This window comes from Zingiber officinale, chromosome 5A (assembly GCF_018446385.1).
Source record: "Zingiber officinale cultivar Zhangliang chromosome 5A, Zo_v1.1, whole genome shotgun sequence".
In the NCBI taxonomy this organism is placed as follows: domain Eukaryota; kingdom Viridiplantae; phylum Streptophyta; class Magnoliopsida; order Zingiberales; family Zingiberaceae; genus Zingiber; species Zingiber officinale.
The window spans coordinates 84,388,461-84,460,549 of NC_055994.1; the positions used below are offsets into that span (position 1 = coordinate 84,388,461).

General features: G+C 38.5%; 1 protein-coding gene and 1 long non-coding RNA gene across 4 annotated transcripts; both read right to left on the bottom strand.

The window, feature by feature from the left end:
* Nucleotides 1–9,507: 9,507 nt before the first annotated feature.
* On the bottom strand, nt 9,508–12,895 carry LOC121980810. Its single transcript, XR_006111662.1, has 2 exons — nt 9,692–12,895; nt 9,508–9,598 (listed from the first exon to the last, which is right to left on the bottom strand). It is a non-coding gene; the product is annotated as an uncharacterized LOC121980810 (long non-coding RNA).
* Nucleotides 12,896–27,448: 14,553 nt separating this feature from the next.
* LOC121980808 (subtilisin-like protease SBT3.10) lies at nt 27,449–29,116 on the bottom strand. 3 transcript variants are annotated; one of them, XM_042533030.1, is made up of 6 exons: nt 28,975–29,116; nt 28,533–28,646; nt 28,309–28,409; nt 28,125–28,234; nt 27,886–28,038; nt 27,449–27,785 (listed from the first exon to the last, which is right to left on the bottom strand). In XM_042533030.1, the coding sequence occupies exons 2-6, from the start codon at nt 28,626–28,628 to the stop codon at nt 27,520–27,522; spliced, it is 726 nt and encodes a 241-aa protein (XP_042388964.1). In that variant the 5' UTR covers nt 28,629–28,646; nt 28,975–29,116; the 3' UTR covers nt 27,449–27,519. The 3 variants fall into 3 exon arrangements, with proteins under 3 accessions (XP_042388964.1, XP_042388962.1, XP_042388963.1); XM_042533028.1 differs by having other exon boundaries at nt 28,533–28,670; nt 28,975–29,114; XM_042533029.1 differs by having other exon boundaries at nt 28,533–28,663; nt 28,975–29,105.
* Between the last annotated feature and the right edge of the window lie 42,973 nt (nt 29,117–72,089).

Below are 72,089 nucleotides of genomic sequence, written 5' to 3' on the forward strand. Positions count from 1 at the left end.
GCCTTCCGCTCATGCCCCCATCGCCGATTGCGTATTATCGGGTGTTGTTCCGCACTCCCCTTGACGACATGGGTCAAGTGAAAAGATCTCAAAGATCATATTCTGAAAATGTATCTGCCTGTGACCTTTGTAAAGGTAAAGCCCCAATAACCAATAGCTCCCCGAGTCAGCAAGTATGTCATTCTCCCGAGAAATTTTGGAAGATAAATTGTCGCTTCATTTCCGACACATGTCAATCAGAGGATATGGAGGAGAGATTGACCCCGAGGATCACTTACTCAAATTTAAAAATGTAGCTATCCTCCATTAGTATACGAACGGAGTTAAGTACCTGTTGGTCCCTTTGGAGGCCGGCAAGAGGGGAGGGGTGAATTGCCCTACAAAATAAAACCAAAAACCCTTCTCGGATATTCAACTAACTTAAAAAAAACTTGTAATTAAAACGGCAGAGACTAATTAAGACAGAAAGTAGACACAGAGGTTTTACTTGGTTTGCAATCAGGGGATTGCTAATCCAAGGAATGTAAGCGCACTATCTGATTCTCCTCTGGGCGGAGTAGCCTCTTATAGCGTTGAACGTACAAGAAGAAAAGTAAAGCACACAGAAGTTGATTACAAGATCGTCGTTCTGATTTATTGATTTGCTTCTGGACCAAGGCTATATTTATAGCCTTGGTCGGGGCGCCTGGGGGTGCCCTGGGGATAAAACTTTATCCCCAACGCGTTCAGATCGAGTTTGACTCGATCTGGTCAAAACTCATTCCGGGCGCCCGGATGGTTCCGGCGCCGGACCCCAAAAGTCAACTCTGGTTGACTTTTTCCGTCTGGTCGCTCCGCTTCGGTTCAGCTCGTCTCGGTCCGGGTCTTCTGTTCCGGCTCCACTAGCTTGGGTGATCTCGGCCATCCGGAATAGGGCTCACCCGAACCCATGTTCCGGCCTTCTCCTCGAGCAGCCTTCCTTCCCGGTTTCTCGTCCCTCGAACGCCGTGCACGTTCTTCTCGTCCACCGGTGTACTCTTCCGCGGACACCTCGTCCTTCGGATGCACCGAGCCCGTCGGCTCTCTCCCGTGCCGTCCTTCTCGCTAGCCGCGTCTTCCGCTCGACTTCCTGTGTTCCTAAGTTCCTGCACACTTAGACACAAGGGTTAAACAACGCAGGACCTAACTTAACTTGTTTGATCACATCAAAACACCTCAGGGTTCCAACAATCTCCCCCTTTTTGATGTGAGCAACCCAAGTTAAGCTAGGGAAAAACAAATGCAATAAAAACAATTTATTTGTAATTAAGTCCAAAGATATTTCATAAAAAAGTTTATATGCCTCCCCCTAGACTTAACATTCTTCTCCCCCTTTGATCACATTAAAAATAGGGGTTCTTTAAACAAGTCTAAGGTAAAAAAAATTTAAGTGAATTTACATAAAACTTTCTAAGGCAATTAATATTAATTTCTAAGGCAATATTTCAAAAGGGAATATTTAGTAAAAAAAATCCTAAGTCAATATTCAGAATATCTTTTATCTAATTTCATAAAAGATTTCTAAGGCAATTTTCAAAGGAAAATGTCTAAGACAATATTCATAGAAAAATTTCTAAGTTAATAAAAAAAATATCTAAGTCAATAATTATCAGAAATTTTCTAAGTCAAAAAAAATTTATTATTATTATTATTTTTTAAATATTTTCTAACACAAATTGAATAACTCTTTTAAAGCATTAGGGAAATTAAATTAATTCTTTTTCAGTTAGTCAATTAAACTTTTCATTTGGATACTTGACTTCCAGGTCGTGGCGAGGCACTAGGCCTTCTTGGTTATTGGAGCAACAACCACTTCCTTAGACAAAGCCTCATAATGAAATTAGTCGTTTAATTTCCTTGCTGAAAAATGTTAAGTCTAATTTTAAATTAAACAAGTTTTTGGAACCCAGTAGAGGTTCCTACCTACAGGGTTAACTAAGTATTTCCTAGGTACATAGATTTTTGATATATTTCTAATTTGACTTTGATGAAATCTATAGTACCAATTTAAACCTCTATAATTTCTAAAAGTAGAGATATTTGAACTTTTATGTTTTTTCAATCTTTCTATTTCTTCTTTTAGTTTTTCATTTTCAATTTTCAATTTATCAAAATCCTCTATAAGACATGATTTTGCTAAAATTCTTTTTGTTTCCAAAATTTCATTTTTTAATTTGATATTTTCATTTTCTAATTTATACATGGATTTAGTCATTGCCTTAATGCCAGAATAAAGTTGATCAGGGGGTAAGAGGCATACCTCACTTACCATGTCGGACTTGAAACCTGAATCTCCCCCTACTTCACTGCTTTCATCCGAGGTCGCTCCCCCTTCATCGATGCTAGGTTCTGATATACTTTGTCTATCGTAGCTTGCCATTAGTGCTATCCCGGCATATTCTTGAGCTTCTGATTCGGATGAAGAAGTGTCGTCCCAAGTTGCTTTTAGGTTGTGTTTCTTGGGAGACTTCCTTTTGGCCTTTTTGAGTTCTGGGCAGTCTTCTCTTAGGTGTCCCTCCTTCTGACACTGGTAGCACCGTACCTTTCTTCTACCTTTTTGATTCTTTTGATTCTGCATTTTAAATTTATTAGATCTAAAAAACTTTTTAAAGTTTCTTACCATGTACGCTTCTTGATCGTCTTCGGATTCTGACTCGGGTTCATCCTTGTTGGTTGCGTTTAGCGCCATAGTTGTGTCCTTTGATATCTCTGCATATCTAGTTTCGTGTAATTCAAGTGTAGAAAACAACTCTTCTAAAGTACTTACCTCCAAGTCTTTTGAGATATAGTAAGCATCGACGATTGATGTCCACTCCGGAGTTCTTGGAAACGCGTTGAGTGCGTAGCGTATAGTGTCCCGGTTTGTCACCTTTTCACCAAGGTTTTCGAGACCAGTAACTAGTTCTTTTACGTACCTTTGCATGTAGACTGGCTACTTTCTCACCTTTCTCCAGATGGATGTTCATCAGTTTGTTGCGGAGGATGTCCCTTCTAGCGAGCTTTGCTTCGGACGTGCCTTCGTGGAGTTCCAAGAACTTCTCCCAAAGTTCTTTAGCAGATAAATAGTTTCCGATGCGGTTGACCTCTTGAGGCGGTAACACGCTCAGCAGGTGATGTTTGCTACCGACTCATTCTGCTCCTTCTTTGTCCAATCGCTCTCTTCTTTTTCTTTTCCATCTTTATCTATTGGAGCTACAAAACCATATTTCATAATAAATCGAATTTCAAAATCTGTTTTTAGGAATACCTCCATACGACGCTTCCAGTCTGCGAAGTTCCCCTCGAATTTTGGTGGGACAATGCTTGGTCCGGCTATCGTGTTGCTTCAATCGGCGGTTAGTCCTCTTGAAGCGCGCCTTGCTCTGATACCACTTGTTGGTCCCTTTGGAGGCCGGCAAGAGGGGAGGGGTGAATTGCCCTACAAAATAAAACCAAAAACCCTTCTCGGATATTCAACTAACTTAAAAAAAACTTGTAATTAAAACGGCAGAGACTAATTAAGACAGAAAGTAGACACAGAGGTTTTACTTGGTTTGCAATCAGGGGATTGCTAATCCAAGGAATGTAAGCGCACTATCTGATTCTCCTCTGGGCGGAGTAGCCTCTTACAGCTTTAAACGTACAAGAAGAAAAGTAAAGCACACAGAAGTTGATTACAAGTTCGTCGTTCTGATTTATTGATTTGCTTTTGGACCAAGGCTATATTTATAGCCTTGGTCGGGGCGCCTGGAAGGGTTCCGGGCGCCCTGGGGGGATAAAACTTTATCCCCCAACGTTCAGATCGAGTTTGACTCGATCTGGTCAAAAACCTCATTCCGGGCGCCCCGGATGGTTCCGGGCGCCCCGGATGGTTCCGGGCGCCCCGGACCCCAAAAGTCAACTCTGGTTGACTTTTTCCGTCTGGTCGCTCCGCTTCAGCTCGTCTCGGTCCGGGTCTTCTGTTCCGGCTCCACTAGCTTGGGTGATCTCGGCCATCCGGAATAGGGCTCACCCGAACCTTCTCCTCGAGCAGCCTTCCTTCCCGGTTTCTCGTCCCTCGAACGCCGCGCACGTTCTTCTCGTCCACCGGTGTACTCTTCCGCGGACACCTCGTCCCTCGGACGCACCGAGCCCGTCGGCTCTCTCCCGTGCCGTCCTTCTCGCTAGCCGCGTCTTCCGCTCGACTTCCTGTGTTCCTAAGTTCCTGCACACTTAGACACAAGGGTTAAACAACGCAGGACCTAACTTAACTTGTTTGATCACATCAAAACACCTCGGGGTTCCAACAGTACCGAGTGTTCTTCACTACCCTCACTAACTCAGCCCAGAGATGGTTCAATCGGCTCTCGGCCGAGTCAATTTGCTTCTTCAAGGATTTTCACACGGTATTCTTTCATCATTTTGCTAACAACCATGGCTACCACAAGATAACGCTAATGTCTATTTTCTCTCAAGCAAGGGCATAAGGAAATACTGAGGGATTACATCAAAAAATTCAATCAAGTGGTCATGAACATCCCCTCGGCCACCTCAGAGATTCTAGTAAGAGTCTTCTCCCATGTGCTCATGGATGGCGATTTCTTTTGATCCCTTATTAAGAAGCCTTCGAGAGACTTCGATCACCTGCTCAGATGAGCCACTAAGTACATCAATGTGGAAGAAGCTCAGTCCACTCGGAAAATAAAGTTGCTCCTTCTGCTCCCGCCTCCATTACCGAACACCGGGCACCCCTCCTACTTTGCTACCTAAAGGGCCCCGTCCGGGTCACCCGTCGCATCATAACGAACAGAGGCCAAATGTGGTTTATTATGTAGAGGCATAGCAGACGTGATACCCCGAGTCCCGTCGATGGACTCTGATATTTTGTACCTACAACCGGTCGAGAATGAACAACATAGAATATTGTTATCATTATAATCAAGAAATTCACAAAGCGACCAATCAAGGGTTCCACCAGTGATCCCCTTTACCCATCTGTCAATGATATTGTCAACAGAATGGACCCCTACGACGGAGCCCTAAGAGGGCCGATCGAAATCAGCAAAGGCCCCAACAACGAAATAATAGAGCACCGGCTTAGGCCTCTACAGAACAACCCCGTCAGTTGACACGAGAAGAAGAGAATCATAGCAACGCCACCCGGGGTGACATTGGTATGATAGCGGGTGGCCCGATTGATAGTGATTCAAACTGGGCAAGAAAGTTACACACCCACGGACCGGAGATTCATGCAGTTGGATGCAGCCAATAGAAGGCCCAAGGGGTCATAAATTAGTTTCTTCCCAAAAAACTTAGAGGGGCTAGAGATACCCCATAATGATCCTCTAATTATTATGGTCATGATAGTTAATTATAACATTCATCATACTTTTTTTGACACTGACAGTTCAATCAACATTATTTTTAAGAAGGCATTTGAGCAACTTCAGATAGATAAAAGCGAGTTCCAACCAATGATAAAGCCTCTGTACAGGTTCACCGGCAACAATGTGCACTCGATTGGACAAATCCAATTTGATAACTCTCTTGGGGAGGAGCCTCTCATGAGAATCCGTTGGTCAAACTTCATCGTGGTGGATGCAGCTTTAGCTTTGAATATAATTTTGGGTCGACCGACACTAAACTAGTTCTGAGACGTCGTCTCTGCATTCTTCCAGAACATCAAATTCACTATAGACGATTAGGTCGACAAGGTAAAAGGAGATTAGTTGATGGCACGTAAGTGCTACGTTGAAGTAGTGAAGGCAGAACTCACACCGCTCGAAAAACTCAGTGGATAGAGGTTAATGTTACTTAAGAAGCTCCCCTGACTTTAATTTATGAAGAAAAGAAGGAAGTGTAAATTCATCCCAGCCAACCGAAGGTCTTCACTCAAGTAGTAGTTGATCTGAACTTGGAGAACAAAGTAGAGTTAATCACCTGCTTAATGCATAATAATGACGTCTTAGCTTGGACGCCCCAGGAACTCAGGAATATCTCACCCATAGTAATGGAGCATGTGCTTCACTTTCATCCTGACGCTCGGCCAGTTAAACAGTGGAAGAGAGATTTCAGAGTTGAGTAGAACAAAATTATCTGAGCGGAGGTAGACAAGCTGCTTGAAGCTGGGCATATCCGTGAAGTACAATTTCCAAGCTGATTAGCATATGTGGTGTTGGTGTCCAAGCCCGAGAACAAGTGGCGGATATGCATGGATTTAGAGATTTAAGCAAGGCATGATCGAAGGATTACTACCCTCTACTTTGTATCAATCAGATGGTCTACTCAACTATTGGCTACGAATTGATATGCATTTTGGATGCATATCAGGGCTATTATTAGGTCCTTTAAGCTAGAGAATATCAAGAAAATGTTAGCTTCATCACTGTTGAAGGAACATACTATTATAATGTTATACCATTCGGATTAAAGAATGAAGGAGCAACATACTAATGATTTATGAACAAGGTGTTTCAAAGACAGATCGACGGAAATATAAAGGTATATGTAGATGATATACTAATCAAGTCCCTCCGAGCTGCTGATTTATGTGCAGATATAGATGAGACATGCCAAACCATGAGGAAGTACAAACTTAAGTTCAACCCCAATAAATGCCTATTTGGAGTAAAGAGCATATGCTTACTCGGCTACATAATGACAAAGCGAGGAATTGAAGCCAACCTGAGCAAAGTGAAGGCTCTTCAAGATATGCCCCCACCCCGCAACTTGAAGGAAGCACAATGGTGTCGCCCTTTTTGCATGTCACGAGGCGCTCCAAATTAATAAAGATTAGAACTCATTGTAATTAAAGTAATAACGTGTAGTAAGGAGTCCCAAGTCATATTTTTTTCCAAGGATAACTAGTGAGTGTGTGAAAATTCTAAAATTGATTCGAATTGAGTTATCACATCCACAAGGTCAAGCTAGCACTTCCATTCGATTCACAACTCAAACTAAATTCTTCTATAATCAAGAATTAAATCAAACAAGGTTCATTCTCATCATCACATGATACACTCATCTCAACAACTTCATGTCAATTAAATTTGGATTCTTATTCATCCACAATTCAGAAACACAAATACAATCAACAATCAAACTCATAGAACCCAAATTAGCATTCCATTCACATCTATAATCAAATTCAAAAACTAAACTCAAATGCTTAATCACAGCAACCTCCAACAAAGGAACACAAACAAAATTCCCCAGTTAAGCATTCACGAATTCATCTTCATCACAGCAACAGGTAATCTCACAAGCTCAACACATCAATATTGAACAAACATTACATTCTAGGGCTCAAGTTTAACATCAAACATTCATGCTAGATCATAGTCATAAGATCAATTGTATTGAGCTAGAATTTGTAAATGGAACAAAACTACAAACAATTAACTAAACAAAACTGAAAGAAAAAAAAGTTAGCAATTAACTAAACTACAAACAATTGAAACAAATTTAAGATTGCAGACTCAACAATAACAAAGCTGTAAACGGAATTCAGAATTGGATTTGAGAAAGAAATTCAACAAAATGAAATAGCAAGAAAAATGAATCAGATCTGAGGATCTGAGGAAGTTCAATAGCAATTCAAAAACAAAACAAAGAAATCTAAACCCTAATCATTCCACAAACCCAAATCCTTGCGGCAAACCTTCTTCACCCTGTTGTCACTACAGAACCACCGCAGAGAACGCCCTTTTGGTAATTGGCGTTCAACCTTGAGCTATCAACTAATCCACTGGATGATCACAGCCTCAGAGAACGCCCATACAATTCACACCCGAGTGGAATCCACATCGCATGAAGAAACAGAGCTGGAATCTGGAACTTGCGGACACCAATTGATTGATCAGATCAATGTCGGAGTCGCTGATGATAAAGGGAAACGGAAGGATGATCGGAGCCTCAGAGAACGCCCATCCAGCTCCGGTGATGATGGAAATCGCGGATCGGAGAACGCCCCTGCATCCGGATGGCGGAAATGGACAGAAACACAACTTCACGGACTGGAGAATGCCCCTGCCGCTTCTGTGCCCTCGGATGATGATCGCCATCAGCACATAGATCGTTGCCGGTGAAGAATGCTAACTTCTGGATCGGGAATGAAGAATGGGAACTCGGCCGCAGAGGAAGAAGAAGATGGCACTGTAGAAGGAAATCACGAAGCCGAGCCCATCATGTACTGTAGCTTCTCGTCCCTTTTAAATCCTCCTCAAACTTGATCGGACGGTCCATAACAAGTCGGAGCTTAATCAACGACTGGATGAGTTCAGATCTGGATCAAAACTTCTGGATATTCATCAATGGACGAGATCTGCTCCTCATTAGGTCGGATGGACCAGATTCTCAATGGATGGCTCAGATCTCTCTGATCTTCAACGAACGGTCCATAATACTCCAAGGTTTGATCGCCTCGTTTAGCCCTTGATTTGAGCCCAAATGTGGTCTGATTTGATCGGGTCCATGACCCTTTTGATGCCTACATAATCATAATCAAATATTAGCACCAAATACCATGAAAATAAGCTAATTTACAATTAAGTCCAAAATCAAATGCAATTACAAAATGTAATGTATATGTGAGTTTAAGCTATGAATAGACCATCAAAAATATGCATTATGAATCAAAATAATATAGCAAAATCATGATTATCAAATCCCCCACACTTAATCTTGGATGTCCCGTTCAAGTCAAGAAAATCTAAAAATCATCTCCACAAAAATTTCCTAGCAATACCTAAAAGATAGTAAGAAGTAATTAACTAAGATCATCTTAAAGATCACAAACAATCATGAATACAATTCAAACAATAATCAGTAGGTATGGTAGTTTCAATCCAATTGAAAAATTAAGCAAAATGCAATCTCACAAGGGATTTATCTATTCTATCCCTCACACTAAAAAATGCATATTAGTGGAGCTCACTCAATGTCACTCACAACATTTCACTACCATAAGCTTGCTTATTTTCTAATTCTCCACCACTATAAAACATAGCATACATGAATCAAAAGGATTTTATCAACAAGAATTGAAATGGAAGCAAAAAGAACAATGAAAGTGAATGAAAATGGCAAAAGAAAAGTATTTAATGAAGAATTGAGAAGATAAGAGTATTGGAGGAATATACTTGATGAGTTGACCAATTTGATGTATAAAGAGATGAATACCATTTGTTATTACGACTTCAAAGTATCAAGCTAACCTCTCCTTCAATTTGAATGCAAACATAGAATCTTGATATTCTATCTCCAACTTTGATACTCTCTTGAATGTGCCATTTTTCTCTTTCTTCACTGTTTTTACTGTTTTTTCCACTTCATTCCATCACTTTGAAAGCTCAAATAATCTTAAATCGCCTCATGGAGAAAATCTCCCTCCCCCACACTTAAAATCTTGTCCGTCTCGGACAATGAAAGACAATTCATGCCATCCTCTTACTTGATACAATCTTGCCACTGTTTCTCCTTTCTGCAGGTTGCTATTTTCATTTCTTTCTCTGTTTCTGATTTTTTTTTTCAGTGGTTTTCAAAAATTCCAGCAAGTCACTGATTCCAGCTTTGATGTGCAACTGGCCAACTTCAAATTTTGAGTTTATCAATAACCAAGAAGCTGTACAGAAATTTTGGCACATAACTAGTCCAAATTGATACACAACTGCTACCCTTTACTGAAACACAGCAAAAGCAATAACAGAAATCAGACCTGTTAATTGTTATTGTCACTTCCCTTCCTTCTAATGAGCGACCTCAAACTTTGGACAGAAACAATCACCAGAAATATCTTTCGATTACATAGATAAGGATTCAAACTGAGCCCTGCAGTAACCCAGCAAATCACCTCTTTAAATCCTTAACAACAACAGCAACTTCAGAATTCTGCATTCACAGAATTAAGGCTAACATGAAAAGAAAGAAACACCAAAGGTTGATACTTCAGATCTCAGAACCTTGAAACTGTCCAAAGCAATCAATGTTCAGCAAACCAAATTTCTGCAAATTTATAGCAGATAACATTTTTCAGCAAATTTATCCTAGCAATTTGTTATAACAGAAACTCTTAAAAGCAGATTTGGAGTAGAAATTCTGCAATTGTCAGAAAACTTTGTAATTCAGTTCTGATATTTCAATTCCAAAAATAAAGATAAAGTTCAGGTTCCCTTTGCTGATCAAATGGTCTTTGTTAGTCTTTAATTTGATACATATTCTTTGTATCACTGTCTTGTTACTTTTGCTCCAGAATTCCAGCAACAAGATGCAAAAATCAAATTCTCTGATTTTCTTCTTTTCATTTCATTTTCTGCTATCAAATTTACTGAATAGAATTGGACAGTTTACAAACACTGCTGTTGATTGTAACCTTGCAGTCAAATACAGAAATTCAAAATCTCAAACAGTCACTTCAATTCTGCTTACAACAAACTCTAGTTACTAGTAGTGCAATGAACTCTTGCAATTTCACTTGAGAATTGCAATAAGAGTTGATGTCCAGATTCAAATTCGAAACTAGAGTGTGGTTGCCAATTCCAAATTCTGCAAGTTCTTTTGGAACATCACTTCCTGCCAAAGTTTCATATCTGATTTTAGCACATTTCTTGTATATTTCCTTACTGATGAAACTTATAACATTCTTCATTTCTGCATCTTTTTGATAATTCAGAATCTAAATTTGGCACAGTCTTGAAGAAATTGATACATCACTTGCAAATTTCATTACCGCAGGGTTCTGGTTTACTGGACATAAACTTGAACTCTTCCTTATTGATTACTCTTAGCACTGCAATGAAACGATACAGTTTCAGAAAATTAGAAGAATTTGCAGCTGCCAAAGGTGCATGGTGTCAAATTCTAGATTCAACTTCATTCAACATCACATGTTATAATTCGTAACAACTTATTTTCAGCAGGTTGTTTTCCATGCTTAATAACAGCATTTCGATTCCTCACAACCTATAGGTTTTGCACACAAAAGTCTTGAAAGATGTAGAGCTTCACAAATCACAGATTTACACCACAAAATCTGATTTCAGAATTCAGAATAAGTGACTAAAATTTCTCATTTATTCCTCTTTGCATTAGATTTAGAGTAAGGCTTGATCACATTTTTGCTCAATTGCCCAGTTTAACATCATGTAGCATGGCTAAATGCAGTTCTGGATTCATGTACAGATTCATGACTTTGTATCAACATTGCCTTGTTTAGCCACTAAAAATCTCAATGCTACTTCATCTTGCTACTTAAGAACCTTATCAAAGTATACTCAAAAGCTTTCAGATTTCAACAACTCTAGCTAGTTATAATTCATTTCCTAACTTGGCACAGTGATGCAACATTTCTTGTTCTTCAGAATTCTGCATTTTCAAAATTTATCCACTTTGCTCATTCCCTTCCATTTCTTGAATTCTTTTAACACAAAAGCTAAGCTTTACAGTGGAAATCTGGTCCAAGAAAATTTGTACACCAGGCAACTCCAACAGCAGCCTCAGATTTCTGATTCTGCAATCTGCACAAACAAGAAATGAGAAATCTCAGCAACTGGTATCAGAAATCAGCTTCCTTTTGTTTCTTATAATTCTGTCGAGTTACGCAATTTCAGATTCAACGGAGCAGGAAACTGAATTCAGGAATTCGGAAGTTAGCCCGGCTCTCCTTCTCAGTTCTGAAATTTCCCAGTTTCACAGAATAGAAATTCTATTTAATGTGCAGATACCAGCATCTCATTTGATATTGGCATCAAACTTGTATCAAGCACTCTGATTTTAATCCTGCAGCTTGCACAAAATTTTAGCAATTCAGCAATCAAATTCAGTTAAACTTCAAGAGTTTGCAACAACTTTCCTAGCTACAAGGTTTTTTAAATTTGTGTCTGATTCTGTCCACTTATCAGAAACTTGACACAAAAGCTTGGCCCGCAACATGTCAACATTGATACATCAAATTCAGTTAGATTCTTTCTGTTTAGAAACTTGCAACAGGAAAGCATTTTCAACCAGTTCTTGGAAATCGAATCTAAAGACAGCAAGGCATTGAAGTTTTCAAATTCAAGAAATCAGATTCTGAACTGATTAAGTATTGCTGCATCTCAGAATTCAACTAATCTCCAATAGGTTTGAGTTGTGCTATAAAAATTATATTAAGAACTGAATTTTTATTATTGCTGTCCAGAAACAGCAAACTGTCTTGGCACAAAACTGGAATTCTATTTCAGCAATCAGCTTCACAAATATCTGCCCCTTATAAGAATTCAAACATCCTGCTTTGTATTGAGTTGAGCCCTACACTAGCTTGTTTACATTTCCAAATTGCCACATATAAATTCAGAGCACTTGCAATCGATTCAAGGAAGTGTTACACAATTCTGATACTTCACAGTTTCAAGGGCTATATATTTTTTCTCTTATCAGATTAGCACTCATTATCACTTAACTGAATATGTGCATCTCTATTGCATTATTGGAAAACCAAATGAAGCTTCATTGAACACCTACAGCAGTCTACTGTAGTAAATTCAGCATCAAACAATAGTACAACTGAAAAATTCCAGGTTTTGCAGCAAATCATAGACATGAAGAACTCTTGTCACTTCTATTTCATTCCCGAAAGTCAAAAAGCAACCTTCATGAAGCCATCAAAAATCCTTCAAGCCCTCTAATTTTTGTCCAAAATCCTCCCCCACACTTATAACCTTGTCATCTTGCACAATCTAACTCATCAAGAATTCAACCAACACTCTCAATTAAAGAATGACAAGCAAAGATGATCAAGGATTAAAGTACTAGATGAGAATGTATAAAGAAAATTGTGAGGAAAGGAATTGGAAAGTATTAAGGGAACAAAATTGACAAAATCCTCAATTTCCATGCACACAAATGTTATTGTGACTTTGAAAAGAAACTAAGCATGTTCTAGAGTTTCCATTGCTATGAGTGCATGTCACACAAAAATATAATAGCGTTTACGCTTAAGGTGGTCCTCTCTAGGTATTATTTATGCAATCATGCCTAATTGATCAAATTGGAATCCACCACCAAATTAACCAATAACATGCAAGAAAAGCATCCAATCATGTTAAATGACCTAAAATTGATGATCAAATTTAAGAAGCTTTTACCATCTTAAAAATATTACTTAGAAAATTCATGGGAGAATTTATTCAAAACAAATTGCTATGTACTAAACAAAAATGCAAAGTATGGAAGTAAATGTGCAAATGTAAGTATGAAACTAAAGAAAGTCTCATCAAAAAGAATTTATTAATAAAGCATCAATTAAAATGCAAGATAAAGCAGAATTAGAACCAACTCCCCTTTAATTCCGGTGGTCGAAGAAGATTTAGCAAAAGAATCCACGTCGAAAATGGAGTACTTTTGATTCCACTCAATTTCTTTTTATTGATCGTTTTTTCCATTGCAAATTCTTTCTGGAGGTCTGAGGCGGTTCAGTTTAAGCACCCACTCTGGAAGCTTGTGTTCTCCTACAACATCCATCAAAGAAAACACCTCTCACACGCATGTGGGATAAAAAGAAAATAAGAGAATATTAGTGTGGGTAAAATATGTATCAAGAAATGAATCACATCTAATAAAATCAATGAATGGTACCTCTATGAAATTTTCTGATGAGTCACAAACAATACTTACCTTATCGTGTTGAAAGGTACCTAGAGTGAAGACTATTACCTCTTCCTCATCAAGAAATGGCTCAAGCTCTTGTTCTGGTGAACGTACAACTTCATGTAGTGATTCTTGGGTGCTTGGCTCCATAGCACAAGTCCCTACACTTTCATCATCTATCCTTGGTGATTCTTGAGGTAATGCTTCCAGTAAGCATTCCCCTACACTTAAATAATCTTCAACAACATATTCAGAACCTGATTCACTAACAACATCTTCAACAATAAAATCGTTAGAATCAGAAATTTGCATAATCACATAATCATCACAAAAAATATTAGAAAAATCATGTGAAGTAATGGAAGTAGGGTCAGGCCTGACAGAATCGCTACTTTCCATCTCTCCACTGGAATTACGTGCTTGCAGTTGATTAATGGATGATGCAATTTGGTCTAACTGAATCTGTAAGTTCTGTATCCTTGAAAATTGTTGCTCTTGATGTTCATTCATTTGTTGCATAATCTCCCTGAGTTTCCATGTTGTCTCATTCATCTGAGGGTCAATTTGTTGAAAAGATTGTGACATAAAATTTGTTGAAACTTCTTGGAACCAATATTAACTCTGGTAAGCTGGATACGGCTCAACAAATTATCCTTGTGCATTTTCATACCTGAAACATGAATTATCCACCCAATTAGCATTGAAACCATTAGAAAATGATTCATACCTATTTTGTTGATCCATGTTTGGGTAAAATTGATAATCAGGCTGAAAATACTGATTCTCCATTCCACCTCCAAAATTCTGAAAATATGGATCCATGCTAAAGAAATCTCCTGTTCTTCACTACAACACTAAAACTCAATGTTAGAAGATTTAAGAGCATAAAGTTTCAATCACATGAAAACATGAACAGTAAAAGCACTTAAAAATTCAAGAACAAATCAACATGAAAATACAAAAAGAAAATAAGCAATCAAATCAATCAACATGCTAACAAATAAAATCACTCAATGATAAATCTAAAATAAACACACATTGCTAGTTATTCCCCGACAACGGCGCCAAAATTTGGTGTCGCCCTTTTTGATTGTCACGAGGCGCTCCAAATTAATAAAGATTAGAACTCATTGTAATTAAAGCAATCACGTGTAGTAAGGAGTCTCAAGTCGTATTTTTTTCCAAGGATAACTAGTGAGTGTGTGAAAATTCTAAAATTGATTCGAATTGAGTTATCACATCCACAAGGTCAAGCTAGCACTTCCATTCGATTCACAACTCAAATTAAATTCTTCTATAATCAAGAATTAAATCAAACAAGGTTCATTCTCATCTTCACATGATACACTCATCTCAACAACTTGGTGTCAATTAAATTTGGATTCTTATTCATCCACAATTCAGAAACACAAATACAATCAACAATCAAACTCATAGAACCCAAATTAGCATTCCATTCACATCTATAATCAAATTCAAAAACTAAACTCAAATGCTTAATCACAGCAACCTCCAACAAAGGAACACAAACAAAATTCTCCAGTTAAGCATTCACGAATTCATCTTCATCACAGCAACAGGTAATCTCACAAGCTCAACACATCAATATTGAACAGAAATTACATTCTAGGGCTCAAGTTTAACATCAAACATTCATGCTAGATCATAGTCATAAGATCAATTGTATTGAGCTAGAATTTGTAAACGGAACAAAACTACAAACAATTAACTAAACAAAACTGAAAGAAAAAAAAGTTAGCAATTAACTAGACTACAAACAATTGAAACAAATTTAAGATTGCAGACTCAACAATAACAAAGCTGTTAACGGAATTCAGAATTGGATTTGAGAAAGAAATTCAACAAAATGAAATAGCAAGAAATATGAATCAGATCTGAGGATCTGAGGAAGTTCAATAGCAATTCAAAAACAAAACAAAGAAATCTAAACCCTAATCATTCCACAAACCCAAATCCTTGCGGCAAACCTTCTTCACCCTACTGTCACTACAGAACCACCGCAGAGAACGCCCTTCTGGTAATTGGCGTTCAACCTTGAGCTATCAACTAATCCACTGGATGATCACAGCCTCAGAGAACGCCCATACAGCTCACACCCGAGTGGAATCCACATCGCACGAAGAAATAGAGCTGGAATCTGGAACTTGCGGACACCAATTGATTGATCAGATCAATGTCGGAGTCGCAGATGATATGGGGAAACGAAAGGATGATCGGAGCCTCAGAGAACGCCCATCCAGCTCCGGTAATGATGAAAATCGCGGATCGGAGAACGCCCCTGCATCCGGATGGCGAAAATAGACAGAAACACAACTTCGCGGAATGGAGAACACCCCTGCCGCTTCTGTGCCCTCGGATGATGATCGCCGTCAGCTCATAGATCGTTGCTGGTGAAGAATGCTAACTTCTGGATCGGGAATGAAGAATGGGAACTCGGCCGCGGAGGAAGAAGAAGATGGCATTGTAGAAGGAAATCACGAAGCCGAGCCCATCGTGTACTGTAGCTTCTCGTCCCTTTTAAATCCTCCTCAAACTTGATCGGACGGTCCATAACAATTCGGAGCTTAATCAACGGCTGGATGAGTTCAGATCTGGATCAAAACTTCTGGATATTCATCAATGGACGAGATCTGCTCTTCATTAGGTCGGATGGACCAGATTCTCAACGGATGGCTCAGATCTCTCTAATCTTCAACGAATGGTCCATAATGCTCCAATGTTTGATCGCCTCGTTTAGCCCTTGATTTGAGCTCAAATGTGGTCTGAGTTGATCGGATCCATGACCCTTTTGATGCCTACATAATCATAATCAAATATTAGCACCAAATACCATGAAAATAAGCTAATTTGCAATTAAGTCCAAAATCAAATGCAATTACAAAATGTAATGTATATGTGAATTTAAGCTATGAATAGACCATCAAAAATATGCATTATGAATCAAAATAATATAACAAAATCATGATTATCACACAACACCTGACCGGATGAATCAGGCTTTATCCTGATTCATCTCAAGGTCATACGATCGGAATCTTCCCTTCTTCAAAATACTTCACCCGGCTACAAAGTTCCAATGGGAATCGAATGTGACAAAGTGCTAGAGGAGCTTAAAAATTATTTATCCTCTTTACCTATACTTGCAAAACTCATAGCTAGCGAGCCACTACGGGTATACTTATCTACCACAGAGGAGGAGAGACGGGGGGGGGGGGGTTGAATCACATGACTTTTAAAAATATCTCTTTTTTAGTTTTATAAAACGTGTACAAATGGAAAACACAAGTACTCAATCGATTACTTTTGTTCGGAGGCTCCAGTGACACGATCCCTTAGACCGTATCGATGGATAATCTACTATAAACCTCTTCTGAAATCACCATAAGAGGGAATCGAATACAAGAACGATGTGAAGGACAGTGTAACAACCTACACTGCCCTAGCAACAAAAATAAACAACTTAAAAATTGTTACCAGCACAAGGTTTGTTGAAGTCAAGAGTTCGAGTGTTGGTGTCAGGCTACTGGTAGCGGTCAGAAGTAGTAGAGTAGTAGCATGGTAGTAGCACAGTAGATTTGGTATAGTCAAAGTAGCAAAAGGATCGTCCAAGCTCATATATGAGTTGTGTCTTTTGCTGGCCGAATACCCCTTTTATAAGGTATTGGAGGCACCTCTAATGCCATTGGAGGTGCCTTTAACCCCAAAACTCATCCCTGAAGAAGTGGCTCCTTATTCTCGATGAAGCCTTTTGCCTTATCCGCCCAAGGGTGCCCTCATTGAGCTCCAAGGCACCTCCAACACTCTAAGGAGCCTCCCCTCAGCTGGTTCGACATAGCAATCTTTTGAAGCTCATATCTTTTGACTCTGAACTCAGAATCAAGCTATATCAGTTGCTACATGTGTAGAATTCAAAGATTTATGTTTTTCTCTACAACATAGAATTAGAAAAATATATGCATGAATAATTTATATATATTTATGAGTTAGATCCTGTCTTTCTAAGACCATGAGCTATTCAAGGTCTTAGTCTAGATTTCTAAAATAGACCTAAACTGAACCTGCACATAAAGTCCCTAATTGGGACTCGTCCACACTGGAATATTCTCCTTCAGTAACTTACCTTACTTACCACTCAGAATTACTTGACTCTCTTTCGGTCCAATAGGTCTTCCCACCAGTCAGATCCGCAGACCCAATTGGACTTCGATCAGCTGTTAGGTTTCACAGACCCAGTTGGACTTCCCGCCATATATTGGATCACTCCTTGACATATCTAGACTTCTACACTAGCTATTAGGTCCTACAGACCTAGCTGGATTTTAGTTTAGTGTTAGATCAGTCAAGTTCTGCACATTTGGTAGAAAGGTTAGATTATAACACATCTAACTTTAATTCATTTGTCATTCATCAAAACTTAGATTTTATCATTGATGCCAACTGCACCAACACTTATGATGCCGAATAAAATTTCTAGGGATGTTGCTTATCAAATAACCTCCCTCCCTTTACTATTTGATGACCCCCTCTACTCTATAGTTAAATGTTTTCGAAGTCTGATTGACGAGCATTTGATTTAAGTACTTGGAGTATAGATACTCTACTCTAAAAGCCTCTGGCCGATCTGCCTCCCCTTCCTTGTGGAACATAAACTAAGCCTTCAAAACTTCCAGGTCAACTTTTTTAGCATCAAGGGTATGTTGTTTCTCTTTATGTTGGAAGTCCTTGACAGTTTGCTCGGTCGTTCAGTTGGTCTGTTCGAAGAGAAGGGTGACCTCTACTTCTTCCAGCTTCTTGGCAAGGGCCAAGGCTTCCTAGTTCTTGAGGTCCAAGTCATCTATGGCCCTAAATTTTCAAAAGTTGATCAAGTGCAGGCGTGTCTTGAAAATTTGCACTTGTTTATGAAGCCTTTCGAGTTGGATAGCCTGATCATGGCTTTTATCTCTTTCCTTTGTGAGAGCTCGCTCGACTCCTAACAGTAGTTCTGATTGGTTCTCTAGCTCTCTCTTTAACTAGGCTACTTCAGCTGATAGCCGCTCAGCTGAGCCATGAAAGGTGCTCGCTCCCTCTACCGAGCCCTTTAGAACTTGGTGCTCATGGCACAGTATTGCCAAGTTTTGGCACAAAGCTAGGTCTTCCACCCAAAACTATCAAGACAAAGAGAAAGTTAAGGGGAGTATACGAAAATGAAGAATATATAAGTGTGAAGCAAGGTTAGCCCAGTTATGTCTTGACTAAAATGGTCGACTAGCTCCTCTGGTGAGATTGAAGTTATGCAGGCTAAGGAATAAACCCAAGTTTGGGCCAAGGGGCCTTATATCTTTATTATATGCCTCGGGGCAAGTGACTCGGTGGGGTTAGTAGAAAGTCAAGCTTGAGTGGGCAGCCTAAGTGTGGCAGTGACCCTTTTGGCCTTTGGCTATCTACTCTGACCTGGTGCTAAGGCTTTCATCTTGAACTTGGACTTTGGAGCTGAGGAGATCTTGGACTGAGGAGGTGTCGGCTTGGTTGGAGGTGGTAACAAAAATGAAACTAGTGGAGCGGGGATCACCCCAACTGTCAACTCTGAAATTGAAGGGGTTTGCTCAAATGAAGTTGGGGTAGTCTGGCCGGGCCCAACTTCGGAAAGAATAGAGGTGGAGCACTCTCTCCACTCAGACGAAGGATGTGTGCCGGGGGTTCAGCAAAGGTCGACTACACGAGTGTTGTTGATTGCATGAGTGTGGCAGATAGACGCCTCTTGCACCGTTGTCATATGATCAGGGGTTCTCCTGAATCTATGGAAGCGGAGGGGACTATTACAAGTAATAAAGATGGTCATGGGGGTGACAACTCTTCAGTGTTTGCAGCTGAGTCACTCCCTTCTACCAGGCTCGCTTTCTCTTCGCTGACTGGCTCTTCGAAGGGGCCGATAGGTAATATCCCATGACTCTCTATCTCGGCTTCCCCTCGAGCATCCATCTCCTCATCGGCCAATTTCATGGAGCCACTCAGTAAAGCTTTCCACATGGTTTTGGCTGCAAAACAGAAAGAAAATCAATTAGATTCAACAGTACCGTGAGTCATAATTTTTTACCGAAGCTATCTACCAGTCGGACTCGGATGGGACTTAGTCTAAACATGTATATTACACCCTCAATTAACAATTTATGAATGTGGTATTTTAGACCGGATAGTTGAGCAGAGGCTATTAGGTAGACTAGCTTCCATCGGTACTTGCCCAGCTCAGGAGGGTTAGATAATTCCATCTGCTAACCAGTTGAGAAAGTTACTAGGGGATCGGTCGAAGGTAGAAGTAGTGGGACTTCTAGCCTTTATTAGAGGGGAGCATCTATCAAAAAATATAGCACCCACTCGGCCTTTAAAAATGAAAATGCCCAGCTCAGACTTCTTCGGTAATATAAGTAGTGGAAGATTTGAGGGTGTAGCGGGACTCAGTACTGACGGAACAATACGATGACTCTATTGGTCCCAGTGCGACCGACAAGAGGGGAGGGTGAATTGTCTATAAAATTACACAAGTTCTTTCGCGATCTTTTGGATTTGATTAGTTATACAAAATTAATTAAACAAAAAGAAGAATGCATAAAATTAGAAACTTCTAAGAGAATAGTAAGAATACTAGATTTACTTGGTTATAATCCAGGTGGTTGTTAATCCAAGACATTGAAGAAGCTCCACTAGAAATCTCCTTTATTGAAGGTGGAGTAATGTCTTACAGATGTTGACAACGTAGAAAAAGATTAGGAAGTGATTACAGAAGTTGTAGGAAGATTAGGAAGTTCTTTTTATCCTGGCTCGAAGGTGCCTTCATGTAGGTCCAAGGAGCTTTCAGTAGATTAAGTTTTATCCGTCGAAGATAAAACTTTATCTTCAGCTAACGGATATTGAAGGCGCCTTCAACAAGCTTGAAGGTGTCTTCCATGAGGCTTTGAGGACACATTCCATAGGCTTAGAGGCACCTTCCATAAGCTAGATCAGCCTCTAGCTGGTCTTCTTTGTGTGGGTGATGCTCTGGTTATCCGAAGTTGAGCTCACCCGAATTCAACTTTGACTTTCTCCTCAAGCAGACTTCCTCTCTGGCTTCTCGTCCCTCGGATACGCCGTGAGTGTCATTCTCGTCTACTAGTGTATTCTTCCGTAGCTTCTCGTCCCTCGAATGCACCGAGCTCATCGACTTGATTCTCATGCCATCTTTCTCATTCGACACATCTTCCGCTCACTTTTTGTGCTCCTAAGTTCATACATACTTAGACACAAGGTACCAAATACAAATAGAACCCAACTTAACTCGGTTGACCACATCGAAACTACCACGGAGTACTTACAATCTCTCCCTTTTTTATGTGCATCAACCCGAGTTAAAATTAGGGATAAAATAAAATGTAATATAATAAGTAAGTGAATGAATATTACAATGACGCCAATAGTTTTGTGATGTGGCCTTTTTTGCATGTCACTAGGCACCTCAAAATTAATAAAGATCGGAAACCATTAAAACTCAAGAAAAGAGATGCAGTAAGGAGTCCCAAGTCGTATTTTTTTCCAAGGATAACTAATAAATGTGTATGAATTCTAGATGAAAAACTGTTTTTGGGGTTTCTTGTCAACTTTGAATTAATCTTGCCAATTCGGCAGAATGAATCCAGAACTCTATCCCCCTATCCACAGAAATAGCTCTCATGATCACTATCATCTCATCATATTAGTAACAATAAAATTCAGATTTTAATACATCATTGAATTAAGTAAATCAATTGACAGATCATCAAATCACAACCACAAACATATAATAGAGGTAAACAATTAAAAGCTTAAGTAAACATTCAATATTCAAGTTCAATGACAAGTACAACAGATTAGTTGAACAGAACAAGGGTTTGCTAAATTCAATAACTAACTAAACAAATTTTCATAGAAAGTTCAAAACAGAAAGTAAATTGCAAACTATGTTATCAAATCATCTGATCTGAGCAAGGATATTAGAAATCAAAGGTAAACAAAAACAAAACAATTTCACATCCCAAACCTGAGATTAAAATCCATTCACTCTGTTGTGACACTGAAATGTTCCTGAGTACTTCCCTTCAAGCATCCAACAAAGAATGTCCAAGCTCCCAACTATTATCAATCGACGTTCACGGCTCCTGGGTACCTCCCTTCAAGCTCCAATCGGTTGGTAATCACATCGCCCGAAGAATAGAGGATGAATTCTGTGAATCGCTTAACCAGATTGATTGATCAAATTGATCTAGTATCGCTGCAAAATGAAGATCGGAATGGAATAGAAAACTCCTGGGTACCTCCCTTCAAGCTCCGTTGGATGGAGAAATTCACAAATCGGGAATCTCCCTCGATCTGGAACACGACAATGAACAGATATCCAAATCGCAGACTGCGGTACCTTGCTCTGCTCTCTGATCTTGGATGATGAACGCTGGCAGCTCAGAGATCACCGTTGGTGAAGAAGACTATCTCTCCGATCTGGAATGTGGATGGGAGCAATGGGGGAAGAAGAAGAACAGTACAAAATCGCAAGAAGAGAAAACGCCCGAGCTCGTAGATCACTGTAGCTTCTCATACCTTTTAAATAAACTTTCAATCTGATTAGACGGTCCAGAATTCTTCCATCTTGATCAATGGTCCAAACATCTCAGATTTGGATCAAAAGATCTGGATCTTCATCAATGATTGTGATCTACTTCCACAAGGCTCGGATAGAGTAGATCTTCAATGTAAAGCTTATATCTCTCTTGATCTTGGATGGATGATCCAAATTGCTCTAAAGCTTGATTGTCTTGCTTAAACTCCGATTCGAGCACAATTTTGGTTCAAATTAATCCGAGTCCAAGATCCTTTGATGCCTATAAAATAACAATCAAATATTAGCATCAAATAATGCATTAATAAGATAATTTGTAATTAAATCCAAGAATAAATGCAATGTATGCAATGTGGTGTAAATATGAGTTTCAACTATGAACAAGACATCAAATCATGCATATATGAATCAAAATAGTGTAACAAAATCATGGTTATCATTTTGCAAATAAGTATAGGAATACAATTTTAATTATCCTACCTCCCCTTAACTTATATATATTTCTTCCACTTTGATCACATCAAAAAATAGGAGAAAATAAAATAAACAGTTAAAAAATTTGAAAAAAAAATCTATGGTACATAACAAGAATTACCAGTAGGCTAATATTTTTCAGAGATCATTTTTAAAAATATTCTACTTTTACTTATTTAATCTTCTATTTTGAAAAATAATTTAAAAAATTACTCTTCGATTTTGAAAAATCCTAAAACTTTTTTTCAAAATTAAATAGAATAAGTTAGATCAGTAGAAAAATGACAACTTTAAAAATTCTACTAATTTTTCTGAAAATATAAAATAGATTATTTAATGGCATAAAAATCAAAGTTTTCAAATTTCATTCACCCTTCGATAATCTCGTTCAATGCATACCTTGGAAAATCTCGTTTGCCCTCTTCTCTCCCGCGGGACGTTGCCACCGTTAGACGTAGAGGAGAGACCGGCGAAGCCTCTCCTCTTCTCCCGCAGATCCGTTCACTTCGGTAACGTCGCCGCCTTTTCCTCTCTCTCTCTCTCTCTCTCTCTCTCTCTCTTAGGCAGTCGCTAGTGGATGCTCTCCGTTTCTCTCTGTTCACTGGATGTTTCGCTAGCACCTACCCGCACGCGTGTGGCCGCCTCCACTGCCAGACAGGCCTTTGACTATTGGCGTCACTCCCAGCGAGCCACCTCTCTGCCTCCGTCACCTGCCGATGACTACGCTGACACACTCTGCACGACGGGGGCATCCTTCTCTCCTTGCTCTCCCGCACAACCACCTCCAGTCTCCACTGTTAAGAAGGCACGCAGCTGCTGCCTTCACCTCTTCTCCATCACCGTAGCTAGCCACCATCGTCGGTCAACCACGCCACCGGCCACACCTTTTCCTTCCAGCGTCTTCATTCACACCACAGCTGCCGGTGAGTAGCCTTTGACCGTCGGCGCTGCTCCTAGCGAGCAGCCCTAGCCGCCAACATTGTTCCATGACCCCCGGCGAGCACTCCTCAGCTATCAACTCCACTGTCGGCACCTCAGATCCGTCGGTCCGGCTCTCCGGCTCTCGATCCACATTGTTGTACGCCTCCGATGTCGATCGGGCCCCCGAGCCCTCGCTGCCATTGTATTCCGACTTGACTTGTTGTGTTGTGGTCTTCGAACTAATAATGTATCCTGGCCTGCGTGCCGATATCATATCCCGACTTACGTGCCGATATCATCTCTCAGCCTACGTGCCGATGTCATAGCCCGACCTGCGTGCTGAGGTTGCATCCGGTTTCATGCCACTGCGTCTGACTCCGCGCCATCAGATCCAGCTCTCCATCCTATTCAGAGTCATCTACCCTTCCGGGTCAAGGCAACGCGAGCAGCATCCCGACCAGATCACCGATCCACCAAAGGGCGCCTCCTAGGCCAGGGTACGTTACCGTACTCACTCTCCATTTATTTTATTATTCTAGTATTAGTCTGTTACTTATATATTTGTTGGATCTGCCTCAAGCATCGAGGTACTAGGGATTGGGGCGACTCGCTCACTGGCTGCAGGTAACATTGACCAGAGGACTTCTGACAACTTGGTCAATATAGAAGCCATCTCAGCATACCCTCCTCCGGGTCATCGCGATTCGGTCAACATTCCATCCACCTCAATTGGCGGTCCCTCTGACTCTGATTCCGGACAGGATTAAATTTGACACCGTCTGTGGGAATCTTCACCATCTATTCTGGAACGTGAAGATGGACGATGTCGAAAGGTTCTTTACCATTATCATAGTCCCGGAGGATCCTGACGAACATATTATCTTCTCACCTCGCTCCACGGGTATTCGAGAATTGAGGGATTGACTTGGAGCTTCAACTGGCCGACAAGGCTCCACTTCCCCCGTTCGGGGTTGAACTATTGTCATTGGTCTCAGACTAGAATATCGCCACAGGTCTCGGACCGGACTATCACCAATGACCTCCCGGTTGGCGTTCCAGACTCTCGCCCCAGCACGAGTTATAAGCGAGCATCCTCTTGCAACCAACGACCTCCTGGTCTGTGTTCCAGACTCTCTCCACAGCGCGAGTTGTAAGCGAGTCTGCTCTTGCAACCAACGACCTCTCGGTCGGCGTTCTAGACTCTCGTCCCAGCGCGAGTTATAAGCGAGCATTCTCTCGCGACCAACGACCTCTCGGTCGGCGTTCCAAGACTCTCGTCCCAGTGTAAGTTATAAGCGAGCATACTCTAGCGACCAATGACCTCCCAGTCGGCATTCCAAACCCTCTCCCCAGTGTGAGTTATAAGCGAGTCTACTCTCGCGACCAATGACCTCCTGGTCGGCATTCCAGACTCTCGCATCAAAGCGAGTTATAAGGAAGTCTGCTCTCGCGACCAACAACCTCCCAGTCGGCTCTCCAGACTGTCACCCCTGTGCAAGTTATAAGCAAGCACAGCTCTCGCGACTAACGACCTCTTGGTCGGGCGCAATGACTAGTTGGTCGAGTTTTGCTCCTTTGCCCGGCACTCACCGTTCACGTTTCACTCGATGCTTTGCTTGACACTTGTCGCTCAGTTAGCACTCGTCCACTCGCCGCTAGGCTCACAGGGTCCGTGCCCACTCGACTCCCCGGCTTTGCCCCCTCTTGCATTCGCCTTCATCTCATGGGCTTCACGCCCATTCGGTGCAGCGACGTTGTGCCTTTCGATCCCTCAGGATCTGCACCTGACTCAGCTCACCGAGCACACAGGCTACGCACCTACTCGTCATCCTTGCATTCATCCGGTTGCATTTTACGATTGCCCGGTCGGCATTATCTCGATCGCCCGCTCGACATTTTTTTGGTCACTCGGTTGGCATCTTCGTAGTTGCTCGATCAGTATTGTTTGGTCGTTCGCTCAGCCGCTCACTGGTACCACTCGGCCACTTGCCCAGCATTCTCTCGGACGCTTGATCGACTTTCTCTCAGATGCTCGGTCGACATTCTTTTTGGTCACCTAGTTAGCATCTTCCTAGATGCCCGATTAGTGTAGCCAGGTTGTTCGCTCGGCTACTCACTTTATTTTGGTTGGTCTATCACTTAATCTTTCTCTCGATCGCGCGCTAGACACCGCTCATCCGTCGTCTCTCCACCCACTCAGAATTCTCCCGCTTGCCCGATTGGCACTTTCTCGGTCGCATGCTCGACACCACTCGCCCATCGCCTTTCCACCCGCCTAGTGTTCTCCCAAGAGTGCAGTTGACATTTCTTCGATCTCCTGCTCAACACTTTTCGGTTTGTTACTTTGATTCGTTTATACGCACACTCGACATTCTCCTGTTTGCTGGGCATCCGCTGGGTACCATTCGGTCGTTTGATCGAATTCTCTCGATCGACTTCCCGGACTCTCGCCCAAGAGAGAGTTATAAGTGAGCAGGGCTCTCGTGGCCAACGACCTCTCGGTCGGGCACAATGACTAATCGGCCGAGTTCTCCCTCTGATTAGGCGCTGCTCTCACTTTAACACTCGTCGCTTGGTTGACATTCTTCTCATTCATCGCTTGTGTCTCACTTGCCGCTTTGCCTGACATTCATTGTTCACGTCTCAATTGTTGCTCTGCCCAGCACTCATCATTCATGTCTCACTCGCCGCTCTGCCCGGCACTCGTCGCTCTGCCCGACACTCATCGTTCGCATCTCACTCGCCGCTCTGCCCGACACTCGTCGCTCGCATCTCATTCACCGCTCTGCCTGACACTCATCGCTCTGTCTCGTGTTCGCCGCTCGATCGACACCTGTTTTTACTTCTTGCTTGGCATTTGCAAAATTGCCCCATCACATATATATATATATATATATATATATATATATATATATATATATTGCACAAGGAATTGAAGACAGGAAAAGGACAGTAACTTTAAGTATATAGAGGTTCCAAACAAGGAAGGTTAGTATCTGATAATAAATCTTTTTTTTTGTGGTTCAAAATCTCGCTAAAATAATCCACCCAGACACTGTTACACTAGTATGCAAAAATATGTGATGATTGATCATTGAAGCATGATATTTTCCTATTCATATTGTCATTTTCTAATTGTAAAAATTAGTCAAATTATATTTTAGATATTTAATCTTAATTTTACTTGGCTCAAAACTTTTTGTTCCTCCACGATTAAGGGGCGTATGCATGTCGGTTGGATTGCTCTTCTATAGGTAGTTAATCGAGTGATCTGCTCATAGGTGTTCTATATACAGAAAGGTCCATGTAACTCATCCTATCAGATATTCTCAATTGAGAAAAAAGGCATAAAAAGTACCACCTAATGGAAGATGAATCACTGGCTTAAACTGATGTAAGATGCATGATTTCTTAGTCAAGAGTAGCAACAAGAATCCAGAAGGTTGCAAATAAAATAGATTTAGTTACATATCCTTTCTTTTTTTTCATTTGTGACATCAACTTGAATCATTGCTTATCTGCAGGATTCAAGTCTTTGCCTGCATCAATTGCTTAATCAAATTGCATCATTGGATCCAAGTCTACATCACCTTAGAAAAAGAAGCTTACCTGCAGGATCCAAAGATGTTATAGAGCTATAACCAACCATCACGATCTGTTGACATTTCGGTAAATTGGTGAAATTAAACGATTCCAATGCTATTTCAAAACTTGATACGCAAGAATCTCACATAGTTAAGTGATTTTGAGGTTCAAGCTATCCTAATATCAGAGCCATGCAAATAAGATTCTGGAAAAGTATATGACATCATTGAATGCTTAAAACCAACGAGGAATATGCAACTGGATCTAAGAAATCATTATATCATGGAATACAAAGGCGTTAAACATCACCAATATTAAACTTAATTAAGAAAAATTGTTGTGGCGCTGAGGGGCAAGCCGGGCATCTGGTACACGTCAACGTTAGACACATTGTTGCCGGTCGCAGAGAGGTAGTCGCCCTTCTGTAGCTTGGTGGTGACTCCACCCTTGTAGTAGTAGGCGCCAATGAGCCTGCGGTTGCACTTGTGGACGTCGAAGTGTTGGCCTGGCATGCACTTCCCCTTCCACTGCACCGGCACTGGGCTGTAGCTCCCGTCGCTGAAGTTCTTCACCTCTGGCCATACACCTGCAGCAATATGAAGACACAGCCGTGAAAAAATTAAGTCGGGACTACCATAAGTTGACGGAAAATTTAATTGGTTAGGTTTTAGTTTCCAACAATCAACCTGAATCTATGACTCCACTGATGATATCCTTGCCGTGGTTTGCTCGAAGAAAGCCAGAAAGTTCGGAATTGTCAACGCCGAGGATGTCCCAGCTGCTTGTCGTCAGATGCCTCAACGTCCGACTTGGCCTTATGCCTAGCACCTCAGGCAACTCTATGAATAGCATATCCAGCAAACACAGTGATAAATCATACTAAATCTACTCACAATTAAAAAACAATTGAACAAATTAATTGAACCTTTGATTTTTTTAGCTTGGGGCACCGATAGCTTTGCAGCAAAACTAGAGAATCTAAAGAAACTGCAGAATCCATAGCTATAGACAATAGAGCTGATAGCTTCATCCTTACTGTTCCAGTCAAGAAAATCTTAAGCACTTACCTTTCACAAGCAACTAAGTACTAAACAGTGAAACCAAATTACCTGCCAAGAACAGAAGTGAGAATTTGGATGTGCAAATCCATGACGAGCTCCTCCGGGTCTTCATGCTTACTTTCTCCTTCTCTCACATGGACAATATATATCTTCAAAAATTTTTAAAAGGCATTCAGACATTATAGACAATATATATCTTCAACAATTTTTAAAAAACATTCAGACATTATTTACAGGGAGCTATCAAAGACTCTGTGAGAAAGTTTGAATACCTTATCAGATGATGCTTTCAATGTAAGCAGAACCGATTGGAAGCAAAGCAGAACAAGAAGAAAGAAAGGAGAAAAGACATGTGATTTGTTGCCCATTTCCTTCGCTTCGCCTCTCTGCCTTGTTCACACACCTTAATGCTTCAAAATAGAGAATAATGAAAAAAAAAAAAATTGAAAAGATGGTGACAATTCAAAATACACTTGACACCGAAAAAGCTGAGCATCCCACGGTCGAAGGCTTCGATAACAAAATAAGAAAAATAAATACACGCAGGGAAGTCGGCGTTGGGATAGCACCGGAAAGCTGAGGCTAAGGCCCAGGGAAATCGGCGTTGAGAAAAGCCGAGGGAGGGCTCACGGCTCAGGGAAGTCGAAGGCGTGAGGTCGAAGCCGAGAACAAAACACCAAACAAGAAATTGAAAAGAAGTCGGCGTTAACATACCGGAAAACCCGGACGAAGAAGGCGTCGGGTCGAAGCCGAGAACAAAAGCTCAAGATGATATCGGAAAAACCTACGGCGCTGAGGAAGGGTTTCGATAACGCGTTGGAGAAGTTGAAACTTTCGACCATATCATAATTTAAATAAAAAAAAAAACCAAGTATCATATCAAATATTGTGATTTGAATATTCTATTATAATTACAAAGATCATATAAATCTTATGATATGGGAGAATACTGGATCGTGATATTCTACTTTAATTACAATGATCATGTAAATTTTATAATTATGGTAATTCATATTTAATTAGAAAGATCATATAAATTTTATAATTATGGTAATTTATTTTCTACTAAAATTTAATTATGCATTTACTAAAATAATTTAGTTTCTAGATGTAAACATGTATATTCTGGATATATATTTCAAGTAAAGGTCAAATCCTTTACAATCAAGGAGGTCAATGCTAGAGGACTGATGAACATACCAAAAGGTAGTCGAGCGGAGCCCTACATCAGGGGTCGACCGAGCAAGTGTTGCTCGACCAGCAATGGGGTAGATCGAGCGAAGCACTCGTGCAACAAAGATCACTAGAAGTTCGTTACGAAGCAAAGGAGCATGTAGATGACCAGAGTGTTATTCTGGTCTAGCAAGAACAACACTATTGAAACTCGTCGTCGCATGGAGGAATAGCTGAGTCCTTCCGAGCGGAGGAGTATTTTGCCGATCAGAGGGAGTACTCGGCCAACTGGCTATCCCGCTCGAACGTTGACGTGTCATTCGATATACTTTTGGGAGACGATGCCGCCGACAGAGGACACGGTCAACAAGCGGATCATATGACGAACAAATCAGAGGATATGCCCACGATCAACTAGAGAACGTGTTCATGACCAGGTGTCCATGACCAATTGAAGAACGTGTACATGACCAATGGGAGAGTGTGTCCATGCCTTGAAAAGCACGCCCACCGCCCACCAGGGCATCATATAAAGGGAGATTCGTTCATCGGCAAAGGTAAGTATTATTCACTGTTTACGCTTGTGTTACTGTTGTTCTGTCTTCTTTTTCGTGCCGGTGACTGACTTGAGCGTCGGAGGGCCAACGCCAGGGACCCCTTCCCTAGCTTGACACTGACGTTTCTTGTGCTTGTAGATTGGGGCACGGTCTACGTCAAGCCAACGCAGCAGCCACATCCCCAGCTTTCCATCTCCATAATTTTTGGACAAATCATATTGGCACCGTCTGTATGAACGTAGCCTGAATCTGAAACACGAAGATGGAGGACACTGGATGACTCACTACGGTAACTTTGACAAAGGAGGAGCCGGATATGCTGATACAAGCCCGAGAGACAAAAATGTTGGATCGACAACAGTAACAGGCACTAACCAAGCACCGGGTACATGAACTCGTTGCCTCAGTGGTGTGTCACCAAGCCGGATATGGAGACCGAGCGGATCATGTACCCGCTCAGGGATAGAGTAAGAAGCCGACCGGCACATAAGGAGACGCGCCCAATGCACTGATCCTCTTTCACCGAGCACTATTCCACACTTTGTAGAGGAACGGTGCCGGCAGACAAGGACCGAAGATCCTTCTCGAACGACATGCCTGTTCGGAACTCATGAAAAGGGAAAGCACTAAAGAATAATGATTCACCTTAGTGGATCAATCAGCAGTTCTCTCGAGAGACCTTGGACGACCCCCTGCCAAAGCACTACACCCTACTGACGATCAGAGAATACAATGGGACGACCGTCCGGATGACCATTTGACTAAGTTTGATAACACGACCACACTTCATCTGTATACTGACAGGGCGAAATGTCAGCTCTTCCTCACGAACCTCTCCAGATCGGTGCAACGCTGGTTTAAGAGATTTTCGAAGGGGTCGATTCATAACTTCAAATACTTCCGAGCTGCATTCTTACATCACTTCGCTAGTAGCCGCCGCTACCAAAAGACGAGAGTCAGTTTATTCGCTTTGAAGCAAGGGACTAAAGAAGCACTGAGGGCCTACATCAAGCACTTCAACCAGGCCGGCTCCACGAGAATATCGTCGCTAATCACCATCGATCGATAGACAACATAGGCACCGATCATTCGGGCAAAGAGATGAGATAGAATGACGGCCGAACCACGCCATCATCAACTTCAAAGAAGAAACAACACAAGTCCCACCCGAGCTTTTGCTGAACGGAGCCAACCCTCGGCTCGAGAAGAATGTTGGATCGAAAAGAATGTTAGAGGGGGGGGGGGGGGGGAATAGCGATCGTTAAAAAATTGTTATCGAGTTAAAGTACACAGCGGAAAATAATAACGAAAACAACGTTAACACACCAAGTTTTACTTGGTTCGGAGCCTTCATTGACTCCTACTCCAAGGCCGGCACATGAGAGTGCTTTCGTTAGGCAATCCACTAATAGTTCGCAAAAGAGTTATAGAATAAGTACAAGAATTATAAAATAAAGTTACCGACAACAAGGAAAATAAAAACTGAGTCGCAGGTTATCGGAGAAGCTTCACAACGTTGTAGGAGCATCTTTGTAGCAGTGCGCAAGAGAGTAGTTGCAGAGAAAAGTTGTTGTGTTTTGCTCCTGGTGGAAGGCTACTTATATAGGCAGTTCAGGGTGTTTGGATCCCTTCCGATCGCCTGGATCGTAACGTCAGCCATCCAATCAACGCGCTCCAAGCTGGCAATGAGATAGATTTTGGGCATTTCGGGCGCTCGGACCGCTTCCGGGTGCCCCGGCCAACTTTTCTAATAGCCTTTGTTTCCTACAAAAACAAGTTAGTCCAAGACAATAAAACTTATATTACCCTGTAATACAAGTGTTAGCACAATTATAATCAAGTGTAGTAATTAGATTCTGTCTCCTCGAGACCAGAATCTAGTCAAGATCTTAACTTAGATTTCCCAAATGGATCGAAGTTGGATTGACGCCTACTGTTCCCTCAAATGGAGAACCCGTCCTCACCAGGTCACTCTTTTCCAGTGAGTTACTTTAACTTACCACTTTGCCAGATATCCGGTCAGCCCGTCAACCTGTCTGGACTTTATGCCAACTATCCAGTCGGCTCGTTGACCAAGCTGGACTTCATGCCAGATATCCGGTCAACTCGTCGACCTATCTAGACTTCGTACCAGCTATCCAGTTATCCCGTCGACCTAGCTGGATTTCTTGTCAGATATCCGGTCAGCCCGTCGACCTATCTGGACTTCTCCTGTACACATAGCTAAATTGTTATATCACATTAAACCTAACTTAACTTACTTTGTAATTTATTAAAATCTGAGTTGGACCGTTAGTGCACAACCTGCACCAACAATCTCCCCCTTTTTGATGCAATGACAACCTGGGTTAAGTTAGGAAAAAAATAATATGCAAAAATAAATGACATGGTTTTTAAGTTAGTTTTGTTTTGATGTTGCTTGGTGTGTTGCTAACTTAATCCACTTAACCACCATGGTTTTTAAGTTAGTCTTTTTGATGTTGCTTGGCCCCTTAAACCTGACATTATTTCAAAATAGACAACTAAAAAAATATCCTTAACTGTTTAACCATTAGTTACTTACCAACTATAGAAGGTAGCAGTTTTCACTTGGTTAGTCAGGTTAAGTTATTTATCCAGTTAGTGTTTGATTAAGCTGAAAAACTTAACCTGATTACTATTAGTTTGGTGTTTAATGCCTAGACTTGTATTGATACACTGATATAAGCATCATAAGTCTAGGCAATCTGCCTATGTATCTCACCCCTTTTTAAGTTTAGCAATATACAAATATGGTAATCTTGGTGTGTTGGTGAGATGCTCAAGTCCGAGATCTATAGGAGCATGCATTCTAAGGGTTTGACCTAGATTAAGGCTAAAAGTAATTTTAAAAATTCTCAAAATAAGGGAAGTTTTGAGAAAAATAAATAAAGATTTTTACCTTATAATTTTAAAGAAATAATTTTTGAAAGCAATTTTGAAATTAAGAGTCCTAGTCTATTAAGAACATTCATAATTATCGACGCAAGTTACTAAATTCACTTTTATGGAGGGGTTTAGTGAATATGTCAGCTAGGTTTGACTTGGACTAAATGTATTGAGTTCAATATCACCTTTTGTGACATGATCCCTGATAAAGTGATGTCTAATTTTGATATGTTTAGTTTTTGAATGATGCATAGGACTTTTGGTTAAATTAATTGAATCAACATTATTAATTAGTACTTTTATATTTGTAAAGTTTAAATTGAAGTCTTTTAAAATGTGCATCATCCATAATAATTGGGCAACACATTCTCCTATAACTATATATTCTGCCTCAGTAGTGGATAAGGTGACACAGTGTTGCTTCCTACTAAACCAGCTGACAAGTGATAGACTAAGTAGCTAACACCCACCACTTGTACTTTTACGGTCCAGTTTACAGCCAGCATAGTCTGAGTCAGAGTAGCCTATGAGTTCAAAATTGAGTGTTTTGGGATACCAGGTTCCTACATTTGATGTTCCTTTGAGATATCTAAAAATTCTTTTGACGTTAGTCAAATGTAATTCTTTACCACAGGTTTGATATCTAGCACACATACTAACTACAAATAAAATATCAGGTCGACTTGCAGTTAAGTATAAAAAGCTACCTATGGTACTCCTATAGTATTTTAGGTCAACTGGTTTTCTATTTGGGTCATCATCTAAGGTTGTGTTAGTTGCCATAGGTGTTTTTGTTTCTTTAGTATTTTTTATTCCAAATTTTTTAAGTAATTCCTTAATATATTTTTGTTGATAAATGTAATTACCTTCGTTTGTTTGTTTAATTTGTAACCCTAAAAAGTAAATTAGTTTACCTACTAAGCTCATTTCAAATTCTTGTTCTATTAGGGTTATAAATTCTTGTAAAAATTCTGAATTGGTTGACTCAAAGATTATATCATCTACATATACTTGAACTATAAAAATATCTTGGTTGATTGATTTGATAAGTAGAGTTGGGTCAATTTATCCTTGGTTGAACCCTTGGAAAATTAGGTAAGAGGTTAACCTTTCATACCATGCCCTAAGTGTCTGTTTAAGACCATATAGCGATTTCTTAAGTTTAAATACATAGTTAGGATGATCTAAACTCTCAAACCCGGGTGGCTGACCTACATACACTTCTTCTTTTATTAGCTCATTTAAAAAGATAGACTTTGCATCCATTTGATAAAGTTTAAATCCTTTATGGGCTACATAGCTAAGTAGCATTCTAATGGACTCTAGTCTGGCTACTGAGACATATGTTTCATCATAGTCAAGTCTCTCTACTTGATTAAGCCCTTTAGTAACTAGTCTAGCCTTGTTTCTAATAATCACTCCATTTTCACTTAATTTATTTATGAATACTCATTTTGTTTCTATTATCCTTTTATTTTTAGATGGTGGTACTAAGTCCCAGACTTCGTTTCTCTCAAATTGGGCTAACTCTTCTTGCATAGCTATGATCCAATCTGGGTTAAGTAAAGATTCAGCTATCGTTTTGGGTTCAATTTTTGAGATCAGGGATATCTGACTTAAGTTTCTGAAGGTGAAGAAGATTTAGAAGAAGTAGCCACCCTGGAAGTGGAGTAATCATGGTTCCACTTAAATTCTTCTTATTAATCCTTTTTCCCTTCAAAATTCTCTCCGGAGGTCTAAGTCGGTTCAGTTTAAGCACCCACTCCGGAAGCTTAATTTCTCCTACCACATCAATAAAAGGAAACACCTCCCACACACATGTGGGATAAAAAGAAAATAGGAGAAAATTAGTGTGAGTAAAAGATATTTCAAGAAATGATTCACATCTAATAAAATCAATAAATGGTACCTCTATAAAATTCTCTGAAAAATTACACATAATACTCACCTTGTCATCTTGGGAAGTACCTGGAGTGGTGTTTATTACCTCTTTTTCATCAAGAAAATGCTCAGACTCTAGTTCTGGTAAATGTACATCTTTATGTAGTGATTCCTGGGTGCTTGGCTCCATAGCACAAGTCCCTACACTTACATCCTCAATTCTTGGTGATTCTTGAGGTAATGCTTCTAGTAAGCAATCGCCTACACTTATATCATCTTTTACAACAATACCTGCATCATTCACAACATCTAGAGCAACATTATTAGTAGTAGAATCAAAAATAGGTTCAACTACATCATCACAACAATAAAAAGTAGATAAAGAATCTAGTGAAGAAGTAGATGCAGTGTCAGGCCTGACAAGAGCTCCACAATCCAACTCCTCACTGACGTTTTGTGTTTGTAACTGATGAATGGATGATGCAATCTGATCTAACTGAATCTGTATGTTCTGTATTCTTGTAAATTGTTGCTCTTGATGCTCTCTCATTTGTTGCATAACTTCATTGCATTTCCACATTGATTCTTCAATTTGTTCTTGTGCATCCTCATACTGATATTCAGGCGCATAAATCCCAGTCTGAGACTGATAATAATAACTCTGACTCCAATCTCCAAAATATTGATATTCAGGCGCATAAATCCCAGTCTGAGACTGATAATAATAACTCTGACTCCAATCTCCAAAATACTGATAATATGGATCCATGGTCACATAAATTTCCTGTTCTTACACTAAAACACTATCAAATAAAATTAGAAGACTCAGGAACAAATAAAATCAAACACATGGATACATAAGCATGAAAGCAATCAAACAACAAAATTTCTAGGTTTTCCAAAATAAAGATAATCCTAAAATTACCAAACATTGCATATTGTCCCCGGCAACGGCGCCAAAATTTGATAAAGCCTAAAATCTATATTAAATGTCACAAATAGGCTTATCAAATTAACAATTTATTTCCACTGAACCCCTTAATTTCACAATAACGTTGTAGTAACGAGCCCAGGATCGATCCGAGGAACCAACGGTAGAATGTAATTTAGGATTGTCTTTTTATTCCTATTTTTGGGGTTTTCGATATAAAAATTGGGGGGTTTAACTTGAATTTAAATCTAACAAAAGTAAAGCACAGCAATAAAGAAATTAATCTAAAGCAATAGTGAAACCTAACTAGGTGCTAATGATTAAATCATAACGCATTGTCACACTACGTCATAATCAAACCATCAACACACTTAAACTAAATATGAACAACAAGACAATAATGAATACGATCTAAAGTGACATTTAAACCTTAACTACAGTAATGAAACTACTCAACAGTACTGAAATTTAAGCTAAACAAAATTAACAACAACTTTAAAATCAATTAAAACTAAATTACTCAAACACTTGAATTAAAACAATTAAGCTAAGAAGAACTATGCTAATGAATCCAAACAACATTAACTCAAATCTAAATCAGAAACAATAAAAGAATGCAAAAGTAAACCCTAAACCATCTCAACTCCAAATCTCTTCTCACAGCAACTTCTCCTTGCCGTCACACAAGGAAACAGCAGAGAACACTCCAACTGTAATCGGGGAAGACAACCTCAGCAACTGAACTCAGCTCAGCATTCACCAGCACCATCGGAGACCACTCCAAACGGAACTAATGAAGATCGAAGCTGCCAACTCCAGAAATCTGCAAATCTGCGAACTCCGTTCTGATGTAGAGTCGATGGTGGATGAAATGTTGTCGGAATGGTTGAGTAGCAGTGGAGGAACACCGCCAAAGCTCTCGGATGGAAAACGGAACCACCAATCGGAGGAACACCTCCAAATGGCCAGCGGTAGAAGTAGAGTTCGCGGATACAATTATCGCGCAGACCACCTTGAGAGAGGTCGATCGCGGTCGTCGCAAGCATTTGAGGACATCATCGCCGGTGAAATTGGCCGGAAAACTGAGCTAGAAGTGGAGATGGGGTCGGAATCTCGGAGAACGCCGCGGGACGCGAAGAACAGCGCTGTGGAGAATCGACGAAGAAGCTGGAACACTGTAGCTTCTCATTTAAACAGATCTGGATCTGATCGGACGGCTGAGATCATTCCGGGCTAAATCAACGGTGAAAAGTCATCCAAAATCCGATCCGAAGGTACTGATATTGATCTAGGGTCTGGATCTACTCTCCCGTAGGTCGGATCGATCAGATCATCACTGGATGGCCCAGATCGGCCCAGTCTTCATTGAACGGTCCAGATTAAGTCGGGCTGGATCAATAGCTAGATGAACTCAGATCTGCATCAAAACTTCTGGATCTTCATCAATGGCTCAGATCTGCTCCCCATTAAGTTGGATCGGCCAGATCTTCAACGGATGGTCCAGATCTGTCCTATTCTTGATGAACGGCCCATAATGCTTCAAAGCTTGATCTTCTCGTTTGAACTCCGATTCGAGCCCAATTTCGGTCCAAATAGATCCAAATCTAAGATCCTTTGATGCCTACAAAATAAGAATCAAATATTAGCATCAAATAACACCAAAAATAATATAATTTGTAATTAAGTCCAAAAATACACACTATGCACAAAATGTGATGTAACCATGATTTACCTATAAAATCAACCTCAAAACCATGCATAAATGAATCAAAATAATGCAGTAAAATCATGGTTATCAATGACCTAGTCTGACCTCTTAGGTCTGGGTCACCAATTATTTGGTCAATTGGATGATTTAGGTTGACTCTTATGGTTCTAGTAGGTTCATTCATTTGAGGTTGATTTTCTTCTTGAATTAGATTTTCATTGGCTCCTCCTTGACTAGTGTTACTTTGAACAAAATCAATTTGTTGATTTTGGGTTTATTCTAAGTTTTGGTTGGACTCTTCAAATTTTATATTTGAGGTTTCTTCAATTCTTAGTGTAATTTTATTATATATTCTACTGTTTAATGAGTATCCTACTAAGATTTCATTTTCTATTTTTGATACAAATTTTTCTAAGTGTTCTCTTGTATTTAGTATATAGGCTACACATCCAAATACTTTAAAGTATTTAATATTAGGTTGTTTGTTATAATATATTACAAATAAAGTTTTATTATGAGTTTTATTTATTGTGGTTCGGTTTTGTACATAGTAGGTTGTGCTAACAGCTTCTGCCTAAAAGTATTTTGGTAGGTTATACTCATTTAGCATTGTCCTAGAGACTTCAAGTAGGGTTTTGTTCTTTCTTTCTACTATTCCATTTTGTTGAGATGTTTTAGGACATGAATATTCGTGATGGTAACCGTTTTCAAAGCAAAATTGGTTAAAATTATGATTTTTAAATTCACCTCCATTGTCACTTCTAATTCTTTTAATTTTTAGGTATTTTTCATTTTCAACTTGTTTGTAAAAATTAGTAAAGATTTTAAAAGTTTCATCTTTATTTTTTAATAATTTTACGTAGGTGAATCTCGAGTAGTCATCTATTATTACTAGGTAATATAGACTTCCATTTATTGATTTGACCCCATGGGAATCAAATAGGTCTAAGTGCAATAGTTCTAGTATTGAATCTATTTGAAGTTGATTAATTGATTTGCGAGTAAATTTTTTTTGTTTTCCTTGTTGACAAGCATTATAGATTGTTGAGTCCAAGTTAGGTAATTTTAGTAGGCCTCTAACTAATCCATTTAATTTACTAAGATTTCTAAAGTTTGTGTATGACATTCTTCTATGTCATAACTAGGTTTCTTCTTTTTATGTTAAGTAACACTTAAGTGAGGAAGAGATTAGGTTAATTGCATAGATATTGTCCTTTCTAAACTCTTTTAGGCTTATAGTAGGGTTATCTAGGTGCTTAATTAAACATTCAGAGGAAAAAAACATAATTTTATATCCAGAATCACACAATTGGCTTATACTAAGAAGGTTGTATTTGAGTTTTTCAACAAGTAATACTTTCTTAACAATAAAATTAGTTTTGAGTTCAATATTACCTATCCCAATTACCTTGAGTTTGTCGTTGTTTCCAAAGACAACTGTTCCTAAGCTTTTGTACATTAATTGGGTGAATTTTGTGTGATTCCCAGTCATATGTTTGGAGCAACCACTATCGAATATCCACTTGATTTCCTACAACAGGTAGGAGTTAAGATTAGTTTTATTTTAAGTTAATTTTAATTTTAAGTTAAATTTAAGTTAATTTTAAGTTTGAGTTTAATTTTAAGTTTAATTTAATTTTAATTTAAGTTTAAGTTTTTAATTTAATTTTTAAGTTTAATTTAAGTTTAATTTTTAAGTTTAAGTTTTTAATTTAATTTTCATATTTTAAGTTTAAGTTTAATTTATTTTTTTTTCAAGTTTAAGTTTTTAATTTTTAAGTTTAAGTTTAATTTAATTTTATAAGTTTTAGTTTAATTTTTAAGTTTAAGTTTTTAATTTAATTTTTAAGTTTAATTTAAGTTTAATTTTTAAGTTTAAGTTTTTAATTTAATTTTCATATTTTAAGTTTAAGTTTAATTTATTTTTTTTTCAAGTTTAAGTTTTTAATTTTTAAGTTTAAGTTTAATTTAATTTTATAAGTTTTAGTTTAATTTTTAAGTTTTTGTTTTTAAATTAATTTTTAAGTTTTAAGTTTAATTTATTTTTTTTTCAAGTTTTAGTTTTTAAGTTTTAAGTTTAAGTTAAGTTTAATTTAATTTTATAAGTTTAAGTTTAATTTTTAAGTTTTTGTTTTTAAATTAATTTTTAAGTTTGGAGTTTAAGTTTATTTTTTTATTTTTAATTTTAATTTTAATTTAATTTTTTTTATTTTAAATTTTAAGTTTAATTTAATTTTATGTTTTAAATTTTAAGTTTGATTTTGAGTTTAATTTTCATTTTTCCTGCAAAACAAAATTAGACAAATAGCAAATAGTATTAAACAAATAAGTTGACAGCCTTCGGACTGTCCGGTTCTGATTTCGGATTTCCTCCGGAAATCCTAGGTCGAACTGACGTCTACTGTTCCCTCAACGGGGAACGCGTCCTCACCTATTCCACTCAGGAGAAGTTACCTGTTGCCAGACCGGTCCTCCAGACCGATTGGACTTTTGCTTAGCACCCAAGGCTCCAGGACTTTCTACTAGATGTCCGCTCCACGACCCGCCCAGACTTCCACCTGGTCCGCGACCACCAGGACTTTCACCTAGAGTCCTCGACTCTAGGATTTTGCCCAAAGCACCCGACCCGCCAAGTCTTTCCACCTAGGGTTACCACCCCCTAGGACTTAGAGTTACCACCATCTAGGGTTTTTCCACCTGCCTAACCGCAGCTAGGACTTTTCATCATCTAGGGTTACCGCCCCTAGGACCTAGGGTTACCACCCTCTAGGGTTTTCCACCTGCCTAACAGTAGCTAGGTCTTTTGCCTAAGTACACTTAGGATTTTTCCTGTAAGCTCATTCAAACCTATTAGATAACAAGTAATATTAACTTTGAATTCTTTGTCATTATCAAAATACAGATTCGATCGTCTGATACTTCCGCACCAACAAAAAAAATCTTCCAGATCAATTCCTTGCCCTGCGAGAATTAATATCCAAGTATCAAGAAACTTGAATAGCAAAGTTTAAGAGGTGTATGCAAGTGAAAATATACTTCAATAAGTTGTGTCACTAGAAATAACTCAACATAATTTATGCTCTAAGCAAAAGCTGGCGCAAAGGTGTATCTTATTTTGCATTTTTGTTTCTTAAAAAGTTATAATTCCATTGGAATTGTAAAATTTATGTATGCCTAAGATTTAAAAGAAAATGGATGACAACATATTATGCTGCTAACCCTGACAGATTTTGACAACAATTCAAAATGTGTACCACAAGAATTTCTTGTCCAGTAGCCTGCAAATGTAGTATTTTCAGATGGTACCAATAATTTTTTAATTATGCCCCTATATTTCCATCTATCATAGTCAGAATATACCAATGAAAGTGTATTGCTCCTTTATCATAAACAAAACAAAAACCTTGAACCATTATCACCATGCTTTTATGATAGCATAGCCCGTTTAAACATAATGATGCATAAAAAATCTTACCATCTTCATGTTCTAGAGCTTGAAGGATCATCTCAACTTTTAAAACAGAAAATGTATAATTCAGTTAGAACCACCCAGGCACTGTTACAGTAGTATGCAAAAATATGTAATTATTAATCAGGGAAACATGAGAATTTCTTATCCATCTATTCGTTTTCTAATTATAAAAATTAGTCAAATCTTTTACATTGTTTGCATCTCAGTAATCTAAATATCATGTGATGCAACAATATCAATTATGAATGCTAGAAACTTGAGCATACTGAATGTTAATATATTCTTAGCAAACAACAGGTGGTAATGCCAAACTCAAAAATGGATATGATCTCCACATTCGAATATGGGAGTTTACCTCGTCAAAGTCCTTGACTAACTTTGCTTCAGGTGAAGAGTTCTCTTCATATTCCATCCACAATTCACTTATTTCTTTAGTAAAAGATAGGTATGAAAAATCATAAGTGCCCTTCATCAATCTTAATGTTATATGTTACTATTTTATTAAAAATTTTCCTCTTTACTCATTAATTTTGATGAAGTCTAAAATGAAATTATGTTAATGTCCTTTATTCTTTTAACACTGAAAATAATTTCAAAGTTTATTAGTAATTTCTACAAACGCATCAATTAGGAATCAAGACTTCAAAACTCAGCTAAGGTGTAATATTGTGAATTTTCTCATTAATCTATCAGTGATCTTGAGTTCGACACTCAGTTGCGGCATATTTTTGAAAAGTTTTTCTCATGAATCAATTAAATTATTTTGAATCGTCTATCGTTGTTTCTTTTTTTTTTTTTTGGGGGAGGGGGGCGCTTTTGTTCTTTGCTCCGAACGCTCCCTTCCATGGGATGCTCAGCGAACGGCGACCTTGAGCTGATGCCTTCGAAACCCCTTATCCGCAAGATGCTCAGAGAGTGATAGCCCTCGCTTTTCTTGTGTCTGAGTGTATTTTGAACCATCACTCTTTATTTTTCTTCTTTCCATTATTCTCTATTTTTGAATGGGAAAAATTTATGACCTCATTGAATTCATAAGAGGTGGTATGCATCAAGCCAAGTAGGATGTTGGAGCTTTTGACAACAAGCAACTCCGAACCTTCTGGTTTACTTGGCAGAGCAAAAGACCGCAAGGATATCATCATTGGAGTTATCGATTTAGGTCGATTGTTCGAAACTAAAATCTAACCAAGTAAAATTTCTGTCCACTTATGGTAGTCCCAACTTAATTTGCTGACACTTTGTTTTGCATGGGCGTGTCTGTTGGAAACCAAACAATCTGTAGCCAAAGATTTACAGGAAATTAGCTGAATCTAAATACTCGAATTAAATTCAACTCACAGTTAAGATGACCTGAGCAGATAATCTCAGGCTGCCAGCAGGGGCTGATTTTCTGACCTCAGAGTCTGAGCAATCAAAGCGTCCGAGCAAATTGAAGGATAGACAGGCAGCTGGAGACCCCACAGAGGGCTACAGGGTCAACCACAGAATTGAGCTGAAAGGTTGGACCGAGGCCTGCGAATGACGCAGTTTCCTTGAAACAGATTCACCCCACCTCCGGCTGTGCTTCGAGGTTTTCTTGGATCGTCTGTTTCCTAGGATACAATGGCAAAACCACGAACGCAACCAAGCACTGGTTGTTTGTGGCGAACTGAGAATGCACCTGAGTGCTATCACAAGTAGTTTAGCCGAGCGGATGCACGACTGAGAGAAAAGAATCGGGGAGGAGGTGGAGGAATTCTCTTACTTTTGCTTCGCTTTCGCTTCCGCTTTTTCCACTTCGCTTTGCTCAAGATCCAGCCTCCTTATATAAGAGCTCTCATCTTGCCTGCAATAAATGATCAAATTATGATCATTTAATGCTAAGTTTAATTTCGTCATTAATGGGTTTAATGTCTTCATTAATGTCGAGACGTTACAGAATCATTATTAATGAGATTAATGATGCCATTAATACTGAGACGTTACGAAATCATCATTAATGAGTTTAATGCCGTCATTAATGTCGAGACGTCACGGAATCAACATTAATTTCACATTAATGCTTCCATTACACCCTTGAGCAAAATTCAAGTGGCAATATGTTGGTTCATTCTTTTGGGTAAATTTTACCTCAACCAGTCCAAGATTTGACACGGGCAAGTCATGCTCGCGCACGAGTCAACCTTGTTTCAGACAACAAAGCCCTGGATTTGCACCCACCCCTGCACACTCACGCTGCAGAGAGTCTCTCCCCTGCATATGTTTACAATACATGTGTCATAATTTAAACCAACAATAAAGCCAAGAGACTTCTAATGTGGGACTAAACTCATGCACAATAGAGTCTCTTCGTCTCCACCTCTTTATTCCATTCACATTTCCAACAGTGTCTACGTATTGTTGCAGGTGTATAGCCAAAGGCGAAGAACTTCAGTGACAAGGGCTACGGCCCAATGCCAGAGTGGTGGAAGTGCCTGCTAGGCGAACACTTCGACGTCCACAAGTGCAACTGCAAGCTTATTGGCACCTCCATCCCAGCCGGCAACAATGTCTCTATTGCCGACGTGTACCAAATGCCTGGCTTGCCCGGCTCCGCAACAAATTTTCTTAACCAAGTGTAACATTCACGATGCTTAACACACCCCTTTGTATTCCATGATATTGTGTTCAACATCTACAAGCGTCAGTTGCAGTTGCATAATCCTCATTGGTTTTATGAATTCAATGAGGTCATAAACTTTTTCCAGAATCTTATTTTCATGGCTGTGACATTAGGATAGCTTGAAGCTCAAAATCAGTTAACTATGTGAGGTTCACGTGGTTCGTGTCAAGGTTTGAAATACAATGGGAACCATTTAATTTCACCAACTGACCTAAATGTAGTGGAACTTATCGTGATGGTTGGTTTTAGCTCTATAACACCTTTGGATCCTGCAGGTAAAGCCTATTTTTCTTTGGTGATGTAGACTTACTCAAATTTTACAGCTGGATATGTACATATGTAGGATGGTCCAAAAATCCAACGATTCAAGTTGATTAAGCAATTGATGCAGACAAAGGTATATTAAATCCTAAATAAAGATTGTTGGGATGGTAAATGATAATTTGTATGCTCTGGATCAGCGTTGATAGTTGACGTTACACGCGAAAAAAAGAAAGGATGTGTAATTAAATCTATTTTAGTTGCAGCCTTCTGGATTTTTGTTGCTACTCTTGACTAAATTAAGAAATCATGCATCTTATATCAGTTTAAACCAGTAATTCATCTTCCATTAATTAGGTGGTACTTTTTATGCCTTTTTTCTCAATTGAGAATAGCTGATAGGAAATTGTGGCCTAGGCGGGAGGCGAGCGTCTACCATACTATTTTTGTCCGAGACAGTGTTTTAGGTGGTAATTCACCTTCTTGTGCCACCGCTCCGCCTAGAACCGCCGCTGCAATTATTTCGCCACCACGACATGTCCAGGCACGCCACCTGGGCCTGACAACTAGTCTGGATGCATCATGCAAGCCTGGACGTGTCGTTCCAGCCTTGCAAAGGGCCCGAAAGCGTCGCCCGTGCTCGGCAACTGACCCAGACACTTCAGCCAAGCACGGTGACGAGCTCAAAATGGGGCTTCACCTAATCACGACCCCCGTGAAGGCTTGACATAGGCCGACGCGGCTGAAGGCTTAGACGACGCAGCTCGGACGTCGGGCCCGGTGACGTGTGGCTCGGGTGTCAGGCCCAACAACGTGTGGCTCAGGCAACACGCCTGGAAGCATCACCTTAGCTAGCGACAGATCTAGACGTGTCGCCCAAGTATGATTGGGTTAATGATTTTAGTCAAGCGTTGCCTGAGCTATAATTAAATTTTAAGTTAATAATTTTAATCAACTCTTAGCTAATATTAAGATAATTTAAATAGACTTATTAATGTATAATAAATATAGATATATATATATATATATATATATATATATATATATATATATATATATCACTACAACAAAAACTCTCATAGACATCGGTTTTCCACTGATGTCTATTACATTTTCGACCGATGTCTATGAGGCGATGTAAAAGGTCAGCCATTTTAGACATCGGGTTATAATCGATGTAATATCACTTAACGACATCGGGTGTAAAACTGATTTAATATTATATGTTAATAACACCAATTTTGTTAGCGGTATACAACCGATGAAATATTAGTTAATGACACCGATTTTACAGCGGTGGAAAACCCATGTAATATCAGTATTGTTTAACGAAACAAATACAATTTCTGAAATATTGAAAAACTAATATTATCATCAAGCAAATCATAAAATTAAGTTAATATTATTAATTCACTAAGAAAGTAGCAAATAAAAATGCACCGATGTATCTAAACACACCAAATCAATATTCATATAACCAACACATAAATATTCTTCTTACAACAAAAGAAGATAATAGATATTGTGCACATCAAGTCAGTATCCACAAATTACACATAACTATTCTTCTTACAATATCAAAAGGTAATAGATATTACACAAATATTCTTCTTACCGGTGCCAACATTATCCTTCTTGCTCTGTGCAGAGATTTAACTAAATCTTCCCCAGTAGTTTTATTTGTTGATAGACAATTCTCTTTATCTATTACTGGATGGACACCTCTGCTTGTTTGATGTCCTAAGGGTAACAACTGATTGGTGATTCTTTGTAAAGGAGGCGTCCATCTTAAAGGAGCCACTGAAGGCTTTAGGAACTTTGCAACATCCTTCTTGGTTGTCCTCTCACCATTTAATTGATTCTCCAGTTCTCTTACCTGAAAAGAATAAAATAGTCAAATGGATATAAAAATGCTTGTTGCTTACATAAGGGAAACTAAAGATGCTGTAAATTCTACCCAAATAGAGAGAAAATGAGATAAGTAACTTTGTCGGTAATTTTTACTTGTTGGCTCACCTTCGATCTCACATCTTCAAAAAATCATATAAGGCAAATCGATCAAAGAAGCTAAACATGGGGATGCATGGTGTATAGTAGATTATTATGATTTTTCTTGGAATATATAAAATAATTTATTCACACTATATTCATTTGGTTCAATTACTATAAGTTGGATCACCTTCTTGAGGCCATTCAAGTTCCTCATAAGCTAGACTAATAAAAGTATGTGGGCAATTTGGTCATTACAACTTTGTTATGACTAACTTTACTTTTTTGCACTGGGTTGACTAACTTTACTTATCTTGCAATGTTTTGAAAACATTCTCCCGAGATGCGTATTTCAGATGTATCAATTGCAAGCTTTCATTCAACCTTATGTTTTCTTTTTCACTCTGAAGGAGCTTATCAGCCTGTACAATAACTCTTATTAGGCATCACATAATTGCAGAAGATACAAAACCTGCATATGATTTCCAAATAGAACAAAATTTTAAAACTAGCAATAGTAGCCCAATATGCAATCAAAACAGATATACCATTTGTTTAAGCTTGAAACTCTCTGCTAAATTTGTCTGCTTTCGGACAGGACCATGTTCAATGCCTTAGACTCTGCTAGCAAAGTTTAGTGAGCATAATGTTTCACCTAAATCTGCTAAACTTGGGCTAATATGTGCAAACATGATTTTCCAGTAGCATTCCTTTGAGCTACTGGAAAATGATGTCAAAAGAGCTCCATTATTGACAGTAGCATTCCTTTGAGCCATTGTTTTCCAGCTGATTTTTCATGCACTTATCTTTTGTAATCCATAAGACCGTCACACAATTTACATGCTACAAAAACTAACTAGAGTTACAATGATTGAGCAACTCTTGACAAAAGTAGATCATAGGAGTTTTTGTTTTTCTATCATGTGTTAAGTTATTCTGAAGTTATGCGAACCACATATTACATGAACAAATTTATGTACATCACTCGTGCTAATCGAATGGTAAAACTCAAAATGTCCTACATGTTCTTGTCATGGCACAAAAGTCATTCAAGCACCTAAGATTCATCAAGTATACAAAGACATTAAAGCAATAGAAAAGCTTGTTTGTTCAGTTGTTTGTAATAAAATGTTCCAGGCAACAAAACATCAGCATCGTAGTACATTCAAATTAAGATCCAAATGCCAACAGATTCCAAAAAATGGTTCATATAATCGGCTCCCAGTATTCAACCCAAATTACACTACCAAGAATAAGAAAGTCATTGACCTACCACCGACATCTCAATGAATCCATCAACAAAGACAATTTTTATTCTACACTAATAAATAAAAATTTGTTTAAAATGTAATTACAAATGAAAACTAATCAAGCAGATATAGTTGAAATTAGAATTACCCAAATTGAGTCTATAACCCATTGATTGAACCAAATGTAAAGAGAGATGGTCAAATCGACTCTTTTCTAAAAGCTTTTAGATCTTTCAGTGCATGAACTATTTCGTTCTAAATTCAGCCGAAGCAATTTTCCTTTCATGAAAGTTGACCGCGTAATCAAATAAATGAATAATAGCAACTGATGTCAATTATTTTTAGAATATTAAATTCGGTGAATCTAATAATCAGTATCTATTCATAGAATAGCAATTAAGGCTCTTTATTTACCATAACAAACTAGCAACAATGTCTAAGCTTCACGTACTAATTATTTTTAAATTTCCAAATATGGTCCAGCAAACTTGTAATTTATTCTCTAAATCAAATTACATTCATCTATGCTAGCAACATAGAGAGATAATGAACGCCAAGACTAAATAAAAGGTATTTAAAGCATTTGATGAACTTGTTCCTGAACCTTGAGATAAGTTTTGTACTCACAACTACCGACAAACCATGCGAATCCATCTTAGGTAATATAAAAACCCCTCTTCTCTTCTTCTTCCTCCTTTGTTCTCCGTCATGCTCTTCCTTTCCAAGTCAGCCAACACCATTGCATATGATTTATATGTTGAAACCTGCTACTATGTTGCTTTATCTTTATGAGAAAATTTAGTTAAACTCTTAACATTTTAGACTGGTTTATTTTTAAAATGTTAGCTATATGGGAGCTCAGTCTCAATGGAGGTGAGGGAATTAACTTTGGCATATATGCTCTCACCAGGTATGTAGGTGTGCATATAACTACCAGGGAGATAAAATGCATTACTAGAGACGCAAAACATAAACACTGCTTGTAAAGCCAATATAGACAATGAGGATAATTTCTTGAGAGAATGAAAAAGGCCCCATTCTGAACTGCTTCTTCACGCCTTCTTCTACAACTTGTGCCTAAGATCCAACACCAACTCCTTCACACCCACAAGATGATCAAGTAGTTTATAAAACAAAGCAACGTGTCATTCAACCCTTAGAACTTTTCTCAACAAAGAAATCTTTCTAGATAATAAGCAACAAAGTTACTGTAAACAAATGAAAATCAATGCAACAATCTAATCTAGAAACCTAATTTTAAGCTTTTCATCAACCAAGTAATAATTTAATAAACACCAAGACGAAATAAGTAGAAACCCTAAATGAAAAGCAAGTTCTTCCTTCAAGATGTGGTTAATAGGTCACAACCTACAAAGCTAATACAAGATGGATCCGAGGAGAAATTAAACTAAATGCAGCAGAAATCGACAGATTTGGAAGAAAAGAGAAATTACCATTTGAGCAACAAATTGGAAAGGCAATGATTCAGGCAATCATGGACCAACAAGATAATGAAAAAAAAAACTTAAAATAGTAACTAAGCAAGAATCAAGATAAAAATAGCATCTGTAATCGTAGAACCTCGGATCTCAATGGAAAATGCAAGAGAGGTGTCTCCGCAGAGAGCTTGAGAGGAGAAGAGGGAGGTGAGTCGAGTGAAGAGTGAAGTGTCAGAGGGAATAGTGAAGTGTATAATGTGGACGACGTCTAGGTTTAGGGTTCGAGGGAAGAGTGGTTGCAAATTTTGGCTAAGTATTGCGGAAAATTAAATTATTTTATTTTGTCTATTAACACTGCCTTAAAAATCATCAAGTAAAATCGCGTCTATTAACGAAAAAAGGTGATCAACTCTACTTTTTTCTCCAAGTTCAGATCAACTACTACTTGAGTGAAGGCCTTCGGTTGGCTGGGATGAATTTACACTTCCTTCTTTTCTTCATAAACTAAAGTCAGGGGAGCTTCTTAAGTAACATTAATCTCTATCCACTGAGTTTTTCGAGCGGTGTGAGTTCTGCCTTCACTACTTCCACGTAGCACTTACATGCCATCAACTAATCTCCTTTTACCTTGTCGACCTAATCGTCTATAGTGAATTTGATGTTCTGGAAGAATGCGGAGACGACGTCTCAGAACTAGTTTAGTGTCGGTCGACCCAAAATTATATTCAAAGCTAAAGCTGCATCCACCACGATGAAGTTTGACCGACGGATTCTCATGAGAGTCTCCTCCCCAAGAGAGTTATCGAATTGGATTTGTCCAATCGAGTGCACATCGTTGCCGGTGAACCTGTACAGAGGCTTTATCGTTGGTTGGAACTCGCTTTTATCTATCTGAAGTTGCTCAAATGCCTTCTTAAAAATAATGTTGATCGAACTGTCAATGTCAAAAAAAGTATTATGAATGTTATAATTAACTATCATGACCATAATAATTAGAGGATCATTATGGGGTATCTCTAGCCCCTCTAAGTTTTTTGGGATGAAACTAATTTATGACCCCTTGGGCCTTCTATTGGCTGCATCCAACTGCATGAATCTCCGGTCGGTGGGAGTGTAGCTTTCTTGCCCAGTTTGAATCACCATCATTCGGGCCACCCGCTATCATACCAATGTCACCCCGGGTGGCGTTGCTATGATTCTCTTCTTCTCGTGTCAACTGACAGGATTGTTCTGTAGAGGCCTAAGCCAGTGCTCGATTATTTCGTTGTTGGGGCCTTTGCTGATTTCGATCGGCCCTCTTAGGGCTCCGTCGTAGGGGTCCATTCCGTTGACAATATCATTGACAGATGGGTAAAGGGGATCACTGGTGGAACCCTTGATTGGTCGCTTTGTGAATTTCTTGATTATAATGATAATAATATTCTATGTTGTGCATTCTCGACCGGTTGTAGGTACAAAACATCAGAGTCCATCGACGGGACTCGGGGTATCACGTCTGCTATGCCTCTACATAATAAACCACATTTGGCCTCTGTTCATTATGATACGACGGGTGACCCGGACGGGGCCCTTTAGGCAGCAAAGTAGGAGGGGTGCCCGGTGTTCGGTAATGGAGGCGGGAGCAGAAGGAGCAACTTTCTTTTCCGAGTGGACTGAGCTTCTGCCACATTGATGTACTTAGTGGCTCATCTGAGCAGGTGATCGAAGTCTCTCGAAGGCTTCTTAATAAGGGATCAAAAGAAATCGCCATCCATGAGCACATGGGAGAAGACTCTTACTAGAATCTCTGAGGTGGCCGAGGGGATGTTCATGACCACTTGATTGAATTTTTTGATATAATCCCTCAGTGTTTCCTTATGCCCTTGCTTGAGAGAAAATAGACATTAGCGTTATCTTGTGGTAGCCATGGTTATTAGCAAAATGATGAAAGAATACCTTGTGAAAATCCTTGAAGAAGCAAATTGATTCGGCCGAGAGCCGATTGAACCATATTTGGGCTGAGTCAGAGAGGGTAGTGAAGAACACTCAGTACTTAACTCCGTTCGTATACTAATGGAGGATAGCTACATTTTTAAATTTGAGTAAGTGATCCTCGGGGTCAATCTCTCCTCCATATCCTCTGATCGACATGTGTCGGAAATGAATCGACAATTTATCTTCCAAAATTTCTCGGGAGAATGACATACTTGCCGACTCGGGGAGCTATTGGTTATTGGGGCTTTACCTTTACAAAGGTCACAGGCAGATACATTTTCAGAATATGATCTTTGAGATCTTTTCACTCGACCCATGTCGTCAAGGGGAGTGCGGAACAACACCCGATAATACGCAATCGGCGATGGGGGCATGAGCGGAAGGCTGGTCGGTCATGTAGGTGCTTGCGGAAAGGCGGCCAGGGGAGGGTGGATCAATTGGCACCCTATCGGATCTTTTACTCAGGTTTTGTGGTCAGCCTGAGGGCTAGTCGCAGCTACAGCAAGGTCGTTAGGAAGAGGACACTCAATCGCTGCTTGCTATTGTTGTGTCAATCTAGTCGCTCGGGTCGCTATTAACAATTCTAAATCTTCTTGCGACAAAGTTACTTTAGTGAGTCGTCCAGTCTCATTTATCTTTAGATTTCAAGTGCAGGCAAAGTTTCCATGGACGATGCCAAATATGATCCTATCTGAAAGCGGGGAAGAGAGCTCGTTGAGTACATGGCTCTGGTGTTGACTGAATGAGGACTCCTTCTGCAAAGAATAACTCCAAAGTGTTCCTATATATCAAAAAGAGCATTAGCAACCGTGCCAGGAAATGAGGGAAGGGGTCCTCGGTGCAAACACTTTGACGCTCAAATTAGTGATATGTTTGAATGTGAGTAACAGTGATGAACAGTAGTAATAGATGCATAGAATTACGTAGCCTCCCATAATGTAAGCATGCCTGTGTCTGTAGATGAAGACCCCTTTTTATAGTGTTGCTGTTAGTTTATGCACAAATCTCAAAGCATTTCAAAAAATGACAGACTATAAAGATACTCTAATATCTTTCCCAAAATAAACCTGCAATCTATATTTGTCATAAGAGAAGCTTCTAGTGCACAACTTGCACATGAAATATTTTCTGTCATTCGTGTCACAAAACGCCAAAAAGATATGTGAGGTCGATGGATTGACGAACTCTTAATATGCTTAGCTAGCAAATCGACCGAGTTCTTCCTGTAATTCGATCGACTATTGCTTATAAGAGCAAATAGGTTGGATTTAAGGAATGTTGTTGGGGATTCATCCCTGGCTCGGCCTCTTTGTTTGGCCCAGAATTCAGTCTGACCAACTGCCTAGTCTGCTCAACTGAACCGTAGATCCAATCGGCTAGCTTACTCGACCGAGAGAGTTAACCGTTTAAACCCCGAGTGATAAAGGGGACCTTGCTCTGGATGGCACTGATTCAGCTTAGAGTTTTATCAATACTGAGGGCTTGGGGTCCGACTGACATATATCTATATTTATATATAAAAATGAAAAGAAATGCCAACTTCACTTTCTTTCGCAGTAAGTTCCGAAAGGTATCAACATCAACCAGTATTCTAGGAAATGGTGAGTTTGTGAAAGCCAACTTCACTCTTTCACTAAGAAATAAATGATGCAATAGAACAAACTAGAATAGTTACAAAGAAAAAAAACTCATCTACCGTTTATGCAAAGCATCTGTCAAACAAAAAGGCATACCTCTAGACGCACCACCAAGTAGCTTGCACATATAGTCCAAGGCTTCACGCTCCCTTCAACTCTTTAATTTCCAACTCTGGGACACCATCAGATGGAGTTATGTCACCAACAATGGCTAATGGAAAAAAGCAAAACTTAAACAAGAAAAAAATGCATATAAAGATAGATCCATTTGAGGTCCAAAAAATATAACATAGCCAAATGGTTATGGTATCATTTTAAATTGATACCTTTATCACTAATACTTAGTGCCAACAACAAAACAACATCATATTCCTAATTTGCTTGATATTAGGTCTCATCTGTCAGGAGCATGGAGTAAAAACTTTCAACACTTTATGATGACAAGGAACATATTCTCAGTGAACAAAAAGACACTGATATGTGCAAACTGAGAGAACTAAGCAAACAATGAGACGGCCCTATCTCAGGGCAAAATAAAAAATGGCAAAAAAAAAAAAAAAAAAAGGTGAATCCATCACATTGATCAAATTTGAATGAACTGATTAACTGATGAAAAATAGGTCACATTGAACAAATTTTAAGTGACACACATTAGCACAATGGTAAAGAGGACCAACATAAAGGATGGATTCAATCACAACAACTATTATAGCGAATATCATTCACACATGGTTTTGTAGGCGTCAGGTCAATGATGGCCTACAGCCAAGACGATTGAATTTTTTTTTACTATTTTATATACATAATATTATAAATAATCATTATTCTTATACTTATTTTTAATAAAATATATTAATTAAAAATTAAAAATTAATCTAAATATTAAAATATATATATATATATATATATATATAATTGTTATGCTACGGACCCTATTTTACGGATTGCTGCGGACTAAATTCCACATCATTTTTTTTTATTGAAAACTTTTTCTCCTTCTTTGTTTTCCGTCGTTCTTGTCGAACCGAAGCTCACCGCGCTTCCCCGCGCCCCACCGCCGACCAGTCGCCCCCGTCACTGGCCCGGCCGCCCCGCAGACGCAATTGCGCCGGAATCCGACCGCGATCTCGTCGGAATTTGGTGCGATCACAGAATCTAGCGTGATCACGACCAGATTCCGGACGCTATCGTGATTGGACGCGATCGCACCAAATTTCGGCGAGATTGCGGCCGGATTCCGGCGTGATTGTGGCCGGAATCCAGCACGACTATATCCCCTCGCCGCCGAGACTTCCTCTCAGCTCGGCGGTGGGCAGGCGGCAACAGCCGGAATCCATGCCGCGATCCCCGACGGGTTCAACCCTAGGATATAGTGTGGGTGGGTCAAGGCGGTCGTAGGTGGGCAGGCCGGTCGACGGAGGGGCGCGAGGGTGGCTAGCGCGAGGAGGCGCGGTGAGCTTCGGTTCGGCGAGAACGAAGGAAAATCAAAGAAGAGAAAAAGTTTTCATTAAAAAAAATGATGTGGATTTTAGTCCGCAACAATCCGTAAAATAGGGTCCGTAGCATAACAATTCACTCTCTCTCTCTCTCTCTCTTTCTCTTTATTTACATATATATATATATATATATATACACACACACACACTACAAGAAAAACCATCATAGACATCGGTTGAACAACATCAGTTTTAAGCAAAAATCGATGTCTTTGAGTATTTTACACCGGTTTTTCCAAAAATCGGTGTCTTTGAGCGTAGAATTTCGCTCATAGGCATCGGTTTTATAGGCGATGTCTATGAGCGCCTTTTTTCGTTAATAGACACCGATTTTAACAGTGGTTTTTAAAACCCGGTGTTAATGAACCAAAATAAAATAATTTAATTTTTCCACCAATACTTAGCCAAAATTTGCAACACTTCACTCTTCCCTCCAAACCTAAACCTAGAGCGTCGTCCACCGTATACACTTCACTCTTCCCTCCAACACTTCACTCTTCACTCAGCCTCACCTCCGTCTTCTCCTCTCCAAGCTCTCTGCGGAGACACCTCTCTTGCATTTTCCGTCGAGATCCGAGGACCTACGATTCTGGATCTACTATTTTTATCTTCAGATTCTTGCTTAAAGTTTCTATGTTTAAGTTTTTTTTTTCATTATCTTGTTGGTCCAACGGTGCCTCAGATCAAGCTGCCTTTCCGATTTTGTTGCTCCGTCTGGTAATTTCTCTTTTCTACTTCCAAATCTGTACGATTTCTCTGCTGCATTTAGTTTAATTTCTCCTCGGATCCATCTTGTATTAGCTTTGTAGGTTGTGACCTATTGTTTTCACATGCGGAAGGAAGAACTTGCTTTTTTCCATTTAGGGTTTACTACTTATTTCGTCTTGGTGTTTATTGAATTATTACTTGGTTATGATGTTGAAAAAGCTTAAAATTAAAGTTTTTTTTTTAACTTTCTAGATTCGATTGTTTAAGCATTGATTTTCATTTGTTTCTGAAGTAACTTTTGTTGCGTTTATTATCTAGAAGATTTCTCTATTGAAGGGAGAAAAAGGGATTCTAAGGGTTGAATGACACGTTGCTTTGTTTTTTACTCTGACTTCTTCAGTCATCTTCTGAATTGTGAAGGAAGTTGGTGTTGGATCTTAGGCCTGAGTTGTAAGAAGAAAGAGCATAGAAGAAACAGTTCCAAATGGGGCCTTTTTCAATCTCCAAGAAATTATCCTCATTGCCTACATTGGCTTTACTGGCCGTGTTTATGTTTTGCGTCTCTAGTAATGCATTTTATCTTCCTGGTAGTTATATGCACACCTACATACTTGGCGAGAGCATATATGCCAAAGTTAATTCCCTCACCTCCATTGAGACTGAGCTCCCATATAGCTAACATTTTTAAAATAAACCAGTCTAAAATGTTAAGAGTTTAACTAAATTTTCTCATAAAGATAAAGCAACATAGTAGCAGGTTTCAACATATAAATCATATGCAATGGTGTTGGCTGACTTGGAAAGGAAGAGCAAGAAGAGTAGGAGAACAAAAGAGGAAGAAGAAGAGAAGAGGGGGGTTTATATTACCTAAGGCCTTGGATTCCTTCAGTTTGTCAGCCGTTGTAGACTGCCGAAACTTATCTCCAGGGTTCCCGAACAAGTTCATCAATTGCTGCTAGAGCCTTCCTTCTATTTAGTGCTGGCGTTTCTGTTCTATTATCTCTATGCTGCTAGCATAGATGAATCATAATTTTGATTTAGAGCATAAATTACAAGTTTGCACTGGACCATATTTGGAAATTTAAAAAATGAGGTGACTGCATTAAGAAGCTTAGACATTATTTTCTAGTCTATTATGGTAAATAAAGAGCCTTAATTGCTATGTTCTATGAATAGATATTGATTATTAGATTCACGGGTGCCAAGCTGTTCTAAAAATAATTGACCATCAGTTGCTGTTATTCATTTATTTGATTCTGCCAGGTCAACTTTCATGAAAGGAAAATTGCTTCAGCACAATTTAGAACCAGAAATAGTTCATGCTCTGAAAGATCTAAAAAGAAAGCTTTTAGAGAAAGAGTCGATTTGACCATCTCTTTCTGTTTGGTTCAATTAATGGAGTTGTAGACTCAATTTGGGTAATTTCTCTATTTCAACTAAGATATCTTGCTTCTGATTAGTTTTTCATTTGTAATTACATTTTTAAAACAAATTTTTATTTATTAGTGTAAATAAAAATTGTCTTTTGATTGGATTCATTGAGATGTCGGTAGGTAGATCAATGACTTTCTTTTATTTGTTGTAGTGTAATTTGGGTTGAATGTAGGAGCCAGTATATGAACCATTTTTTTGGAATCCTGTTGGCATTTGGATCTTAATTTGAATGTACTACAGTAGCTGATGTTTTATTGCCCTGGAACATTTTATTACCCACAACTGAACAAACAAGCTTGCTATTGCTTTAATGTGCTTTTGTATACTTGGTGAATCTTAGGTGCTTGAATTATTGCTTTTGTGCCATGACAAGAACATGTAGGACATTTTGAGTTTTACCATTCGATTAGCATGAGTGATGTACATAAATTTGTTCATGTAATATGTGGTTCGCATAACTTCAGAATAACTTAACACATGATAGAAAAACAAAAACTCCTATGATCTACTTTTGTCAAGAGTTGCTCAATCATTGTAACTCTAGTTAGTTTTTGTAGCATGTAAATTGTGTGACGGTCTTATGGATTACAAAAGATAAGTGCTTGAAAAATCAGCTGGAAAACAATGGCTCAAAGGAATGCTACTGTCAATAATGGAGCTCTTTTGACATCATTTTCCAGTAGCTCAAAGGAATGCTACTGGAAAATCATGTTTGCACATATTAGCCCAAGTTTAGCAGATTTAGGTGAAACACTATGCTCACTAAACTTTGCCAGGAGAGTCCGAGGCATTGAACATGGTCCTGTCCGAAAGCAGACAAATTTAGCAGAGAGTTTCAAGCTTAAACAAATGGTATATCTGTTTTGACTGCATATTGGGCTACTATTGCTAGTTTTAAAATTTTGTTCTATTTGGCAATCATATGCAGGTTTTGTATCTTCTGCAATTATGTGATGCCTAATAAGAGTTATTGTACAGGCTGATAAGCTCCTTCAGAGTGAAAAAGAAAACATAAGGTTGAATGAAAGCTTGCAATTGATGCAGCTGAAATACGCATCTCGGGAGAATGTTTTCAAAACATTGCAAGATAAGTAAAGTTAGTCAACCCAGTGCAAAAAAGTAAAGTTAGTCATAACAAAGTTGTAGTGACCAAATTGCCCACATACTTTTATTAGTCTAGCTTATGAGGAACTTGAATGGCCTCAAGAAGGTGATCCAACTTATAGTAATTGAACCAAATGAAGATAGTGTGAATAAATTATTTTATATATTCCAAGAAAAATCATAATAATCTACTATACATCATGCATCAATGTATTTAGCTTCTTTCAAATCAGTTGCCTTATAACAGATTATTTCAAATGTGCAGATCAAAGAAGATGAGCAAACAAGTAAAAATTACCAGCAAAAGGTTACTTATCTCATTTTCAATCTCTATTTGAGTAGAATTTACAGCATCTTTAATTTCCCTTATGTAAGCAACAAACTGTTTTATATCCATATTGACTATTTTATTCTTTTCAGATAAGAGAACTGGAGAATCAATTAAATGGTGAGAGGACAACCAAGAAGGATGTTGCAAAGTTCCCAAAGCCTTCAGTGGCTCCTTTAAGATGGACGCCTCCTTTACAAAGAATCACCAATCAGTTGTTACCCTCAGGACATCAAGCAAGCAGAGGTGCCCATCCAGTAATAGATAAAGAGAATTGTCTATCAACAAATAAAACTACCGGGGAAGATTTAGTTAAATCTCTGCACAGAGCAAGAAGGATAACGTTGGCACCAGTAAGAAGAATATTTGTGTAATATCTATTACCTTTTGATATTGTAAGAAGAATAGTTATGTGTAATTTGTGAATACTGACTTGATGTGCACAATATCTATTATCTTTTTATGTTGTAAGAAGAATATTTATGTGTTGGTTATATGAATATTGACTTGGTGGGTTTAGATACATCGGTGCATTTTTATTTGTTATTTTCTTAGTGAATTAATAATATTAACTTAATTTTATGATTTTCTTGGTGATAATATTGGTTTTTCACTATTTCAGAAATCGTATTTGTGTCGTTAAACAATACTGATATTACATCGGTTTTCCACCGCTGTAAAACCGGTGTCATTAACTAATATTTCATCGGTTGTATACCGCTACCAAAATTGGTGTTATTAACATATAATATTACATCAGTTTTACACCCGATGTCGTTAAGCGATTATAACCCGATGTCTAAAATGGCTGACCTTTTACATCGCCTAATAGACATCGGTCGAAAATGTAATAGACATCGGTGGAAAACCGATGTCTATAAGGGTTTTTGTTGTGTGTATATATATATATATATATATATATATATAAATTTATTATACTTTAATAAGTCTATTTAAATTATCTCAATATTAGCTAAGAGCTGATTAAAATTATTAACTTAAAATTTAATTATAGCTCAGGCAACGCTTGACTAAAATCATTAACCCAATCATACTTGGGCGACACGTCTAGATCTGTCGCTGGCTAAGGTGATGCTTCCAGGCGTGTTGCCGGAGCCACACATTGTTGGGCCTGACACCTGAACCACACGTCACCGGGCCCGACGTCCGAGCCACGCGTCGTCCAGCCCAGCGCACGAGCCATGCGTCGCCTGGCCCAACCTATGTGTCCAAGCCTTCACCAGGGTCGGCCGATGCATCCGAACCCATCACTGGGCTCGGGTGACGTTTCTGAGCCCGTCACCGTGCTTGGCTGACGTGTCTGGGTCAGTTACCGAGCACGGGCGACGCTTTCGGGCCCTTTGCAAGGCTCGAACGACACGTCCAGGCTTACATAATGCATCCAGACTCGTTGTCAGGCCCAGGTGGCGTGCCTGGACATGTCGTGGTGGCGAAACAATTGCAGCGGCGGTTCTAGGCGGAGCGGTGGCACAAGAAGGTGAATTACCATCTAAAACATTGTCTCGGACAAAAATAGTATGGTAGACGCTCGCCTCCCGCCTAGGCCACAATTTCCTATCAGCTATTCTCAATTGAGAAAAAAGGCATAAAAAGTACCACCTAATTAATGGAAGATGAATTACTGGTTTAAACTGATATAAGATGCATGATTTCTTAATTTAGTCAAGAGTAGCAACAAAAATCCAGAAGGCTGCAACTAAAATAGATTTAATTACACATCCTTTCTTTTTTTCGCGTGTAACGTCAACTATCAACGCTGATCCAGAGCATACAAATTATCATTTACCATCCCAACAATCTTTATTTAGGATTTAATATACCTTTGTCTGCATCAATTGCTTAATCAACTTGAATCGTTGGATTTTTGGACCATCCTACATATGTACATATCCAGCTGTAAAATTTGAGTAAGTCTACATCACCAAAGAAAAATAGGCTTTACCTGCAGGATCCAAAGGTGTTATAGAGCTAAAACCAACCATCACGATAAGTTCCACTACATTTAGGTCAGTTGGTGAAATTAAATGGTTCCCATTGTATTTCAAACCTTGACACGAACCACGTGAACCTCACATAGTTAACTGATTTTGAGCTTCAAGCTATCCTAATGTCACAGCCATGAAAATAAGATTCTGGAAAAAGTTTATGACCTCATTGAATTCATAAAACCAATGAGGATTATGCAACTGCAACTGACGCTTGTAGATGTTGAACACAATATCATGGAATACAAAGGGGTGTGTTAAGCATCGTGAATGTTACACTTGGTTAAGAAAATTTGTTGCGGAGCCGGGCAAGCCAGGCATTTGGTACACGTCGGCAATAGAGACATTGTTGCCGGCTGGGATGGAGGTGCCAATAAGCTTGCAGTTGCACTTGTGGACGTCGAAGTGTTCGCCTAGCAGGCACTTCCACCACTCTGGCATTGGGCCGTAGCCCTTGTCACTGAAGTTCTTCGCCTTTGGCTATACACCTGCAACAATACGAAGACATTGTTGGAAATGTGAATGGAATAAAGAGGTGGAGACGAAGAGACTCTATTGTGCATGAGTTTAGTCCCACATTAGAAGTCTCTTGGCTTTATTGTTGGTTTAAATTATGACACATGTATTGTAAACATATGCATGGGGAGAGACTCTCTCACGCGTGAGTGCGCAGGGGGTGGGTGCAAATCCAGGGCCTGGATTGTACTGAACCAAGGTTGACTCGTGCGCGAGCATGACTTGCCCATGTCAAATGCTGGACTGGTTGAGGTAAAATTTACCCAAAAGAATGAACCAACATATTGCCACTTGAATCTTGCTCAAGGGTGTAATGGAAGCATTAATGTGAAATTAATGTTGATTCCGTGACGTCTCGACATTAATGACGGCATTAAACTCATTAATGATGATTTCGTAACGTCTCAGTATTAATGGCATCATTAATCTCATTAATAATGATTCTGTAACGTCTCGACATTAATGAAGACATTAAACCCATTAATGACGAAATTAAACTTAGCAGACAAATTTAGTAGAGAGTTTCAAGCTTAAACAAATGGTATATCTGTTTTGATTGCATATTGGGCTACTATTGCTAGTTTTAAAATTTTGTTCTATTTGGAAATCATATGCAGGTTTTGTATCTTCTGCAATTATGTGATGCCTAATAAGAGTTATTGTACAGGCTGATAAGCTCCTTCAGAGTGAAAAAGAAAACATAAGGTTGAATGAAAGCTTGCAATTGATACATCTGAAATACGCATCTCGGGAGAATGTTTTCAAAACATTGCAAGATAAGTAAAGTTAGTCAACCCAGTGCAAAAAAGTAAAGTTAGTCATAACAAAGTTGTAATGACCAAATTGCCCACATACTTTTATTAGTCTAGCTTATGAGGAACTTGAATGGCCTCAAGAAGGTGATCCAACTTATAGTAATTGAACCAAATGAATATAGTGTGAATAAATTATTTTATATATTCCAAGAAAAATCATAATAATCTACTATACACCATGCATCACTGTATTTAGCTTCTTTCAAATCAGTTGCCTTATAACAGATTTTTTCAAATGTGCAGATCAAAGAAGGTGAGCCAACAAGTAAAAATTACCAGCAAAAGGTTACTTATCTCATTTTCAATCTCTATTTGAGTAGAATTTACAGCATCTTTAATTTCCCTTATGTAAGCAACAAACTGTTTTATATCCATTTTGACTATTTTATTCTTTTCAGGTAAGAGAACTGGAGAATCAATTAAATGGTGAGAGGACAACCAAGAAGGATGTTGCAAAGTTCCTAAAGCCTTCAGTGGCTCCTTTAAGATGGACGCCTCCTTTACAAAGAATCACCAATCAGTTGTTACCCTTAGGACATCAAACAAGCAGAGGTGTCCATCCAGTAATAGATAAAGAGAATTGTCTATCAACAAATAAAACTACTGGGGAAGATTTAGTTAAATCTCTGCACAGAGCAAGAAGGATAATGTTGGCACCGGTAAGAAGAATATTTGTGTAATATCTATTACCTTTTGATATTGTAAGAAGAATAGTTATGTGTAATTTGTGGATACTGACTTGATGTGCACAATATCTATTATCTTCTTTTGTTGTAAGAAGAATATTTATGTGTTGGTTATATGAATATTGATTTGGTGTGTTTAGATACATCGGTGCATTTTTATTTGCTACTTTCTTAGTGAATTAATAATATTAACTTAATTTTATGATTTGCTTGATGATAATATTAGTTTTTCAATATTTCAGAAATTGTATTTGTTTCGTTAAACAATACTGATATTACATGGGTTTTCCACCGCTGTAAAATCGGTGTCATTAACTAATATTTCATCGGTTGTATACCGCTAACAAAATTGGTGTTATTAACATATAATATTAAATCAGTTTTACACCCGATGTCGTTAAGTGATATTACATCGATTATAACCCGATGTCTAAAATGGCTGACCTTTTACATCGCCTCATAGACATCGGTCGAAAATGTAATAGACATCAGTGGAAAACCGATGTCTATGAGAGTTTTTGTTGTAGTGATATATATATATATATATATATATATATATATATATATATATATCTATATTTATTATACATTAATAAGTCTATTTAAATTATCTTAATATTAGCTAAGAGTTGATTAAAATTATTAACTTAAAATTTAATTATAGCTCAGGCAACGCTTGACTAAAATCATTAACCCAATCATACTTGGGCGACACGTCTAGATCTGTCGCTAGCTAAGGTGATGCTTCCAGGCGTGTTGCCTGAGCCACACGTTGTTGGGCCTGACACCCGAGCCACACGTCACCGGGCCCGACGTCCGAGCCACGCGTCGTCCGGCCAAGCGCCCGAGCCACGCGTTGCCTGGCCCAACCTATGTGTCCAAGCCTTCACCAGGGTCGGCCGATTCGTCCGAGCCCATCACTGGGCTCGGGTGATGTTTCTGAGCCCGTCACCGTGCTTGGCTGAAGTGTCTGGGTCAGTTGCCGAGCACGGGCGACGCTTTCGGGCCCTTTGCAAGGCTGGAACGACACGTCCAGGCTTGCATGATGCATCCAGACTAGTTGTCAGGCCCAGGTGGCGTGCCTGGACATGTCGTGGTGGCGAAATAATTGCAGCGGCGGTTCTAGGCGGAGCGGTGGCACAAGAAGGTGAATTACCACCTAAAACACTGTCTCGGACAAAAATAGTATGGTAGACGCTCGCCTCCCGCCTAGGCCACAATTTCCTATCAGCTATTCTCAATTGAGAAAAAAGGCATAAAAAGTACCACCTAATTAATGGAAGATGAATTACTGGTTTAAACTGATATAAGATGCATGATTTCTTAATTTAGTCAAGAGTAGCAACAAAAATCCAGAAGGCTGCAACTAAAATAGATTTAATTACACATCCTTTCTTTTTTTCGCGTGTAACGTCAACTATCAACGCTGATCCAGAGCATACAAATTATCATTTACCATCCCAACAATCTTTATTTAGGATTTAATATACCTTTGTCTGCATCAATTGCTTAATCAACTTGAATCGTTGGATTTTTGGACCATCCTACATATGTACATATCCAGCTGTAAAATTTGAGTAAGTCTACATCACCAAAGAAAAATAGGCTTTACCTGCAGGATCCAAAGGTGTTATAGAGCTAAAACCAACCATCACGATAAGTTCCACTACATTTAGGTCAGTTGGTGAAATTAAATGGTTCCCATTGTATTTCAAACCTTGACACGAACCACGTGAACCTCACATAGTTAACTGATTTTGAGCTTCAAGCTATCCTAATGTCACAGCCATGAAAATAAGATTCTGGAAAAAGTTTATGACCTCATTGAATTCATAAAACCAATGAGGATTATGCAACTGCAACTGACGCTTGTAGATGTTGAACACAATATCATGGAATACAAAGGGGTGTGTTAAGCATCGTGAATGTTACACTTGGTTAAGAAAATTTGTTGCGGAGCCGGGCAAGCCAGGCATTTGGTACACGTCGGCAATAGAGACATTGTTGCCGGCTGGGATGGAGGTGCCAATAAGCTTGCAGTTGCACTTGTGGACGTCGAAGTGTTCGCCTAGCAGGCACTTCCACCACTCTGGCATTGGGCCGTAGCCCTTGTCACTGAAGTTCTTCGCCTTTGGCTATACACCTGCAACAATACGTAGACACTGTTGGAAATGTGAATGGAATAAAGAGGTGGAGACGAAGAGACTCTATTGTGCATGAGTTTAGTCCCACATTAGAAGTCTCTTGGCTTTATTGTTGGTTTAAATTATGACACATGTATTGTAAACATATGCATGGGGAGAGACTCTCTTACGCGTGAGTGCGCAGGGGGTGGGTGCAAATCCATGGCCTGGATTGTACTGAAACAAGGTTGACTCGTGCGCGAGCATGACTTGCCCATGTCAAATGCTGGACTGGTTGAGGTAAAATTTACCCAAAAGAATGAACCAACATATTGCCACTTGAATTTTGCTCAAGGGTGTAATGGAAGCATTAATGTGAAATTAATGTTGATTCCGTGACGTCTCGACATTAATGACGGCATTAAACTCATTAATGATGATTTCGTAACGTCTCAGTATTAATGGCATCATTAATCTCATTAATAATGATTCTGTAACGTCTCGACATTAATGAAGACATTAAACCCATTAATGACGAAATTAAACTTAGCATTAAATGATCATAATTTGATCATTTATTGCAGGCAAGATGAGAGCTCTTATATAAGGAGGCTGGATCTTGAGCAAAGCGAAGTGGAAAAAGCGGAAGCGAAAGCGAAGCAAAAGTAAGAGAATTCCTCCACCTCCTCCCCGATTCTTTTCTCTCAGTCGTGCATCCGCTCGGCTAAACTACTTGTGATAGCACTCAGGTGCATTCTCAGTTCGCCACAAACAACCAGTGCTTGGTTGCGTTCGTGGTTTTGCCATTGTATCCTAGGAAACAGACGATCCAAGAAAACCTCGAAGCACAGCCGGAGGTGGGGTGAATCTGTTTCAAGGAAACTGCGTCATTCGCAGGCCTCGGTCCACTGCTCTGTTTGTCAGCTCGGTTGGACTCTTCATCTGCTGGTTCGGCCACTCGCCCTTCTGATCTGCCCGACCGGTCTCCCGCGCTGCCTGTCTATCCTTCAATTTGCTCGGACGCTTTGATTGCTCAGACTCTGAGGTCAGAAAATCAGCCCCTGCTGGCAGCCTGAGATTATCTGCTCAGGTCATCTTAACTGTGAGTTGAATTTAATTCGAGTATTTAGATTCAGCTAATTTCCTGTAAATCTTTGGCTACAGATTGTTTGGTTTCCAACAGACACGCCCATGCAAAACAAAGTGTCAGCAAATTAAGTTGGGACTACCATAAGTGGACAGAAATTTTACTTGGTTAGATTTTAGTTTCGAACAATCGACCTAAATCGATAACTCCAATGATGATATCCTTGCGGTCTTTTGCTCTGCCAAGTAAACCAGAAGGTTCGGAGTTGCTTGTTGTCAAAAGCTCCAACATCCTACTTGGCTTGATGCATACCACCTCTTATGAATTCAATGAGGTCATAAATTTTTCCCATTCAAAAATAGAGAATAATGGAAAGAAGAAAAATAAAGAGTGATGGTTCAAAATACACTCAGACACAAGAAAAGCGAGGGCTATCACTCTCTGAGCATCTTGCGGATAAGGGGTTTCGAAGGCATCAGCTCAAGGTCGCCGTTCGCTGAGCATCCCATGGAAGGGAGCGTTCGGAGCAAAGAACAAAAGCGCCCCCCTCCCCCAAAAAAAAAAAAAAGAAACAACGATAGACGATTCAAAATAATTTAATTGATTCATGAGAAAAACTTTTCAAAAATATGCCGCAACTGAGTGTCGAACTCAAGATCACTGATAGATTAATGAGAAAATTCACAATATTACACCTTAGCTGAGTTTTGAAGTCTTGATTCCTAATTGATGCGTTTGTAGAAATTACTAATAAACTTTGAAATTATTTTCAGTGTTAAAAGAATAAAGGACATTAACATAATTTCATTTTAGACTTCATCAAAATTAATGAGTAAAGAGGAAAATTTTTAATAAAATAGTAACATATAACATTAAGATTGATGAAGGGCACTTATGATTTTTCATACCTATCTTTTACTAAAGAAATAAGTGAATTGTGGATGGAATATGAAGAGAACTCTTCACCTGAAGCAAAGTTAGTCAAGGACTTTGACGAGGTAAACTCCCATATTCGAATGTGGAGATCATATCCATTTTTGAGTTTGGCATTACCACCTGTTGTTTGCTAAGAATATATTAACATTCAGTATGCTCAAGTTTCTAGCATTCATAATTGATATTGTTGCATCACATGATATTTAGATTACTGAGATGCAAACAATGTAAAAGATTTGACTAATTTTTATAATTAGAAAACGAATAGATGGATAAGAAATTCTCATGTTTCCCTGATTAATAATTACATATTTTTGCATACTAGTGTAACAGTCCCTGGGTGGTTCTAACTGAATTATACATTTTCTGTTTTAAAAGTTGAGATGATCCTTCAAGCTCTAGAACATGAAGATGGTAAGATTTTTTATGCATCATTATGTTTAAACGGGCTATGCTATCATAAAAGCATGGTGATAATGGTTCAAGGTTTTTGTTTTGTTTATGATAAAGGAGCAATACACTTTCATTGGTATATTCTGACTATGATAGATGGAAATATAGGGGCATAATTAAAAAATTATTGGTACCATCTGAAAATACTACATTTGCAGGCTACTGGACAAGAAATTCTTGTGGTACACATTTTGAATTGTTGTCAAAATCTGTCAGGGTTAGCAGCATAATATGTTGTCATCCATTTTCTTTTAAATCTTAGGCATACATAAATTTTACAATTCCAATGGAATTATAACTTTTTAAGAAACAAAAATGCAAAATAAGATACACCTTTGCGCCAGCTTTTGCTTAGAGCATAAATTATGTTGAGTTATTTCTAGTGACACAACTTATTGAAGTATATTTTCACTTGCATACACCTCTTAAACTTTGCTATTCAAGTTTCTTGATACTTGGATATTAATTCTCGCAGGGCAAGGAATTGATCTGGAAGATTTTTTTTGTTGGTGCGGAAGTATCAGACGATCGAATCTGTATTTTGATAATGACAAAGAATTCAAAGTTAATATTACTTGTTATCTAATAGGTTTGAATGAGCTTACAGGAAAAATCCTAAGTGTACTTAGGCAAAAGACCTAGCTACTGTTAGGCAGGTGGAAAACCCTAGAGGGTGGTAACCCTAGGTCCTAGGGGCGGTAACCCTAGATGATGAAAAGTCCTAGCTGCGGTTAGGCAGGTGGAAAAACCCTAGATGGTGGTAACTCTAAGTCCTAGGGGGTGGTAACCCTAGGTGGAAAGACTTGGCGGGTCGGGTGCTTTGGGCAAAATCCTAGAGTCGAGGACTCTAGGTGAAAGTCCTGGTGGTCGCGGACCAGGTGGAAGTCTGGGCGGGTCGTGGAGCGGACATCTAGTAGAAAGTCCTGGAGCCTTGGGTGCTAAGCAAAAGTCCAATCGGTCTGGAGGACCGGTCTGGCAACAGGTAACTTCTCCTGAGTGGAATAGGTGAGGACGCGTTCCCCGTTGAGGGAACAGTAGACGTCAGTTCGACCTAGGATTTCCGGAGGAAATCCGAAATCAGAACCGGACAGTCCGAAGGCTGTCAACTTATTTGTTTAATACTATTTGCTATTTGTCTAATTTTGTTTTGCAGGAAAAATGAAAATTAAACTCAAAATCAAACTTAAAATTTAAAACATAAAATTAAATTAAACTTAAAATTTAAAATAAAAAAAATTAAATTAAAATTAAAATTAAAAATAAAAAAATAAACTTAAACTCCAAACTTAAAAATTAATTTAAAAACAAAAACTTAAAAATTAAACTTAAACTTATAAAATTAAATTAAACTTAACTTAAACTTAAAACTTAAAAACTAAAACTTGAAAAAAAAATAAATTAAACTTAAAACTTAAAAATTAATTTAAAAACAAAAACTTAAAAATTAAACTAAAACTTATAAAATTAAATTAAACTTAAACTTAAAAATTAAAAACTTAAACTTGAAAAAAAAATAAATTAAACTTAAACTTAAAATATGAAAATTAAATTAAAAACTTAAACTTAAAAATTAAACTTAAATTAAACTTAAAAATTAAATTAAAAACTTAAACTTAAATTAAAATTAAATTAAACTTAAAATTAAACTCAAACTTAAAATTAACTTAAATTTAACTTAAAATTAAAATTAACTTAAAATAAAACTAATCTTAACTCCTACCTGTTGTAGGAAATCAAGTGGATATTCGATAGTGGTTGCTCCAAACATATGACTGGGAATCACACAAAATTCACCCAATTAATGTACAAAAGCTTAGGAACAGTTGTCTTTGGAAACAACGACAAACTCAAGGTAATTGGGATAGGTAATATTGAACTCAAAACTAATTTTATTGTTAAGAAAGTATTACTTGTTGAAAAACTCAAATACAACCTTCTTAGTATAAGCCAATTGTGTGATTCTGGATATAAAATTATGTTTTTTCCTCTGAATGTTTAATTAAGCACCTAGATAACCCTACTATAAGCCTAAAAGAGTTTAGAAAGGACAATATCTATGCAATTAACCTAATCTCTTCCTCACTTAAGTGTTACTTAACATAAAAAGAAGAAACCTAGTTATGACATAGAAGAATGTCATACACAAACTTTAGAAATCTTAGTAAATTAAATGGATTAGTTAGAGGCCTACTAAAATTACCTAACTTGGACTCAACAATCTATAATGCTTGTCAACAAGGAAAACAAAAAAAATTTACTCGCAAATCAATTAATCAACTTCAAATAGATTCAATACTAGAACTATTGCACTTAGACCTATTTGATTCCCATGGGGTCAAATCAATAAATGGAAGTCTATATTACCTAGTAATAATAGATGACTACTCGAGATTCACCTACGTAAAATTATTAAAAAATAAAGATGAAACTTTTAAAATCTTTACTAATTTTTACAAACAAGTTGAAAATGAAAAATACCTAAAAATTAAAAGAATTAGAAGTGACAATGGAGGTGAATTTAAAAATCATAATTTTAACCAATTTTGCTTTGAAAACGGTTACCATCACGAATATTCATGTCCTAAAACATCTCAACAAAATGGAATAGTAGAAAGAAAGAACAAAACCCTACTTGAAGTCTCTAGGACAATGCTAAATGAGTATAACCTACCAAAATACTTTTAGGCAGAAGCTGTTAGCACAACCTACTATGTACAAAACCGAACCACAATAAATAAAACTCATAATAAAACTTTATTTGTAATATATTATAACAAACAACCTAATATTAAATACTTTAAAGTATTTGGATGTGTAGCCTATATACTAAATACAAGAGAACACTTAGAAAAATTTGTATCAAAAATAGAAAATGAAATCTTAGTAGGATACTCATTAAACAGTAGAATATATAATAAAATTACACTAAGAATTGAAGAAACCTCAAATATAAAATTTGAAGAGTCCAACCAAAACTTAGAATAAACCCAAAATCAACAAATTGATTTTGTTCAAAGTAACACTAGTCAAGGAGGAGCCAATGAAAATCTAATTCAAGAAGAAAATCAACCTCAAATGAATGAACCTACTAGAACCATAAGAGTCAACCTAAATCATCCAATTGACCAAATAATTGGTGACCCAGACCTAAGAGGTCAGACTAGGTCATTGATAACCATGATTTTACTGCATTATTTTGATTCATTTATGCATGGTTTTGAGGTTGATTTTATAGGTAAATCATGGTTACATCACATTTTGTGCATAGTGTGTATTTTTGGACTTAATTACAAATTATATTATTTTTGGTGTTATTTGATGCTAATATTTGATTCTTATTTTGTAGGCATCAAAGGATCTTAGATTTGGATCTATTTGGACCGAAATTGGGCTCGAATCGGAGTTCAAACGAGAAGATCAAGCTTTGAAGCATTATGGGCCGTTCATCAAGAATAGGACAGATCTGGACCATCCGTTGAAGATCTGGCCGATCCAACAATGGGAGCAGATCTGAGCCATTGATGAAGACCCAGAAGTTTTGATGCAGATCTGAGTTCATCTAGCTATTGATCCAGCCCGACTTAATCTGGACCGTTCAATGAAGACTGGGCCGATCTGGGCCATCCAGTGATGATCTGATCGATCCGACCTACGGGAGAGTAGATCCAGACCCTAGATCAATATCAGTACCTTCGGATCGGATTTTGGATGACTTTTCACCGTTGATTTAGCCGGAATGATCTCAGCCGTCCGATCAGATCCAGATCTGTTTAAATGAGAAGCTACAGTGTTCCAGCTTCTTCGTCGATTCTCCACAGCGCCGTTCTTCGCGTCCCGCGGCGTTCTCCGAGATTCCGACCCCATCTCCACTTCTAGATCAGTTTTCCGGCCAATTTCATCGGCGATGATGTCCTCAAATGCTTGCGACCAGCTTCCGCGATCTGACCTCTCTCAAAGGTGGTCCTGCGGCGAGAATTGTATCCATGAACTCTACTTCTACCGCTGGCCATTTGGAGGTGTTCCTCCGATTGGTGGTTCCGTTTTCCATCCGAGAGCTTTGGCGGTGTTCCTCCACTGCTACTCAACCATTCCGACAACATTTCATCCACCATCGACTCTACATCAGAACGGAGTTCGCAGATTTGCAGATTTCTGGAGTTGGCAGCTTCGATCTTCATTAGTTCCGTTTGGAGTGGTCTCCGATGGTGCTGGTGAAGCTGAGCTGAGTTAGATTCTGAGGTTGTCTTCTTCTCTGCTGTTTCCTTGTGTGACGGCAAGGAGAAGTTGCTGTGAGAAGAGATTTGGAGTTGAGATGGTTTAGGGTTTACTTTTGCATTCTTTTATTGTTTACAGATTTAGATTTCAGTTAATGTTGTTTGGATTCATTAGCATAGTTCTTCTTAGCTTAATTGTTTTAATTCAAGTGTTTGAGTAATTTAGTTTTAATTGATTTTAAAGTTGTTGTTAATTTTGTTTTAGCTTAAATTTCAGTACTGTTGAGTAGTTTCATTACTGTAGTTAAGGTTTAAATGTCACTTTAGATCGTATTCATTATTGTCTTGTTGTTCATATTTAGTTTAAGTGTGTTGATGGTTTGATTATGACGTAGTGTGACAATGCGTTATGATTTAATCATTAGCACCTAGTTAGGTTTCACTATTGCTTTAGATTAATTTCTTTATTGCTGTGCTTTACTTTTGTTAGATTTAAATTCAAGTTAAACCCCCCAATTTTTATATCGAAAACCCCAAAAATAGGAATAAAAAGACAATCCTAAATTACATTCTACCGTTGGTTCCTCGGATCGATCCTGGGCTCGTTACTACAACGTTATTGTGAAATTAAGGGGTTCAGTGGAAATAAATTGTTAATTTGATAAGCCTATTTGTGACATTTAATATAGATTTTAGGCTTTATCAAATTTTGGCGCCGTTGCCGGGGACAATATGCAATGTTTGGTAATTTTAGGATTATCTTTATTTTGGAAAACCTAGAAATTTTGTTGTTTGATTGCTTTCATGCTTATGTATCCATGTGTTTGATTTTATTTGTTCCTGAGTCTTCTAATTTTATTTGATAGTGTTTTAGTGTAAGAACAGGAAATTTATGTGACCATGGATCCATATTATCAGTATTTTGGAGATTGGAGTCAGAGTTATTATTATCAGTCTCAGACTGGGATTTATGCGCCTGAATATCAATATTTTGGAGATTGGAGTCAGAGTTATTATTATCAGTCTCAGACTGGGATTTATGCGCCTGAATATCAGTATGAGGATGCACAAGAACAAATTGAAGAATCAATGTGGAAATGCAATGAAGTTATGCAACAAATGAGAGAGCATCAAGAGCAACAATTTACAAGAATACTGAACATTCAGATTCAGTTAGATCAGATTGCATCATCCATTCATCGTTACAAACACAAAACGTCGGTGAGGAGTTGGATTGTGGAGCTCTTGTCAGGCCTGACACTGCATCTACTTCTTCACTAGATTCTTTATCTACTTTTTATTGTTGTGATGATGTAGTTGAACCTATTTTTGATTCTACTACTAATAATGTTGCTCTAGATGTTGTGAATGATGCAGGTATTGTTGTAAAAGATGATATAAGTGTAGGGCAGTGCTTACTAGAAGCATTACCTCAAGAATCACCAAGAATTGAGGATGTAAGTGTAGGGACTTGTGCTATGGAGCCAAGCACCCAGGAATCACTACATAAAGATGTACATTTACCAGAACTAGAGTCTGAGCATTTTCTTGATGAAAAAGAGGTAATAAACACCACTCCAGGTACTTCCCAAGATGACAAGGTGAGTATTATGTGTAATTTTTCAGAGAATTTTATAGAGGTACCATTTATTGATTTTATTAGATGTGAATCATTTCTTGAAATATCTTTTACTCACACTAATTTTCTCCTATTTTCTTTTTATCCCACATGTGTGTGGGAGGTGTTTCCTTTTATTGATGTGGTAGGAGAAATTAAGCTTCCGGAGTGGGTGCTTAAACTGAACCGACTTAGACCTCCGGAGAGAATTTTGAAGGGAAAAAGGATTAATAAGAAGAATTTAAGTGGAACCATGATTACTCCACTTCCAGGGTGGCTACTTCTTCTAAATCTTCTTCACCTTCAGAAACTTAAGTCAGATATCCCTGATCTCAAAAATTGAACCCAAAACGATAGCTGAATCTTTACTTAACCCAGATTGGATCATAGCTATGCAAGAAGAGTTAGCCCAATTTGAGAGAAACGAAGTCTGGGACTTAGTACCACCATCTAAAAATAAAAGGATAATAGAAACAAAATGAGTA

Bases quoted from the DNA above. Each gene is read 5' to 3' on its own strand.
- LOC121980808 (XM_042533030.1), bottom strand. From the start codon at position 28,628: ATGGGCAACAAATCACATGTCTTTTCTCCTTTCTTTCTTCTTGTTCTG. The intron at 28,410-28,532 runs GTATTCAAACTT...AAATTTTTGAAG, and splicing joins TGAAAGCATCATCTGATAAG to ATATATATTGTCCATGTGAG. The intron at 28,039-28,124 runs GTTCAATTAATT...TGCTATTCATAG, and splicing joins CCAAGCTAAAAAAATCAAAG to AGTTGCCTGAGGTGCTAGGC.